General features: G+C 41.4%; 1 protein-coding gene across 3 annotated transcripts; it reads left to right on the top strand.

Moving 5' to 3' along the window:
* Positions 1–353: 353 nt before the first annotated feature.
* FAM222B (family with sequence similarity 222 member B) lies at positions 354–50,235 on the top strand. 3 transcript variants are annotated; one of them, XM_074974610.1, is made up of 4 exons: positions 13,081–13,142; positions 13,473–13,522; positions 36,534–36,661; positions 44,712–50,235. In XM_074974610.1, the coding sequence occupies exons 3-4, from the start codon at positions 36,580–36,582 to the stop codon at positions 46,298–46,300; spliced, it is 1,671 nt and encodes a 556-aa protein (XP_074830711.1). In that variant the 5' UTR covers positions 13,081–13,142; positions 13,473–13,522; positions 36,534–36,579; the 3' UTR covers positions 46,301–50,235. The 3 variants fall into 3 exon arrangements, with proteins under 3 accessions (XP_074830709.1, XP_074830710.1, XP_074830711.1); XM_074974608.1 differs by lacking the exons at positions 13,081–13,142; positions 13,473–13,522 and adding an exon at positions 354–464; XM_074974609.1 differs by lacking the exon at positions 13,473–13,522 and having other exon boundaries at positions 13,028–13,142.
* The last annotated feature ends 2,313 nt before the right edge of the window (positions 50,236–52,548 follow it).

The raw sequence follows: 52,548 nt of genomic DNA, 5'->3' as shown, positions 1-52,548 counted from the left end.
GGGACCACTGTGGGGCGGGGTGGGGGCTGCCAGGCCCCCGTTGGCACGGCGCGGACAGGCAGCGCTGTGGCCACCCCGCCGGGGGGGGGTCCTGGCCGCCCCGCACTGCGCCGACCCCAGCACCCGCCTCCTGCCGCCAGCGCCCCTGCGGAGGGCGGCGAGTCGGGCCTCGGGCGGCTGCTGCCCGGCGCCCGCGCGTTTCAGTCAGGCGCGGCGGAAACACCACCGTGACAAAAGCTGAAGGACCCCCTCCTCCTCCCGGCTATCAAGTGCGCCTGCGCGGGCCCTGACCGGGGCGGGGGAACGCGCCTGCGCCAGGGCGCAGCCGGCGTCGCGCTTGGCGGTGAGAGCGCATGCGCAGAGGTGCCTGGCGGCGGCGGCGGCCTGGCGCAGCCACCACAGCGGGAGCGGCGAGCGGCGGGGGCGAGCGGCGGCGCCATGAGGCCCGGGCAGGGACACCGAGAGTAAGTGCGGGCGGGGGCCGTGTGGGGCCGGGGGCCGGAGCCGCGCGCGCTGGTGCCCACCGGGCGGCGCGGGGCTCTCGGGGCCCGTGTGACGCGCAGCGCGGCCCCCGGCACGGGCGGGGGGGCCCGGGCCTGTAACGCCCCCTGGCTGTTCCGTGCTGGCGGGAGGCGGAAACTCGGCCCTGGGCGAGAGAAACGCGCCGGTCGGGCGGGCCTCCCGCATAGCCGCCGCTCGGCCCTGCCCTGCGCTGCCGGCGGGGCTCGGGGGACTGGGGCGGGCCTGCCGGGGCTCCGGCCTGAGCAGGGCCTTTGGGAGGCGCCCGGACCGAGCCCCGGGCTGCGGTCCCGTGGCCTGGCTTCCTGTGGCCGCTTTGCCCGTCCCCGCTCAGCCCCGGCCGCGCTTTTCTCTTCGCCGCTCCGCTCGGGCCGCTGGCCTGGCCGAGGGGGGGGCGGGAAGGAGGCGTCGCGTTTCCCTGGGTAGCCTGGGCAGCCGCTGGCGCCTCTTCACGCTGGCAAGCCCCAAAAACTCTCTTCGAAACCAGTTCGGCTGGAATAGTGTTTACACGGGGTTCCCTATCCCGGGTACAATGCCAGGGTGGCGGGAACGGTAATGAAAAACAGAGATCGTTGTTCCACGTCATTTAGAGAGAGTTGATAAAACGTGACTCGCCCAAAGTGGCCTATTGTCTCATCGGTCTCTGGATTAAGACACCGCATCAGTGACCAGAAATATAACGATTCTTTGCTTGACAAAAAGGCTGTCCTTTCCCCTCAGATATGAACCTAGCCATGGTGAGCTTGCCTTTGTCACCTTAGGTAGACCCCTGCCACATGCTCTTTCTGGAACTGACCATAAAGACCACCTAGAAGATTCGGCTTGTTCAGAATCCAGTGTCCCACTTCTAGGCAGGACAAACAGGCGAAGGCTCCATTGTCTATGACAGCTGCTAAGTCAATTCTAGGTTTAATTTAATGTCCTGTCCATTATCTAGAATCCTAATTGAAGTGTGATCTATGTCAGTGACCACCAGTGTTTTCATCTGAGTCACAGCTGTGATTACCAGGGATATTTTATTTATTAGGCACCAATGTGAAACTTGTCACAGCCAAGGCATTCTCAATCTAGAACCTTAGCTGTGGAATTTGCTACTTATAGAGATTTGGGTGAAAGTTTTGCTTCCTTCAAAGCACAATGCAAAACACCTCTTTATTCTGATTTTCCTCTAATTATGTGGGTGAGTTTCCCCAGTATAATTTCATGGATTATATTGTCAGAGGATCGAAGGGAGAATCTTGGTCCTACCCACCCCTTGGTAAGAAACTGTATTTCCCAATTATGTGATTGATGTTTTAGAAGTGTGTAATAATTTTGGAACAAGGGAACAGGCTCAGCTGATCCTTTTTTAAAGAGACAAAGTCAGAAAAATCCAAGACAAGATATTTTCAGAAAGAAAATGGCTTCTTGGACAGGTCCAAGACACACGTACCCTTTTCAGGTACTGAATACAATAGGCTAGCTCTGGTTCTTTCCTACCAGAGACTATCTGTCTTTGGGGAACTAGTCCCAGATTCTTTCAGGAAGAGAGAGGTCAATTCTTTTTTTGAAAGGCCAAGAAAGGGGAGGACCTTCATGAGCCTTTTTATGAGCTGCACGCACACATTTGAGTCCTTACAGAGAAAGAGAGAGGGTGGTTTTGAACCACTTTTACTAACTCTAAAATGTCCTTATGACAAGGAATGTGATGTTAGATTTGCTCTAACATATCAGCACTGTAATAATAAATTACTCTTGTTGGATTTGGAACAGGAAGGGGAATACATAGTTAATTATCATTCAACAGTGCTAATGTACATTTATTCCTGATATAGCATGTAAGTGGTTTGTGATATTTTTCTGATGTTGTAATGCAGAAATATGAGTCACAAAGGCTCATATTAATCAAGATTTTGTAAATTCTTTCCTTTTGGCAAATTTTGAAGCTTCCTGGCAGGAAAAGTATGTACAATAAATACCAAACCATAATGAAAATCATTCGCATTGCAGAGGTTTACTTGTCTGTTTCCAGCCCACTCAGCAAGTTAACTATTTCACTGCCTTTGGGTAGGCAATACATGATTTTCCAGAGCAGGACCTGAATGGCTTTATAGGTATATGTGGTATGCTTTCCTGTTGGCTCTGCTTTAAATTACTGCATATGCCTGTTAAAATAAATTGTGAATATGGGCCTGTGCATGGACCTGCTACACCAGGGGTTTAATAACAATAGTTTATTGTTCACGTGTATTAAGATGACATAAATTATTTTCTTTGATTCGCCACTGAAGCCTCATGGAAGACTGTTAAGTTTCTAAATAAATATTTTTCTGCTGAAGTACTCTTTCCTCTGATTATAAAAACACAGGTTCTCTTAATAGTTAATTGCTCCTGCAGCTGTTTCCCCAAATGAAGTTGGATTCCTCTGTGATGTCATTTCCACAAGAGCCAATGTGATGTCACTGTAATAGGGTAAATCTTATTAGGTGTATTGGGCTTGATAGTTTCCCGGTATGCAATAGGAAGAAAACATCTTCTAGTTCTAGAATTGCTGGGTAAAATTCCATGGCCTTTGTTATGCAGGAGGTCAGAGTAGATCATCATAGTGGGCCCTTCTTTCCTTAAAATCTATGAATCTGTATGTTTCTGATCAGACATTTTATTTTTCTGAAAGAAATTGTACTCTGTCAGTCCAAGGCTCATAACTTCAGGTGAGCAATAAGCAACAGGAACAGAGTTCTTAAAAAGTAAATATTCTGTTCTTATGAAAATTCAGTGTGGTAGTAAATCTGGGGAAGTATAAAAAATATAATATGAAGTGTATTTTTACTCGAATAGATTTCATTGTAGTATCAGAGGGTCCATTGAAAGAGAAGAACAAATGAATGTTGGAGGGCAGAGAGGAAGACAGACTTCCTTTAGTGGGGCAGTTGGAGAATTAACTGTCCTGAAGTAACATTCATATTTTTGAGGAGAGGAAGATTCAGCCAAAAGTGATTAAGGGTCGGGACAGATCGGGAGATTGAGATAAGGGAGATAAGACTTTCAGCAAGAAATGGACCTACATATTTTTTTTTTTGCTTTAACAATGACCTCTTTGGGACCCCTGTAAATGGATCTACACCACAGTCCTCATAATAGAAATTAAATACGTCTAGCCTGAGATGGAGAGGCTAAAGAGCTGGCTTCTCTCAGGGAAAGACTGACCTGACAAGAGGCGGAGAAAGCAAGAGCTGGGGGAGCATTAGATGAATGGACTTCCAATTTATGAGCCGACTCGAAAGAATGCTATGAAAAATTGAAAATACGTGAAGAAACTGCACTGAATTATACTGAAGTCCTTACACATTCTTTTCTCTTCTGACTCAGTGTGGATCATTGAAACAAGAAATGAGCAAAAATAGACAAATCTAAAGAACGACATAGGAGAGATTATTGCTGGAAGATGTTGGCGGCATCTCAGTTCTTTTACTCTTCATATAAATTGTTTGCTGTGTACATGGATTTTGAAGTGTAAAAAATTCTATTTTATGCTGAGATAAGACTATGCACACTGCCTGAAGATACTTACAGGAAACTGTACCGCTTTAATGCTGACATTAAATAATGGCCCTGCTTTTGATGCTCTATCCATCATGTTGTGAATTTTCTCAGTGGAGTAAACAACATACCTCTGGCAAAGTAAATAGTATTTTGCATAAGGGCATGGTGTGGGTTCCCCCTTCCCTCCATATTCCAAACAGATCCACAGTGCTTCATCTGTAGAACAGTTTGCCAAAAGTGTCTCTGCTAATCACATTTGAGGTTGATAAATGCCCACTTACAAATGTTTTTCTCTAGCTGCATATGTTTTCTATAATTGTAAGGCAAGCATCTAATTTAAATTTTATTTATGTTTAAAGTTCTCCTCTGGTAGATACCTATTTACCTACATTTGCATTGGGGACTGTTGCTGAGGGAGAGGTTCAAGAGGCAAAATTAGGTTCTTTCAGACCATGAAGTATCTGCATTTTTCAGAAATGTATCCTGCTGTGAAATCTGCACATGCCTTAGCATGTCTGCTCTTCCGTATTCACATTCATGACTGCATGGGGGATTTAAGGTCTGCAATATGTTCCTCTTTACTGAGTACTGTGTTTTTCTGTGTCTCTGCTTTTTCTGTTCTCATCAACTTCTTCTCCACTCTTGACTTCTGCTCATTTTTGGCCAGTGCATGAGGGTGCAAGAGCAAATGGCTCCAGCACCCCGACACCCACCAACTAATCCACACAACCAAGATGTTCTGCATTCTCCATAAATTGCTTTGTCTCTCTTAGTGGATGGACCATAGATGATTTAATTGGGGATTGGTCCTGCTTTGAGCAGGGGGGTGGACTAGATGACCTCCTGAGGTCCCTTCCAACCCTGATATTTTATGATTCTATGACCAACTCTAATAGTGAGAGAAATAACTAATTTAACAGGTTGGCAAATTCATAGATTCCAAGGCCAGACAGACTGTTGCGATCATTTAGTCTGACCTCCTGGATAATACAGGCCATAAACTTTCCCAAAGTAAAAATGTAAGGATGCAAAATGGACTCTTGGGGGCCTTCTTGTGTTTCCTGCCTGACTCAAGTTACTCCAAGGACCACCCAGTCCACATGCTGGGCTTTATGGAACTTCCAAAAATGCAACTGAGAACATATCCCAAAGTCTTGTCTGCCAAGTGAAGGATTAGTGATCAAGTGGCCGGGGTTATGAGATAAATGCTTAAAGTGCATATTTTTTCCACACATGATGGTAGTATCTGGTGTAATTGAACACTTATATAGGGCCACGTTGTGATATATTTATCCCATTAAATAGTACCTGAGTTTATAAATAGTCCAGTTGACTTTCCTGGGATTACTCATGATGTAATATGAATAAAGGTTTCACAATCTCCCCTACAGTGCCTTTCATCTTCAGAGCACTTCACAAGTATTTTAAACTTTTTTCACACTGTAAATTGATGGGGGTTAATACTCGCAAATTGTATTGGGGGCAGGGGAGGCATGGTGTAATATTCCTATTTCCCAGTGGTATTTTTAACTTTCCCCGTAATAGTTTCTAAGCCTAGCAATCTGTATGTGGGAGTATACAGTGTGTATATATATATTTTAATGGCATGTTGTTTGAGTGGAGTTTGGGTAACATTCTTCATAAGAAAGATAACCTCTTCCAAAAGAGTCTTATTGCTATTCTAAATACTGACCTATGCTAGTGAGACTATTTCTAACAGTTATGCTTGCCTGGCACCACATGAATTTGGATATGACAGATTAATGTGTTCTTCAGCTCAGTCTATGTGAAAGCTAAATCTTCATACCACTTTCCTTTTCAAAAGCTTTGTGGTATTTGGTGTTAGTAACGATGCTTTTTGAAACATACATCTTTTAAAAACTAGTGAGGTGCAGAGGATCCAATACTTACTGCTACAGCTCACTCACGAAAGCTCATGCTCAAATAAATTGGTTAGTCTCTAAGGTGCCACAAGTACTCCTTTTCTTTTTGCGAATACAGACTAACACGGCTGTTACTCTGAAAAAAATAGATATCCTGGTTTGTGGAATAACTCCTGAAGGGCACAGTTTAATTAGTTAAGGTCTGCTTTTGACATAGAATAAGTCTTGCTTGGATAGCTTTATCTATTTTTGAGGGGGAGTGGGCAGGAGAGATTTTCAGTACAATATTCTAAATTGGAATGGTCTACTGTGGTTGACCCAAATTAAGATAGAATAGCTTCTGTAAAATTTGAAGAACCGTGCTGTGCTTTTTGAATATAGAACAATGAAATTTTAAGTGCATCCACATACATTATATAAATAACTAAACTAATCAAAACACCTAAATAGATTAGTAGATGGATCTACTCTAGGGCAGTTTATTAGAAAATTGTATTTACTCTAAATGTAACACTAGAAATTCTAATCTTGGACATAGTTTTAGGTAGGATTTTATTAAGCATTTTCCTATTCTTATTAATAGAATTGTATGTGTTAGATTGTCTTCAGGGAGTGAAACAAATCTTCAGCGTCATTAAGTCTGCAGTGTAAGTAAAAATTGAAATTATATTGGCTTTCAAACTCTTATTTTGTCACAATGGCTAAAATAGTAGCATTACAAAGAAAAAGGTTAACCATTAAAGTTTTTTATTTTTTTAAAACCAGTAAGTCAAAAAATGATCTGCCAAGTGATACGTTGCTGACGTATCTAGTACAGGCAGCCCAATTACGATTCTGTATATTGTTTCCAGTAGGATTCTGATTGTTTCTAATTTTGGAACTATGTGAGAGCAAGTGGAAGTAGGTGAAGTGATGTGCTTTGCTATTCATAGTGAGTCCAGTATCAATTTTTTTTTTTTTTTTTTTCCCCTGGAATCTTACTTCTCATGTAACCTGTAATGTGGTGTTCTGAGAACAGGTAAACAAACTACTTTGGTGTTCTCCTTTTTCTTTGTTTCACTGCTAAAATAATAACCAAGTTCAACTTCCCACAAATAATCTCTTGTGTGGTGGGCCTGGGGTTCCTGGCAGAATAAAATGACTAATCTCTAGAGGTACAGTGAATGAAAAGCTCATTGTTTTCATGTATTTTCATCTGTTTTCATCAGAGAGCATATTTGTCTTTTCCGTGTTCAGTAATGGATTTTTTTCATTCTCTGCTACCATTGTATAACAACATGACTTGCTGTCTCATGCCATCCATATTTTTGCTTGCACACTCAAAACTTTGAGCATGCATTTGAGATTACTTATATACTGCAGTCTTATCCTTTATGGATATTGTGTTCTCTGTCCATCCCTGAATGCACAGCATACAGCACTTTCCCAAAGACTATTTATAATCCAGCGTTAACTTGAATCTTGGTCTTAAAATAAAGATAAGCCATAGTCTTATTAAATAGAAATTACTGTGGAATGAAAAGAGCATCATATGAGTTTAAAAGTGAGTTAGTGCTACTGTTCTCTGAGGTAAATTTCCACCACTTGCACTCTGTGGCAAATATGCAGTGGAACAACATACATTCTTAGCATCTGGAAAGGACAGTCCTTTGTAATTACCCAATCACTTTTCCATTCAGCCAGGTCAATGGTTTTAAAACGTCCATTTGCTCTGTCATTGTTTCTCTTGGTACCAGTCTCTTAAATTGCACCAATCTTAAGGTGCCTTCTTTTCTCTGTTTTATGTCTATAATAATCAGAAGATACACTGAATGTAATCTCCACTAACTGATGAAAAAATATGTTTAGAACCATCTGAGAGCCTAATGTTGGCTTTATGTTGGTTATAATTGTCTTCCTTCTTTATGGTTGTATTTGCTCACCCTCTGTGTGCCTCCTCTCCCCCCACAATTCTGTGAGATAATAGAATTGCATGGAAACTAAGTCCTCCAGTGCTTTTTGAGAAGAGTGCCATTTTAAATACAAGTAGAAGGTGTTGGCTTCAGTGCTGAGAGGATTTTGGTTGTTTGTTTAAGTCTGCCAAATAGTTCACAATTCAGAGGTTTACTCTTATTTATTTAGTTTTTATCTTCAACTACTGGAAATTCTTCCAGGATGCTGGCTTTCATTTTTTTCATCTGTACATTGTTGATGATGTGCTCTTACTAGAGCTCTTAATTCATATCTCCTTTAACATTAAATTCCCCACAGCTGTGAGCACTTGTAAACCAATACCTATGAATACCAACCACGTGAAAAGGCCAAAGCAGGCTAACAAAAGTATCTCTAACCAATTCTCCATGTTCTTTCTGTTCATACCACTTCTGTTTTCCCCCTCCCGTAAAGGCTTCAAGTGTTTGGATTTAGAAATGACTTAGGAACAGGTCACTTTGAAAGCATTTTTTAAAGGAATTGTAGATACTTACTCCCATTCAGTTCTGAAATCCTTCTGCTCTGGTCTATAGCTTCTCAGTTGCAAGATTTCATTTTGTTCTTATAAGATTTCTCCCAGTATTCTCTAGGAATCCAGTTTTCCACCCAAGGCTAGAGAAATATTTGGGAAATCTTTTATACCTGTTCTAATTATCCCTTGTTTCTGCGCATTTGCTCGGTGATGCTTTTGATGGTTAAGATTTGTTATGACTTCTAATTTATTACATTAAAGTATTTCCAATTACATAGGATTTAAATTTGGGATTAAACCTTAGTAGTGCTTGTTTTAATATTTTGGAACTGTAATAAACTTTAAAAATGAGTATGATTAGTAAATAGAATATTTTGGTGTATATTCCCACATATATGGATGGCATCAATCTTCAACATGTTACCTTAATAGCATAAACTGTCTTCCCACATACATGCTAACAATGAGTAAAGTTGCACACTAAAAGAATGAAAGCCTGAGGAATTTTAAGTGCCATGTATAATATAAATTAAAATCATTCAACCAAATTAAAAGCAGTGGAGGAAAGTACTGTAGCATTCTTAATACTACCATCTAGTGTGTGAGAGAGAAATTGCATCCAGTTATTAAACTCCATTCTTTTAACATGGTCCAATTTGGCAACGTATCTTTTCATCGGTAGGTTTTTTTTCCCTCCCTTGATGTTCCAGAATTGTCTGACATCCCAGGATTAATGAAGATTAAGGCTTCAAGTGCCTGCATCTTGGTGGTTTATTTGTGACATTTGTAAAATGGCTGTGCACCATGTTTAAGAAAAATTGCCTTTCATATGAAGGGTTTATATTCTGCTTGAATGTGTTCTGCTCTGTTTACTTGTCATTTTGCGCTAGCTTGTGAACCATCTGATTTATGAATAACTTATTGTTGTTGAAATAAAATTAAAGTAGCTGTTGCAGTTATTTAAAAGGCAATTAAATTTGATTTTATTCTGTTGTAGTATCTCCTATGAAAGTGCATAAAACTTGGTGTATGGGTTAAAGTCGTATTAAAAAATGTTTAGTGTCTTAGTTTTTTCCCATAAGCTATGTCTTACACCACTGGGACATGCCAAATAAATGTTCAATTAAAATCTCGTACCATTGAGTTAGATGCTGGAAGTGCAGTGACTATGTAAGAAAATATCGTAGCCATTATGTGATCTTATACACATCCTTAAAACTGACAATCCGTTCTGGGAGATGTAATAGGCTAGGACAAAGGAGTTTCTCCCTGAGTCTTTCAAAAAGTGCTATGAATCTAACTTCTCTGGGAAGGTCACCAGAGATGGGTAAATATACTTTGCTGTGGTGACTGGGTACACAAATGCTCCTAGAACCCTGGACAGTTTATGCAGGAAAACCTTGATCTGTTAGAACTATTGCACAATGATAGAGAACTCAGCTTGTCCTTTAATGGTCTAATAAGGGCATGAACAGAGTGTAATGTTTATCATATCAGAAAATTGTCTGTATGAAGCACTCTGATCTCTTAATTTTGTTAGTACTGAATAGAGTAGAGTGGGTAGAAATGTTCTGGTTACCAGTTAAAATACTACTCTTGACTTTGATTTTTCTTATTGGGAGGAAACTAGCATATCCTTCCCAATTTTGTAGACCATTTAATGAATATATAGCTTCCTGATTTGTTACTGGTATGTTACTGTCATATAGAGAACTTGAGAATTATTTTATTTTTAGAAACACACAAGTTAAAGAAATTAATTTAAAACTTTTGTGTAAAAGTTAAGTATTGGTGCAAGATACGTTTTTATTTAACCTAAATGAGTTTGCACATGTAAGCTTTCAGAGTTAAGTCTGTCAAGAACACTTGGATCTGGAAAAAATGATTTGTAGCTTTGAAGGCCCAGATAAAACTCTGTTTTCTGTACTATGTGCATAAAAATAAGGTAGTAAATATTCCTAAAGGTAATGCATCATATATTTGCTTCAAATTCCAACTGTTGGTTACAGTAGTGTTTTGAAAAACTTAACATATAAAATTAGTTCAACATTTCTCAACAAATATCACGTTTACTTCAAAGAAAATTTAGAATAAATTTTTCCTCCAGCAAACATATCAAGACCAAAATTAAGCAGGAGTAACTTCCCATTATAACAATCACTTACAGTTCAGTGATTAATGCACAGGTATGGAAGTTTGACTATCAGAGTTCAGTTCTCATTCTGTCACTGTCTCACTGTATAGCATTGATCGTGTGAGTTTGGACCTGGTGTAGGTCTCTGCACCTTCTCCACAAATTCAGTGGTAGAGAGGGGAACGCACCCTAATTTCCAGGTTCTGAACTCTGTATTTTGATGTTATGGGAGCTGAAGTACTCAGCCCCTCATGTGACTGTGCAGTTCATCTATTTGTGCTTCTAGTCCTCCAGCTGTACAATATGATCACATCTCATAGGAGTGTTGACAATTATTTCATTAATGTTGGAAGGTGCTATAGAATTGCAGAGCATTGTTGGAGTCCTCAGGTTTTGAGAGAAGATTAGAGCTGATAAAAGTATTTATGGAAGCCTCTTAATGCATCAGTTGTGTTACTATGAAATGCTTTAAGGAAAACTCCAATAATTACACTTTCTAAATATTTACTGAATGACAATGTCAAAGAATTTAAAGCATTTATTTAGGAATGCATTACTGTTCCAGTATCTGTTTAGTGAAACAGGTAGTTGTCTCAATAGGGGACTGCAATTTTAATACTTCCCAGTAGGAGGCCTAATTTGACTTATCAAATTAGGACTGAAAGAGTAGGCTGAACGATTGGAAAGCATTAGCAATAAAAAAAAAAAAATCAGAATTGTTGTAAGGTAACCATTACAAAAATATTTAGTCATCTTCAACAGTTACTTAAAATGTTAAAATTATATAGTATACTTTTTAATCTGGAAACTTTAATAACAAACCAATTTTGTTTTCCTTTGCATCTGTTGATCAAGATGGAAGCTTCTGCTTTGATCACTATATTTTACTATAAATAAGATACATCATTTGGAAATTTTTTCTGTGTGCTTCTTTAGAAGTACCAATCATATTACCCTGTAGTCCATCTTTCAGGCCAGGTCTCCTATTAATGTTAATGAAGTTGAACCTTCAGTCCCTTCCTATGTAGTTCACAAGATCTGAAACACTTGTTGGATGCTTATTTATACATTCTTACGGTTTTTGAAAATGTGAAACAACACAAACTAAAACAAAAACCCCTCTATAAAAAGAAATAGAGTGAAAAATTCACTCCACAGTGCGGGCTCTTGTCCTGTGGAGCTGAGCCCAGATCCTTACTCCAACAGTTGTGACCTATTGGGTTGCACCGCTGCTCAGGATTGGCCTGGATGCCCCTGTCTCATTAAGGGAGAGTCAGCCAGGCCAAACCTAAGCTGTGCCTCGACCTCGTGCTCCAGATCCCAATGCTCAGAGTGGGCACTGGACCCAGCTCTTTGGGGTTGGCTCACTCTGCAACCCCTCCCATCTGTATGGATAAAATGAAGTGTAACAATAAGAATTTCACAGGGCTCTACTTGTTAGCTGGAGGCCTAAACCCTATCACCCATAAGGAGGGATACAGAAGATGAAGGTATGGGGTTCTGAGAGCAAGGACCGGAGCCCAGACCTCTTGTCATCTCTAGTGGCTGGAAGCAGGAAAAGGCTGGGATAGCCACTGAGGGGGTATTCAGGGACCCTGCCTGCAGCTTTCTGCTCAGGTCAGGCTAGTAGTGTGTACCGCCTCACTAAGTTGTTGGAAGGGGAGTCTGCACCCTTCCTCCCAGACCTTCTGAATGCTGCCAAAAAGGAGGGTGTCTGCTACTTTACCATGCTTTTGTGTGTAGGGGGATGAGTGGGAAGGAAGGAAGGGTTTCCACTACTTTTGCCTGCTTCAGGGGAATGGAACAGATCTGTAATCTCCCTTAGTTTGTGTTTTTAAGCCCCTTTCCCCTTGAATAATTCCACAGTGAAGAGCTTTGTAACTGTATTCTTGAGAGCGTGGGCGCCGTCTGCCACGTTCTGCATAGCAGCAATGAAACTGACCCCAGGCGCTGGGCGCGCTGGGCGGTAAAGCTGTGAGTAGTGGCAGCCGCGAAGGTGCTGTCTGGCCACAGACTCAGGAAGACCATCCCAAATCAGTGCGGCTGTGGCTCATGTCCTGAGGGTTAGTTTTACAAGTACAAAGCTTTTATTTTTTTTTTTAAATGATGAAATCTTAAATGCTTCCCAGACTCCTGTTAAGCTCGTCCTAGGCATGAGGGCACTTAGAGCTCGCTTCAAAAAAGACGGGCCCACAACTGAAGGAGTCCGCTTCCGAAGGCCCTTGTCAGCATCCCTGCTGGGCGCCCGGAGGAGCTGGGGCCGGCGTGGGCCCTACGCCGCGGTAGGCGCGGGACTCGCCGCGGCCTGGCCGGGTCGGGGGCAGTTTACGGCGCTGCATCTCGCCGGGCCCGGCTCGCCCCGCCCGGCGCGGCCCGCTCCCTTTGTGCGGCGCAGGCGCGGGCGCGGGCCGGCCGAGCGGGGCGCCGCTGCGGGGCGCGCTGACAAAGGGCCCCGCCCGGGCGGCCCGGCGGGCGGCCGCCATTGGCAGGAGGCCGCCGTCCGTCAGGGCCGGGGCGGGGCCGGTTTCCGGCGCTGCGGGGAGCTGAGTTTGCAAAGAGGATGCAAAGCGCCGAGCCCGGTGCAGCAGCCGCGGCCCCGGCTATGGGGGCTGCCTGCACCGCCTCTCCGAGCAGGGCCCCGGTAAGGCTCCGGCGCCGGGCCCAGGCAAGGAGCGCCCCGGCTCTGCTGCGCACGGCTGGGGTGCAGCGAACAGCCGGGGCGCAGGGTGGGGCGGCGGCCTGCCAGGGCCCCTTTCCTGCGGCGGGTTCCTGTCCGGCTCCAGGTGCGGGGGTGAAACCCAGCCCGCCAGAGAGGGGTGCTGCTGTGCGTGTAGATGGGCTCCGCGCAGACCCCAGCGGGGGCACGTTTCCCAGCGGCGGGGTCGCCACGCAGCGCTTAGCCTAGCCTGCCTTGGGGGAGTCCCTCCCTGGCCACTGCGTTTATGGACTTCCTCTCCTTTTTCTCTTGCAGAAACCCGGTGATTCCTGATTTTCCTTGTCTCTTCCTCCTCCTCCTTTCAGGCAAATAGACTATTTTTTAACATCTGTGAAATGCCTCCTTCCTCCGAACTTAATTTGACCCTATTAATTTTTATCGGAATGATTACTATTAAACCCATTCATTTTTAAACTTTCTTTTCCCGTTCTGTAGAAAGGACTCTTGGCTTTGATTTTCTGGTTTGCATTCTGTACTGTCCAGGTAGTTTTTGCCTGAACCTGGCTCTAGCAAGTGAAGCCGATTGAGGTACTTCACTTCTTGTTTGGGCCTAAGCAACCTTACCTTATCATAACTTTGGAGCTATCCTGTAAGGCCTGGTCTACACTGGGGGGAGATCGACCTAAGAGAGGCAACTTCAGCCACAAGAATAGCCGTGGAGTACAGGAGTCGATGGCAGAGCGATAAATTGATCCCTGATAGATCGATAGCCTAGGACATAGCCTAAAACAAGGAAAAGCATTTGAATCCAGCAGAAATTAAGATAGTGCTGATTTTGACACTTAAAATAATTCCTAAGTGGATTTCAAATGTAAAGCTTTAAAATTAATGCTTTGTAACCAGCTGGTGCATATATGCTAATTAGGTGGTTATGCTGATTGTAAATTTTCTGTAATTAGGCATTTCTAGCTAAATATGTGGAACAAGTATATCTTTTATCAGAGGGGTAGCTGCGTTAGTCTGGATCTGTAAAAGCGGCAAAGAGTCCTGTGGCACCTTATAGACTAACAGACATATTGAGCTTTCATGGATGATTACCCACTTCGTCGGCTATATCCTTTTATGTTGATTAGCCAAGAGCTGGCATGACTAATGTCTAGTGGAAAATGCTAAGAGAGTTGAATACCAATTTTTTTCTGGCACTTTGGAGGTATTAATTAAAGTGATATAGAGTTCATTCTAGTAAGCGAAGCAAAGATTCCAGAGATCATTGTAACCAGAAGTCAGTCAGTAATATGGTGCTGTATTAGAGACTAGTAGGTTCTTATCTCAGCATTAGCATGGCTTAGGTTCAGTAGACACAAAAACTGTAAACTTTTAAGAAAGGTCTGTTCTTAATTAACTGATATCTTCCGCTTAAGAAAGTAAGCTACATTTACTAGCTCCTTCTAATACCTTTGATGATTTTTTTTTTCTTATCACCCATGATACCAGGTTAGTAACTGTTGCATCATGATGTTTGTTTCATTCTCTAATAGGAAGTCAGTTTCTTTGTGTATTAAAGTGCAATGTTTGGGAAGCCTGTTAACTCTAAAACACCAATGAGCATTGCAGCAACTAGTGCAACACTGTTGGGTTTTTAAAAGCTTTTTTTTTAAAAAAAAAAAATATATATATATATATATATATATAAGATTTAGTTGAGTAGGTGAAGTGACAGCTTTGGCTGGAGACACTTAGAAGGCATTGAATTGCGTAGGAACCATTGAATCATCAAGTACCTTTGACTTCCTAATAAAGGTAAAGTCACAAGTTTTGATGGGGCTCACATTTTTCATCTGAGAGAGTATTCAGCGACCCTGCCTTTATGAAATTGTATTACATAAATTTATTGTCAGTTTAATTTTTTATCTTAAATATGTAATAGTAATATTATGCTGAATGTCAGTGATTTCCCAAAAGAGCTGTACACAGAAGATGAAACATTCAGCTATATAATCGTAGGATGTCTACGCTAATCTCTGTCGTTTAACTTAGATGCAAAATAGGAAACCATCAAATGTTTACTTATGAGGAAACAATTATGTGAAATCATGACTTACCATAATCTGTGTAGCTAAGTGGTTGAAACACATTGCACTACTGAGACTGGAGTAGCTGGTTTAATTTTCTCCTATGGCATTTTCATTCTGTCCTGGTTATTTATGAGCAGCGGTGCTTAATGGGAGGAAAAGTGACTTTTGTTCTCTTCCCTAAGAGAGAACCTATATCAAAGCCCTCAGAAATAGAAATTGATTCCTTTCAGAAGTTGAAGGAAAGGAATAAGATTGTTATTGAGTTTCTTAACGATTGGAGTAGCAGTGCCAAAACCTGCATGATTAAATGGTGGATTTTTTTAAGGTTGGGGGTGGGCTCTTGGTGGTGCTCAAGGTGAGAGAATAGTGGACAAAACAGAACTGTGAATGGATTCACATTGAGATTTGCATTAGGATAGGTTTTTAGCTGTTTCTAGCTTGTCAGACACTTGCTGTAACTAAATCCTGTGTGTATTTGGAGGAGGGGTTATTCCATGAGATTTACTGTAGGAGGCTTAACATTTGAGAAAGCTGTTTACAATGTGTCTGAAATAGTCTCCACTGTGTCCTCTACCCTCTATTATCTGTTTACTGCTCAGATAAGGAGGTGGAATAGATTGCTGGCCTGTTTCTGAACTCTGCTTAATGAATGGTTGCTATGCGCATTGCATCTCAATCAGTTTAATCCTCAAGATGTCATTTACAGGTCTGCTCTTTGTGAGGGCCAGAACTATGCACTTTCAAACTGTACTGGCCAGAATTTGCTGGCAAAGCAGCCTGGAATTGCTTGTTCAAGAATTGGGTGGGGGTGTGTGTGTGTGTGTGTATATGTATATATATATGTGTGTATATATGTTGCTGAGTGATCCAGTTTTAAAGTGCCTGGTGTCACAGGGCCATCATTTCATGGACATGTGCTAGATTAGGTATCCAGTGATAAATAAGAGATGACAATGTCATCAGTGTCTTTCCTAGATCAGTTTAGTATATAGTTTACTTGTTTGACATTAGATTAAGATGAAGTAAAAGAATTCCTTATTTTAAAATTTTGACTGCTTTCTGTCTTGTTAAAGTTTTTATATTTTGGCTGAATTAGCTAGAGCAGTTTTTTGGGGTTAACTTTTAATACTGTTAAACTGAGGAAAAAGTATTCTCTAACATGTCTGAGAAAATAGGACACTGCAAAATACTGGCATAAATAATCAATTCCCCCAGTTTCACAGGCAGATTCTTAAATTGGGAGAAAGTCCATGGAACCAGGATTCAGGAAAGTTATGTTGTTGTGTATTACGTAAATGTCTTATGCTGGCGGTATAGAGCAAAGAAAAGTAGTTTCCCAACATGGTTAAACTTTAACAGGCCTGTTAAAAAATAAAATACAAAGGCACTCTTTTTAAATAGATTTTCCGTGATAAATATACATCTTATTGCAAATAAGAATGTCACTCTTTGCATGAGCTATCTTCCTTTTGCATGGAAGATTTCCTTTAAATTCTGCATGATAGGAGTGTGATCTACTGTTAGTGCAAAGTGAAGAGTAAACAGTAGTGGAAAATGCTTTGGATTTGTTGAATATTAAATGCACTTTGGTAACATTGATAGACACTGCACATTGAAATGAGATCTGAGTTTGTTGCATAATTATATTACAAATTGCACATGAAAAGTTAAGGTAGGAACTTAGTAGGCCTTACATGAGTTAGACATATTTTAGGCATAAATGAAAGCAATATAAAAGCTGCTGCAGAAGTTAATGTGAGCCTCTTGAAACTGAAATTTTGAAAATGATTTGAAATAGTTTTGACTAAAGTGAGATCAGTATATTTAAAAAAAATCACAAGGTGCGCTTCTCCAAATGGAGTATATGCAGTCTCCTGTATCACCAGCAAAACCAAGGCAGCACTTGGAGTTTCACTGTAGGAAGGAAAAAGTCTTCTAAACAGAATGGTGTGAGATCAGAGTGCTTTTTATGCAAGTGAAGATTTTATTACATGCTGTGGATTGAGGGCCTGTCTGTAAAATACAGCACAGGAGTGTTAAAATCAGATTGTAAAAAACAGAAAATTTGCCTAACCTGTCCTTCAGATGGCTGAAATGGGCAAGAAACACCTGGAATTTAGAAAAAAGAACAGGAGGACTTGTGGCACCTTAGCGACTAACCAATTTGAGCATAAGCTTTCGTGAGCTACAGCTCACTTCATCGGATGCATTTAGAGAATTGCAGTACTGGTGCAATACTTTGGGAACAGGGTTTCTTCTTCATGACATTGCTTCTGCACATCTCCACTGTGAGATTGTCTCCTGCTCCGTGGGGACAGACCCCATTTCAAAGCAGCTAGCTGTTGGAAGAATGTGTGCCTGTCACAGTGCTCCAGCATCCTAGAAACAAAAGTGCAAAAGTCCCCACATCCATCTATACCCCCATTCCTGCCTTGAGAGAATGGACACTGAGCCTCATCTTCTCCCTACGTTGGGATTTATGTCAGTATTGTGTAGACAAATACTTCACATCCCCAGTACAAAGTTTGATCAATGTGTATATTCAAAATCATAACCTGGGAATATGTGGGATTAAAATTTTGGTTCTCAGTTGTATGAGGGCACATGCTCCTTCTTGCACCTCTATTGAAAGACCCTTCCCTTCCAACTGTAGCAAATGCTGGGAGAGATTCAAATCTGTACGCTTTGGTGACGGGTCTTCCTTGTACAAATTTTCTAGGGATTAAGTTCTAAAATCCTATTCCAAAATCTTGACTCTGGTGGCCTCCAAATTTCCTTTAAAGCAAACACTTTGCTGAGCCTCTTGATCTTCCTTGTTAGACTTGGTGGAGCCCCTTGAATATGAAGAAGGCTATTGGGTTATTTCCTTGGCAGTAGAAAGTTTTTTAAATCCTCAATTTTATTATGGTGTATAATTAGAGAAAAGAGCCAGTACTTTTCAGTCCAGATACACTCTAAACAGATCCATTTTTGATACAGATGGTCTCTGCTTAGTGAAGATCCTATATGAGAAGAACTTAAAGCTCTTTCTACGGGAGGAGTGGATAACAGCTTCTTTATTATCTTTTTGTTGTGTGCCATTTGTTGAGATAGCTATATTTGATTCCCACCTTTCCAAAGCATCACTCTGTCAGTATTCATCACAAATCCCATTGAATGCTTCATTCTAGGAGAAAATGTTCGCGTCTCTTTTCAACTAACAGTACTCAGCCCTTTTCCTAAAGATTGTCACCGCTAACTGGTATCTCGCAGAGGGATCTGTGCAGAGCACTATCATAGAATATCAGGGTTGGAAGGGACCTCAGGAGGTCATCTAGTCCAACCCCCTGCTCAAAGCAGGACCCAATCCCCAATCAAATCATCCCAGCCAAGGCTTTGTCAAGCCTGACCTTAAAAACTTCCAAGGAAGGAGATTCCACCACCTCCCTAGGTAACGCATTCCAGTGTTTCACCACCCTCCTAGTGAAAAAGTTTTTCCTAATATCCAACCTAAACCTCCCCCACTGCAACTTGAGACCATTACTCCTTGTCCTGTCCTCTTCTACCACTGAGAATAGTCTAGAACCATCCTCTCTGGAACCACCTCTCAGGTAGTTGAAAGCAGCTATCAAATCCCCCCTCATTCTTCTCTTCTGCAGACTAAACAATCCCAGTTCCCTCAGCCTCTCCTCATAAGTCATGTGTTCCAGACCCCTAATCATTTTTGTTGCCCTTCGCTGGATTCTCTCCAATTTATCCACATCCTTCTTGTAGTGTGGGGCCCAAAACTGGACACAGTACTCCAGATGAGGCCTCACCAATGTCGAATAGAGGGGAACGATCACGTCCCTCGATCTGCTCGCTATGCCCCTACTTATACATCCCAAAATGCCATTGGCCTTCTTGGCAACAAGGGCACACTGCTGACTCATATCCAGCTTCTCGTCCACTGTAACCCCTAGGTCCTTTTCCGCAGAACTGCTGCCTAGCCATTCGGTCCCTAGTCTGTAGCTGTGCATTGGGTTCTTCCGTCCTAAGTGCAGGACCCTGCACTTATCCTTATTGAACCTCATCAGGTTTCTTTTGGCCCAATCCTCCAATTTGTCTAGGTCCCTCTGTATCCTATCTCTGCCCTCCAGCGTATCTACCACTCCTCCCAGTTTAGTATCATCCGCAAATTTGCTGAGAGTGCAATCCACACCATCCTCCAGATCATTTATGAAGATATTGAACAAAACTGGCCCCGGGACCGACCCCTGGGGCACTCCACTTGACACCGGCTGCCAACTAGACATGGAGCCATTGATCACTACCCATTGAGCCCGACAATCTAGCCAACTTTCTACCCACCTTATAGTACATTCATCCAGCCCATACTTCTTTAACTTGCTGACAAGAATACTGTGGGAGACCGTGTCAAAAGCTTTGCTAAAGTCAAGAAACAATACATCCACTGCTTTCCCTTCATCCACAGAATCAGTAATCTCATCATAGAAGGCGATTAGATTAGTCAGGCATGACCTTCCCTTGGTGAATCCATGCTGACTGTTCCTGATCACTGTCCTCTCGTGTAAGTGCTTCAGGATTGATTCCTTGAGGACCTGCTCCGTGATTTTTCCGGGGACTGAGGTGCGGCTGACTGGCCTGTAGTTCCCAGGATCCTCCTCCTTCCCTTTTTTAAAGATTGGCACTATGTTAGCCTTTTTCCAGTCATCTGGGACTTCCCCCGTTCGCCACGAGTTTTCAAAGATAATGGCCAATGGCTCTGCAATCACATCCGCCAATTCCTTTAGCACTCTCGGATGCAACTCGTCCGGCCCCATGGACTTGTGCACATCCAGCTTTTCTAAATAGTCCCTAACCACCTCTTTCTCCACAGAGGGCTGGCCATCTACTCCCCATGTTGCGATGCCCAGCACAGCAGTCTGGGAGCTGTCCTTGTTAGTGAAGACAGAGGCAAAAAAAGCATTGAGCACATTAGCTTTTTCCACATCCTCTGTCACTAGGTTGCCTCCCTCATTCAGTAAGGGGCCCACACTTTCCTTGGCTTTCTTCTTGTTGCCAACATACCTGAAGAAACCCTTCTTGTTACTCTTGACATCTCTTGCTAACTGCAGCTCCAGGTGCGATTTGGCCCTCCTGATTTCATTCCTACATGCCCGAGCAATATTTTTATACTCTTCCCTGGTCATATGTCCAACCTTCCTCTTCTTGTAAGCTTCTTTTTTATGTTTAAGATCCGCTAGGATTTCACCATTAAGCCAAGCTGGTCGCCTGCCATATTTACTATTCTTTCGACTCATCGGGACGGTTTGTCCCTGTAACCTCAACAGGGATTCCTTGAAATACAGCCAGCTCTCCTGGACTCCTTTCCCCTTCATGTTAGTCCCCCAGGGGATCCTACCCATCCGCTCCCTGAGGGAGTCGAAGTCTGCTTTCCTGAAGTCCAGGGTCCGTATCCTGCTGCTTACCTTTCTTCCCTGTGTCAGGATCCTGAACTCGACCATCTCATGGTCACTGCCTCCCAGATTCCCATCCACTTTTGCTTCCCCCACTAATTCTTCCCTGTTTGTGAGCAGCAGGTCAAGAAAAGCTCCCCCCCAGTTGGCTCGTCTAGCACTTGCACCAGGAAATTGTCCCCTACGCTTTCCAAAAACTTCCTGGATTGTCTATGCACCGCTGTATTGCTCTCCCAGCAAATATCAGGAAAATTAAAGTCACCCATGAGAACCAGGGCGTGCGATCTAGTAGCTTCTGCGAATTGCAGGAAGAAAGCCTCATCCACCTCATCCCCCTGGTCCGGTGGTCTATAGCAGACTCCCACCACTACATCACTCTTGTTACTCACACTTCTAAACTTAATCCAGAGACACTCAGGTTTTTCTGCAGTTTCGTACCGGAGCTCTGAGCAGTCATACTGCTCCCTTACATACAGTGCTACTCCCCCACCTTTTCTGCCCTGCGTGTCCTTCCTGAACAGTTTATAACCATCCATGACAGTACTCCAGTCATGTGAGTTATCCCACCAAGTCTCTGTTATTCCAATCACGTCATAATTCCCTGACATCACCAGGACCTCCAGTTCTCCCTGCTTATTTCCAAGGCTTTGTGCATTCGTATATAAGCACTTGAGAGAACCTGCTGATCGCCCCTCATTCTCAGTATGAGGCAGGAGCCCTCCCCTCACAGACGTTCCTGCCTGTGCTTCCTCCCGGTATCCCGTTTTCCCACTTAGCTGAGGGCTTTGGTCTCCTTCCCCCGTTGAACCTAGTTTAAAGCCCTCCTCACTAGGCTAGCCAGCCTGCTCGCAAAGATGCTCTTCCCTCTCTTCATAAGATGGAGCCCGTCTCTGCCCAGCACTCCTCCTTCATGGAACACCATCCCATGGTCAAAGAATCCAAAGCCTTCTCTCCGACACCACCTGCGTAGCCATTCGTTGACTTCCACGATTCGACGGTCCCTGCCCTGGCCTTTTCCTTCCACGGGGAGGATGGACGAGAACACCACTTGCGCCTCAAACTCCTTTATCCTTCTTCCCAGAGCCACGTAGTCCGCAGTGATCCGCTCAAGGTCATTCTTGGCAGTATCATTGGTGCCCACGTGGAGAAGCAGGAAGGGGTAGCGATCCGAGGGCTTGATGAGTCTCGGCAGTCTCTCCGTCACATCACGAATCTTAGCCCCTGGCAAGCAGCAGACTTCTCGGTTTTCCCGGTCAGGGCGGCAGATAGATGACTCAGTCCCCCGGAGGAGAGAGTCCCCAACAACCACCACCCGCCTCCTTCTCTTGGGAGTGGAGGTCGTGGAACCCCCCATCTCAGGACAGTGCATCTCATGCCTTCCAACCAGCGGGGTCTCCTTCTGCTCCCTTCCCTCAGACGTATCATCTGGTCCACTCTCCGCATTAGTACCTGTGGAGAGAACATGAAAGCGGTTAGTTACCTGTGTCCGTGTTGCTGAAGCCCGGACATTCCCCCTTCTTCTTCTGGAGGTCACATGTTGCCAAGCTTCTTCACTGGCCTCTTGGCTCCGCTGTGCAACCTGCTCTAAATCTTTAGAGCTTTGTGCCCATAGAAGCATATCACAAAGGAATAATAGGTTACTTATTGAAGTACTCCTTGGTTTCGAACTTGTTCCCTCTGCATATCCCCACTGACTCTTCCCCCTCTATTGGAGATTTAAAAGGTGTGCCCTTGCCTCCAGAATGCTGGAGCAACATGTTTCCTTGTCTGTGTGTATCCGTCTTTTGTTTCTTGTCTTTTACTTAGGTTGGAGCGTTCCGGAGTAGGCACTGTCCTATTGTGCTGTATCCAAACAGAACCTAGCACAGTGGGGTCCTGATCCATGACTGGGGCTCCCAGGTGCTATGGTAATAGAGATAATGTGTTCGTTCGGTGTTTGCTTTGAAATGGGTTCTATTGGCAGATCATGCACTGTCAGAGGGGATCAATGGAGACAACACATTTAAAAAATAAGTTACTTTACTTCTTTAGTTTCCCTTCACGCCTCTGAAAATAGCTTATCCCACATTGTATCTGAGCTACCTTGATTTGTTTAGTGAGTCTGTATCTCTAGGATTCAGTTCCATCAAATTTTTTCTCACTATGTTTATATGAAGTATGAGGAAGTTCTTTCAGAACTGCTCTGATTTCTAGTTTTACAATTTTACGATCTCTTGATCTGCTCTGGGAGTCAGCACCTGAACACCTTTTGTCTTACTCCCGGGAAGTATTGCATCTTGTTCCTTCCTCTTTAACAACAAATGCAATTTATGCTGTCTTTTATCTATGCCTTACGACATGGAAAAGGAGCAAGACTCTTAAGTAGTGGGAAACAGACTTACATGCTTAATGGAAATATTTTAGCCTTTAAATTCAAGTCAACATAAGGAATATAAACTGCTGTCTTCTGTGTTGATCGTGTAATGAGTCAGTTCTGGTGATACAACTTTCGATTTCAGACTTTAACTTACCTACTTAAGGTTGGCTAAGCACATCAGTAGTTAATACTGTCATAAAATTTGCTTTAATGTCAAGCGTTTTCTCTTAAATGAAAGCTTTTAGCATATATCAACTGTAGAAAGCAACATTATATTTGAGAAAATAGCATTCAGTAGTCTCTAAGCACTTTATTTTTGCCTGCTTTGTAAGCAGCTAACAGGTGTCCAAACTGAAATATACAAATATGGTAATTCACTATGCATTTGAATGTGGCACAGTAGTGCAGGCAGAGGTGAGAGATTGTTGCCATCCAAATGGTTTATGTAACATTCTGGGTTCCATTTCTAATGCTCCAAAAAAAACAATTCTAAATTTAGTTGTGTAAGGGCACATCTGTTAATTTCCAGCCGAGTTGTATCATAGGTTAAGGAGCTCCAGGTAAACCATAAAGCACATATTTCTGCCAGGCTGGATAAGAATTCTGATTAGTGTCATCCTTTTCAAAATCAGGACTGCGTTTGACAGCATTCTTGAATTTTGTTGTGTGCATTACTTTTCCAGAATATTGCTTTAATCAGTCTCTCTCTCTTTGCATTAAAGAAGCAGATTCAGCTATTCAAAGCAAATTGATAATTGCTTTTCATTAAAGGTACGAGTGCCAGAGAGTTGAGCATGTCTTCCAAGAAAAAACATTGATAAAAGCTCTACAGAAGTTATAATTAATCACATAGTTATAAGCCATATGAATGCAGTTCAATGAAAGTGGAAGATTTTACCTTTCCACCACATTGAGAGAGAGTTTTGCAGGCAGGTCAGTTTCTTTGTGGTCAGATTTGCCTGGAGGTTAATATTAGGAGCTAGTGTTGGTGGGGTCCATAAGTGGTGCTCTTTCTCAGTCAGTACTGGACCAGTGCCCTTGCATAGTGCTGAGACTCAGAGGTTGTGCGTTTCTGGAGGCATCTCCCTTTATAAGAGATGTAAAATAGTGGTCTTAATTTCTTTGGTTTGTTACATCCCAGATTATTGGGAGCTTTGCAAATTAATGCACTGAGGTCCTGTAATATCTAGGCTACAGCTGTAATTATTATGTTGGGGCATTTGTCAAATGTGACACTATTTGGCTTTGGTCCCACACACCCTGCCCACCTTTCTTTTCCAGGTTATAGCATAGTTACATAGTTATAGTTTGATTCTGTCTACACATAATTTGTTGTCAGAACTTGAAAAAAACTACTGACCAAAGGTGAGTAGGAAATTTTATCTGGTAAGTGGGAAAGCTTCAGAGGAATTTAAGCTTTCTCTCTGCAACCACAAATTTCTTTCTAATGAGAATCTGCATCAGGTCATACTCTGAAGTTCTGCCTTCCTGAGTCTACAGACAGAAATTTCTGGCTCTGCTAATACTTTGGGCTTCCAAAAGTCTCTTACATGTTCTGGGCAGTTTCACTGTTGCTGTTCTGAACTGTGGGTAACAGTGAAACTGGCAAGAAGAAGCAGGTCTGTTCTGCTCCTGGGGAAATCTTCAAATACAGAGACCCTTGCTCAGGGTAGCTAGGAGGTGGTAGGGGTGTGTGTGTGTATGTGTGCCCTTTTTTCCTATTCAGAAGTTTTAGAGGGTGGCCTTCCTGTTTCTCAGAAACTTATTAAATGGAGGCTGTTATGAAAAATAGGTCTGGGCTTAACACCGTGGTAGGACCCTCAGCACCTTCACCCTTCCCAATAGCTGAAGGCAGGAGGCTGCTCCTAAAACTTCCTGGTGGTGGTCCACCCCTCTTGTATCACACTTTGACTAGCAGGTGTCTAGCAAAGTTTACTACTACTGAGAATACTTGTGTAGCAACTTCCATTTGAGGGTCTCGGAGCACTTTCCATATACTAAGCCTCACCACTTGCCCTATGAAGTAAGAAAGTATAGATTCCAAGGCCAGGAGAGACCACTCTGATTATCTAGTCTGACTTCCTGTATAATGCAGGCCAAAGAACTTCCCAAATAATTCCTAGAACATCCCCATTTTATAGGTGGAGAAATAGCTGTAGAGAAGGTGTCTCACCCAAAGTCACACAGGATGTCTGCAGCAGAGCAAGGAATAAAACCTAGATCTGCAGTCTTGTACCTTAATCACAAGTCTACTGTTCCTCCCACCCAAGAAACTACTGCATTGTAATTGGGTTACAGTTGTATGGCAGCTGGGACCTTAAATTCAATACTAACATAATTTAATACTGAAGCAACTATCAACTTTATTGAACGTGTCCACATGCCACAGGCATTATAAAGGTGCAGGAGTGCCTTTCTAACTAAGGCTGCACTTGGCTTTTCATTTTGTTTTATATGGAGACTAGTGTCTCCTCCCCAAATGTACAGTACATAATCTGTACTGGATAAAAATTGGATTTTCTGTTTATTTTCAACTAGATCTATTGTTTGGTTTAAGTTAAGATTAATTTAAAAACTAGGAGAGTTTGTTCCTTCTGCAGTGTCTGGCTACCAAATGGCTGGCTCATTTTTCACATTTTACATATAGTTAAAACTTCTTGCCTGTTGGTTTGAATGTACATTCTGAAGAAATTTGGTTAAAATTAAGCACAGGAAAATAATCATTAATGATCTGTCATCTTATAGTCACAATTTTCCTTACTCAGGGTGGCTACCGTTTCCCAACACTTATGGTGAGTAAACTGAAGCTACCCAATGCAGGCCAAGCTAGTCACACCGTGAGTAAATTTTATCATTTTGTTAATGAGTTTTTAAAAGAAAAAACTGGAACAAACAGGGATTGTCGTATGCAGCCACCAGGACCGCCCCACTTCCAATATGATTCAAGATCAGGGTTTGAATCCTGGACCTTCAGTTCACCATATTAATCATCTGTTCCTTCAACTACAAGAGTAACATGTCTTGTGTGGAGCAGCCATTAGAGAGAAATATCACACACCATTTGCTAATGGCTTACACAACTATTTGCTTGATAGCAGTAGATTGCTGGGAATTGGAACTCCTGGTTCTATTCCCAGCTTTAGAGGGGAGAGTGGTTAGTAGTTAGAGCAGGGGAGACTGAGACATAGGAGTTTTGACTCTGGGAGTGGAGTGAAGAAATATTACACACAACACAGCTATGTTCCTTACAATAAAATACAAATCCTTAATTACAGCCTCATGCTTTTCCCATAAACACAGCACAGTTAACCTCTGCACATATGTTTGCTAATGTTGCTGGGGTTGTAATTGAGTTTTGCATTAGACTGTAAGGGAGATTAATGTGTAGTATGTTTCTTTATCGCTTGCCGGCAGAAATAAGTTCCTTGTGATGATGCAGAATCTTTCTCTGTCTGTGAAAATATGCTATGTAGGAATTACGATGCGGTTAAGAGGTTTCCCATAACTTGATATTTTCTTCCTTTTTAAGGTTTGCATTGAGCAGATGTTACACTTTAACCAATCTTAATCCATTTCTTATGGAATTATTTAGCTTCCAATAACTTCCACAACTTGGTAGGTGCTGTGCAAACATCTGTGAAACAGTGACATGATCCCTGCCCTGAAGAAGATGGATGCCTTTTGTTGTTTCAAAGATCTGGTCAGGAATATGGAGGGCATTTTCCTGGGATATTGTGTTAGTCATTGAAGAGCCTTTGTGACATCTTTTAAGAGTAGGGAATTTAGCCTACTGTTCTGGCCAACTTCTGATTTTGATAACTGCACTCTGCCTACCTACATTACCCCACTACCTTGGATACAGTTTCCTTCCGTGTTCTGTCCCCAGCTCTGCCACTTACTCCAAAGCCTCAGCTGATCCGTTTGTGTAATAGGGCGCCCATCACTGTAGTATAGAGGACCTTGCAAACTTTAACTTATCCTCTCATACCTGACAAGATAGAGATTATCCCTTGTATAAATGACAGTCGAAGCACAGAGTGACTAAATGACTTGCCTAAGATCACGTGGCAGAACCAGGATTTATACCCAGGTCTCATGAGTCCAGTCCAGAGTCTTAATTACAAGACCAGCCTTCCTTCTATTTAATTTTTGTCTTGATTTTATGTATCTGTAAAATGGAATATGCGCAATTCATGGCTGTCTCAGGGTGGTTGGGAGGCCGAAGTAGTGTTTGTAAGGTTCGTTGAGGTGCCTGGGTGAAGGACAAAGAGTTAATAATTAAAATTGGAAGTAAGCTGTAAAGGGGTGGAACCATATTCTGGTCTGTTGGCTACAAAAATGCAAAATATAAATGGGCCAACCAGCAGAAATTAAGTTAAAACATATTTAGTGAGAAGCATTGTTAATGGCTTTATTTTGGCCCAACTAACCAGGTATTAGTGGAAATGCATGGTGATTTGCAATGGGGAAGCCACACAAGCAATTTCATGTTTGTCCACATTGTTGCTAACAGCTTCCTTTGCAGAGTACAAGCAGGAGTAGGCTTCTTGCCAGCAACAGCGTCATTCAGATTAGGGCTTTAGTTCAATTATGTCTAATTAACATTTATTGCAGATAGCAGTGATAATTACTTCCAAGTCAGTTTGTTGGCGGTGGTTATCCCAAGGCTAAAGTACAAGTTGGACGGATTTTAATAACTGAAGTGATGCATTGCTCTTCCTTTTTTTTTTTTTAAGACCTCATTTATACCAAAGGCCAGAAGCTATGTAAAACTCCATTTTACAATTAAAACCTACTGTTCTACTCTTCAGCAGATGTGCAGTGCTGTATTTTAAGATCTAATAAGACCAACCTAAAATGGTTTTTTATATTCAAAAATCATATACTGGAACGTGCTGCTTTATCACAATAAAATGGATTTGATGGTACTGATGTCATTCACAGTAATGCATACCTGTTATGAGATTATAGGTGCAATATTTTAGTCTTTTGGCTGAATTTGAACTTCTGTTCAAAATTACAGATATTGATTTGAAGCCAGGTAGCCCTTCCTGACAGCTTTCAAGTCCAAAAGGATTGTAATGTTGCCAGTGTTTTGTTTCGTGAACTCTTACTTTAAAGCCCCTTAGTTTTCTGTTTCGAGTGTTGTTTTCAGTGGGTTGGGAAAAAGGGCAAGAAGTGGATCCATATACATTTCAATTTCTTCTTTCTTGCTTTTCAAACTAACTAATTTTGTTGCCCGACTAACATTATAAATGGTGGTCAGCCTAAAAGGTGAAATGGTTTATAAGCAAAACCTTAATTAAACTGCAAGGAGCAAAATTGATTTTATTGACGCTCTTAGAGAGATCTAGAAGAGGACCTTCTTGATTCAGACAATCAAAAAACTTTATATTGGTAGAAGCTGATAGGACATTTCAGCTCATACAAAAGGCAGCTCTCCGCTGTTCACTCCTTCTCTACTCCCCATACACTTGCTAGAGTGATTTATTGCCATATCAAGAAAAGCCTCCTCCTCTGTAACATTACTTTGCAATTTTTGATTTATAAAATATTAAAAGGTTGTTGCATGTGTTGTCTGTGAATACAGTGCTGGTTTGATAGTTTAGTTATGAAAAATAGTTAGATATGTCAAATATATTGTTCCTCTAGCAGGTTACAGCAGAGATACTACACAAGAATGTTTCCTTGTGGATTCCCAGAAATGGAGGGATGGTGGAAAATGGGAGAAGGGGAGAGCAGGAAGTCTGGGAGATATGCTGATGATATCAGTCTAGACTTTCAGAGTAGCAGCCGTGTTAGTCTGTATTCGCAAAAAGAACAGGAGGACTTAGAGACTAACCAGTTTATTTGAGCATAAGCTTTCGTGAGCTACAAGTGATGGAACTGACTGAAATGCAATAAGTACCAACGTTGACTAGCGGGGGTGGTGTGTGGTATGAGTGTATGCTCTTAAAATGTAATACACACCAAGTGGCGCTGCATTATGAAAGGAGACAAAAACGTAACACCTAACTAATACCACTTAGATATGCTGATTCTTAAATCACTGGCCTTCTCAAACTGACGCTTGTAATGCCCTGACCTTTTTGAAAATACAGAATTTTTCCTTTCAGTATTGTGTGAATTATGTAAACAATTCCTGCCCGTGTAATTGGTATGAATGTGTTCAGGAGAACATAATATATACTTCAAAAACTAGACTATGGGTTACTTTGGGAGAGCAAAAAAGGAATCAGAGTAGCAGCCGTGTTAGTCTGTATCCGCAAAAAGAAAAGGAGGACTTGTGGCTCCTTAGAGACTAACAAATTTATTTGAGCATAAAGTTTCGTGAGCTACAGCTCACTTCATCGGATGCATCTGATGAAGTGAGCTGTGAAGCTTATGCTCAAATAAATTGGTTAGTCTCTAAGGTGCCACAAGTCCTCCTTTTCTTTTTGCAAAAAAGGAATGAGCTTCAGTGGTCTGTAGTTTTGTCTTTAGTGTCTTAACTGGGAGTAAACAAGACAGTTCTGCTAGAAGCATGAAAATCAGCTTGCATTCAGTTATGTTTGTAACAGGCACTTACATATGGTTGTACCAAAGCAACTTTACAACCCTAGTTTGTCCTGGAGCATTTTTTCAGGCTGAACTTACAGTTATGCAGAGTGTATTTGGGATTTTGTCATAATCATAATGCATTGTTACTATTTATTAAATTTAATGCAGTTTCTATATGAATAAGGGGAAGAAGTGAAGCACGTCCCTGAGCCATAAGTACTTAAAGCCCTCAGAAGGCTTAAGGGACCCCAGGGTGCTGGAAACTTTAAATAGTTTTGAGCTTTTCTTTTGTGTGGGTAGTTTCTGTTGCCTTCTCAAATCTCTGAGCTTTGTGACCTCAGTAGTGAAGGTCTATAGTTAATCCTGGAATTTCAAACATGCATGTTTATTTTCATGAGTCTAAAGTTAGACTTCACCAGCTTACTTTTTTCAAAATCAGACCTGTTTCTCATTTCATTGGCCTATGTCAGTTTTGTGGGGACCATTTCCTTTGCCTGCTTGAGAGTTTCAGGCAGTATGGTATGTTTGAAAGGTCAGCAAAAACTTTTAATTTGAGCATGTGATCTATTTATTTAGTGGCAGAACACGTAAATTAGAGTAATGGGACTTTATTTCTAGCACTGGGCTGTTACGAACAAGTAATTTACTTTATGCTGTACAAGATACCAGAGGCATCTGTGTTCCCTGATAGAACTGCTGCCTCTGAAGTTTGCTATTTTCTGGTTGATAAGCATAGAATTTTCTTGAAATTTTAAGCTCTACTATGGCAACCTCTGAGAAGTCTCTTGTTAAAACTGATGGAGCCCTTCCATCGATAGCTCAGTTTAGGATGAAGTTAAGTGTAGGTCACCTTGCCCTGTGACAGCTGAAATAGCTGAGCCCACTCTGGAAATGGGGTACAGAATGCTTTCTACTACCAAGACAAAACAATACATACTCTCAGCCTTCATCATCTCAATTTATTGGTAACTTAATGGTAAAAAAAACATAGTAGGGGTGTTTGATTAGTCCAAAACAAAGCATTACAACTTGAGAATTCAGAATTAAGCTGAAAAAAACATTCAGTTAAGGCACCCAACCAGCCCTAACTCGGCCCTATAGTGATGTCCTAAAATAACGATGATGGCAGTCTAGTGTTGCGGTCCCAGATTAGATGTGATTGATTTTTAAAGAGTCAGTGTTTTTATCTTCTGACTTTAAAAATCACTAATGGAGTTTTTGTCTGGGAATTTTAGTTTTAAAAGAATATTTTAAAATTTCATGAACAAGAAGCCCAAAGAGACTATGTGCAGTATTTCTAGTGATTAGATTATCTGTAGTGTCAGCTCTAAATCTCTTTTTATATTTAACTTTTAAGGGCAGATTTAGTGATACATCAAGCAGCCAGAGCACCCAATTAAGCTGGGTTTACAGCTGCTTTGCATTGCTGGAGCAGTGTAAAGCAGCCAGAATATACTGGAGAATCTAGTCTTTCAGTCAATTGCAAATTAGCGGGCTGTGTTAGCGAGTGAAGAGCGTTGGGAGGGAGCAAAGAAAGCTCAGACTGAGTCCTAATGTGTCCTCTGCACAGTTCCCTCAGTTCCCACAACAGTGCTGCCTCAAAGGACAGTGATAAGGGGAGCCCTGCAAGCACTGATGCCCAAGAGAGTATGCAGCCTTGGAGTCTTCATAGACAGTGACAGTTGGGCCTCATCTGCCAGTGAGAACTGTTTATACATATGGTCCAGTCTCTCTCCTACCACTGAGTCATTCCAACCAATAGAATTGATGCTTTTATTTCAGCTGGTGAGGAAGGGTTGAGTTGCTTCTGTCCCAATGGCCCACTTAAGAGTTAGTTGACCTTGTCTCTAGTCTATATAATTATAACACTTAGATAAAGTGACTGCATTACTCCATTATGGAGATCATTAAGGACAAAAAAACCCTGACATACTAAATCTTTTAGAAGACATGTTAATTTTTAACTGATCAGCTAATGAATTTACTTGTAAAATCTTAGAATATTCATTGTGTTCTCAAAGAGTAAGTTTGGGGAGGGTATACTGTATTTTTCATTTAAAAAAAAAAAAAGAGATTGAAGCATGTCTTAAAGTACAAAATGAAGCTCAGCTTTAACTATGTAGTCGTAACCAGCTCCTCCATGATATGTTTTCTTAGCACTGCCAGAACACCTACATTGCTTCTCTTAATATCCACTATTTCCCTGGCCATTATGAATTATTGGCAGTCCGCCTACAGTGGAGACCAGGAAAAGGTGGTAATTCTTTTTAAAATGCTTCCATTTTAAAAAAAAATTCTCATAAATAAAGCTCTTCCTTTAAGACATGTTTTGCCTTTGTCATCACAAATCTCCTGTGTACAGATCTTCTATATTTAAAGTGAGTAACTTAGCTTGTGGGCTCCTACACAGAATGAACTAGGCAAAGCTTATTTTTGCAGCCTTTTAGTAAACATAAGGTCTGTGTGAATTGGAGATGAAATCGAATTCTTAACTATGTAAATTGGTATGCTTTGGACACCAAGGAAATGCTGCTTTCCCATGAGAGCAGTCTGACCACTCTGAACTTAATGCTGTCTTGGGCTGCTCTTAGCCACTTGTTCACATTTTGAATGTGTCGTCATCCTGTTTATTGCTGTGGGTACGTGTAAGGCATTGACGCTCTCTGTCGCACTTCAGCAAGAGGAAGAGTCACAATACTTTAAGACTATAATGATATTTAAAGACTGAACAGTTAAATAAGCCCTCTGCATATCTCACTCTAGTGTCACTTGTGCAGCCCTAAAGTATTGTTAGTGCAGTTTGTACTTTATATGGTGGTGCTCTTTTTTTTAGGGGTTGTACATACAAAAGTTGTTACATAAAACATTAGAGGCTAAGAGATATTTTAGCCATGAAATAAGAGAGAGCACCAGATCCTGGATTAGCCGCTGTTTTTATCGGAGTACAAATGAGATGCTTACAGGACCTGATGATGATTGATTAAAATCCTCTGCATTGCTGAAGTTTGCATTGGAACTCTGTCATCTTTGTTCATTGTCTACTCTTCACAGAGAAACAGGCCTCAGTTATGCCAGACTTGTGAAACTAATAGAGGAGTGAGGAAAGAGAGGGTAGATACTTTCTGCTGAATCTGAGCTTTTGCTTACTCAGGTGAATCAGTAAAAGTGTATAAGGGAAGAATGCCAAAGTCTGTGGAAATTTAAAATGTTTTTTGTCATCTTTGGTTTAAAAGGGATCTGAATGCTTGTTTTGTCTTTCATTCTTGTTGGGTATAATTTGGAGGAGGGAACTGTCCACAGGATGCCAGGAAAGTTCTCATGGAATTCTGCAGCTTTGTTTATATTCATGAATAAGTTTCTTAAATGTAGAGGCTAAGCAATGTCTCTGTTCCTAAAATAATTTAATTTAAGCTCTGGATGTGGCAAGCCATCGCTGAGGGTTTTTTTAAACCCCTTTAAATCCCATTGAGAACTCAGTCTGTTACAGGCTGAGGAAAAATTACAGTTCAGGTTTTGAGGTCTGAAAGAAAATGCAAGATTTGTGAGGTGAACACAGTTATTACCATCTATTAGTGATAGAGTCACAGTGAAGTTGTTCGCTTGGTGTTTTGCATAATTATCTGAATTCTGCACTGCCTGGAGAGTTCCATGTATTTACATTTCTCACAGGATTGCCAGTGAATTCCTTAGGTTTTCAAAGGGCTGTCTGTTTTGGGCTTGTCTGCCTTGATCAGTAGCATGGAATAGTCATGCTGGCTTTCAGTGCCCTAAATTACGGTGAGCTCCACTTCTCCACTACTCACAACTGGCACTTGTTTGCACATGTAACTTAGTTGACAATATACCTGGGAGACTTACTTCTAATATTTTGAAAGTATTCATGCTATAAAGATGCAGCTTTTTCATAAACAAATATTTGCAGAGAAAAACCTATCGGATTTCTGGTGCTTGGTTTTGATCAACCTTTGATCAGATGGCTCAATAAACAAGTTAATGTATTGTACAAATTGACCAACTGTTATGACATGGAAAACTTTGGTTATGTCTACACTGCAGTTAACCTGCAGCTGGCTTGTGACAGCTGACTTAGGCTCAGGATAAGGGGCTGTTTAATGGTGGTATAGACGTTCAGGCTTGGGCTGAAGCCCAAGTTCTGGGGCCCTTCCACCTCATAGAATTTTAAAACTGAGAACTAAATTTAGAGTCAAGATCCATGCTTCTGGTTTCCATCACGTAGCCTTTAATGTATGGTAGTGGTGAAATGATCATTCATGGTTTCATTAATTAAAACTGTCGCTTCAATGCAAAGCTGTTTGGGCATGTGTGCTTTAAGATGGGTATACCATGGAGTGTATGCCACAACTTGTATATCATTGGTGTCAGTCCCATTGATCTAATGGGAACTGATTTAGTCAAATCCAGTTTCAAATTCAGAAACTTGTAGTACTCTCCAAAAAGGCATCTACATGGAGTTCTGGTACCCGAAGAGCTCCAAAAAACCTCTACCTTCTTGTTGATAGCCCAAGGTTCTTAAAGATGAGAACGACACAGAATGCTGCAAATGTTCTTCATTGCCCACTACTGTTAGGCTATGTCTACTCTACAGCTTACGTCAGCATAACTTCTGTCGTTCAGGGGTGTGAATAAACCACCCCCCGAGCAACGTAAATTACACTGACATAAGTGCCGGTGTGGACAGTGCTATGTCTGTGGAAGAACTTCTCCCTCTGACATAGCTTCTGCTGCTCGCAGGGGCTAGAGTAGTTAAGACAAAGGGGGAGCTCCCGTCAGCTTAGAGCAGCTGCGTTAGAGAACTTATAGTGGCACAGCTGCATTGATGCAGCCACGCTGCTGAAAACTCTCGCGTGTAGCCATGTCCTTAAAGTTTCTTCTAACTGTGATGGCCATAGCTGATCCCATTAGACCATAGAAGTTGCTAAACTTCCTTGCCAAGATACAGGATGTTTGTTCTCAACTAGTTTCCTTGTAGGGGTAGAGGTTTGTTTCAAGTGTTCCCAATTGCTTGAAAGGAATTTGTTAGAAAACTTAGTTTTGAGTGGATAAAGTTTTCTATCAGTTGTGAAGTCCATCACTTTTCTATAAAATCTATCTTGAGCAGTCTGAGCTTTAGATATTATCACTAAGGTCCTGTTAACATGAGAATATAGCATCAATTTAACTAAAGATGTGACTTCAAACCAGTATAGTTAGGGATTTGCACTGGTTTGCATGGACACTCATATTTTGGTTTAGTTGAAGTTAACTGGGAATAAAAGTAAGCAAAACTGACATAAGACACTCTAAAATTTAACTGTACAGCTTTAATGTGTAGACGAGGCCTAAGTCTTACCATCCTATATTTTTCAACAATACGCATCCCTGTGGAAACCCAGATTTTTGCCTGCCTTCTGTTAGCAGGTTTCAAGTTCATCATTCCCTTAAATAATTTACTCTTGTGGTGCTGAAATTCCAGTGAAACATCTGCTCTTTGAGAGAACAGCATCTGGAGCAAACGGGATTAACCTGTTAGTGTGGTGGCTGGTAAATGCATGCAGTCCACTGCCTTTTTGTCCCCAAAGGCATCTTGTTGGAGCGGCAAGCACCTTGCATAGAAGGCTGCTTTTTCTGAAGGTGCTTGTTTTTGTTTAATAAGGGTTCCTCGCTCTACTGACTGAAGCACTTCTCACAAGGTGGCTTTTTGTGCTTCTCTAAATGGTGCAAGAATATCAGTTTAACTTTTTTTCCAGTATTTGTTTTAAAATTATTTACCTAGAGCAAACAAAACCCCTTCGTCACTTATCTGCTGACCTGTCATGCTGATAAATGGACTACTGCATTCCATTAAAGTCAGGGTGTATGGTACTTGGTATGGCTTCTTGGTGACAGCTGATCATTTTTCATTTGTTGACCTATCTCTGTGTTACCTTCACAGTATGTTTTAAAACACAGGTTAGTCTTAGCCAACCTGACATAGTGCTGGACAATCAGATTGCATTTTCTACCATTGTGTCCTCTCAGAATGACACCTAAGCAGACGTGTCTGGTGCTAGTTCATTTACAACTGGGGCAGTGTCAGTCTCTCTAGCTGAGTCTTGTTAGTGTTATGAAGGGATTTAAAGACTGAGTTATCTGTGCTGCAAAAGTCATTTCTTAACTCTGCGCCTAGGTATAAATGCTTATAAGAGAATTATCCTCTTTAGGTAGGTAGCTGATGTGCACCTAGAGTTTCTATCTTCCTTCATTTTAGAAGTAGGTTTGATCTATTTAAATCCAAGGCTGAAAAGGCAATATAGGTTCCCTATTAGGGGAGTTTTGTAACCCTGAAAGGAAGCATTGTGTACGTCAGTTTTGCTCCTCTGTGCAATGTGCTGCATGCCATATAACTCTGGCTGTGGGTTATTCACCCATCTTGTAACCTTCAGGGACGCTGTTTTTGCTTATAGATAAAATAACTTTATTGCCTGGGTTTATGAGGTTGCAGTTGTGCAGCTTTCTCCGTTACTCAAGGACTACAGCTGTTCTATATCTTATCTTTGAACGGCAGCTTGGTAACTTTTTCTATGCAATTCGGTAGAACCACAGTAGGATGGCCTGTCATAGGAAATCCAGAACTTTTTTTTTTCCCCTTCAGAATAACCCTGCAAATGCAAGTGCCAAAATTTGTCGTTTGTAGGTTAAATGGTAGAAACCTTCCAATGCTGGTGAATGCTGTTAAGTGTTGGCATTTTTCATTTCCCAGTTAGCGTACAGATGTGCCATACTAAAATGTCAGTTTAACCATCACCACAGTTGGAAAGCACATTGTTGCTATAGATAAGAATAAGATATATTTTTAATCAACAATACTGCTAATTAAATTGCATCGGTGAAGCATGGGTCCCTCTTTCACATAGGGATGGCTGTTTGCTTCTGTTTCATCACCGTATTATCTGTGTATTATAACCTTGAATTGTCTTTGTTGTTGCAGTGTGCGGAGGAGTGAATGCCCCATGTTGTGTTAGTGCCTGTCTGCCATGCTGGCCTGTCTACCAGGACCAGGTGACCTCTCCTTTCAGCTTCTTTCTTACCCGCAGATGAACACTGGACTTCAGAAATGTGAGTGATGTTTTGCCTTCAGGACGAGGTTAATTGTTAAATCTGGCACTGGTATAGCTATGAAATAAACATTTAGGTACAGCGGAAAATCTGTTTAATATTTTGTCTTTTATGTTTTGTCATGCCTTCAAGGCATCCATCAATAATGGTTGTGAGAAACCACTATCAAAGTTCAAGCATTAGCAGCTAGCCCTCCCTTTCCGGTGTTTGAGAGGTTAATTTTAATCATAGCAGTACAACACACTTGAATTCTTGCCTCTTTACTAAAAGCATTAGGCAGTGAAACCATACATATTGATTTGGCTCTTAATAGAATTTTTTTTCTGGTTCCTTTTAACCGAATTGAATTGAAAAGCAGACCCCAATAGACGTTAAATCATTCTTAATGCAGAGTTTTTGCAGTTTGTTTTGTTGATATAGGGATATATCGCATTCTGATAAAACACAAATAGTTGTAATCTGGCCAGTATTTCCAGTATTCAGAGTGCTGTCTCTCCATCCTGCTGTCTTTCCTGTGGCTTTGAAAGTTCTTGCATAGAATACGGCGGTAACCAACACATTTACTTTCACTAACCTCTTTCATCCATGTGAAATTTTCACTGATATTTCAGGAGAACCTTCTATTCAGATGCAAGCATTAGTTTATTAGGGAATAGTTTAAATCATCCTCTCTTTGTTCCCCCCCGCTTCCCCTCATCCTCCTGAGATCCCTTGAGTCACAAATTGATTCCACAGTTGGGGTGGCAAATAAGAAACTATTCCAAGAATGTTTATTAAAGAACTGGGTATAATGATCTCCTTACAGAAATGTACTTTAGCCTGTCCCTAGTATCTGCAACTTGTACAAGGGGGAAATTCATATCTCTTCATTTAGCTTTTGGTTTTGGACTTGCTATCACCTTTTTAAATGAAATAATTTACACTCCAATTATAGTCAAACTAAACAACATGTTATGGTCCATGACTTGCTAATGAAATTTGGCATGGGAATATTGAGGAGTAAAGGTAATAGTCTACTAGTTATGTAACTGGGGCATACCAGGAGAGAACAAATTCTTGAGATGTGTGTGTCTTACATCACAGTATTTGTGATTTCCCCAAATGTGCTTTGTAATTGTAGTAACAGTTGTGACATTAACACAATTAATATTAACAAGCAGTGGGAAGGACTTGAAGCCAGCCTAGGGAAAGAACAAGTTAAAGAATATTGAGATGTATTCAAGTCATTAGGGCCTGATAAAATTTAGGGTACTAAAGGAACTAGCTGAAGCAATCTCAGCACCATTAGCAGTTATTTCTGAGAACTCGTGGAGAATGGACTAGGTCCCAGAGGACTGGAGAAGGGCATACATAGTACCTTCCTTTCAGAGGGGGAACAAAGAGGTGCTGTGAAACTATAGACCAGTCAGCCTAACATCGGTACCTGGAAAGATACTGGAACAAATTATCAAACAATCAGTTTTTAAGCATCTAGAAGATAATAGGGTTATAAGTATAGTCAGTGTGGATTTGTCAAGAACAAATCATGCCAAATCAATCTAATTTCCTCCCTTGACAGGGTTGCTGTCCTAGTGGATAGGGAAGTTGTAGATGTGATATATCTTGATTTAAGTAATGGTTTTGACAGTCCCACGTGACATTCTCATAGGCACACTAGGGAAATGTGATCTAGTTTAAATTACTGTAAAGGTGGGTGCAAAACTGAAAGATAGTATCAATGATTTGCTGTCAAGCTGGGGGCATTTTTCTAGTGAGATTCCATGGGGTCTGTTCTGGTCTATTCAATATTTTCACTAATACTCTCCACTCCTTTGTGCAACTATCTTTGTATAAATTTTGCAGATGACGCCAACCTGGCACTTTTTGAAGACAGGATTTGAATTCAAAACAACCTGGAAAGTTGGAGAATTGGTTTGAAATCAACAAGATGAAATTCAATATAGACAAGTGCAAAGTACTACACTTAGGAAGGAAAAAATCTAATGCACAACTACAAAATCTGGAGTAAATGGTTAGGTGGTAGTACTGCTGGAAAGGATATGAGGGTATAGTGGGTCACAAGTTGACTGTGGCTATGTCTACACAATGGCTTATGTTGGCATAACTTATGTTGCTTGGGAGGTGAATAAATTACCCCCCTGAGCGACATACGTTACACAGACATAAGCACCCGTGTGGACAGCGCTATGTCGGCGGGAGAACTTCTCCCGCCAACAGAGCTCCCGCCACTCGTGGAGGTGGTTTTATTATGCTGACAGGAGAGCTGTGTGTGTGCAGGCAAGCCCTGTGAGTCAACATTGTGGTGCAGTTGCAAAAAAGGCTAATAGTATTCTGGGGTGTATTAACAGAAGTGTCCTATGTCAGACCCGGGAGGAGATTGTCTTGCTCTACTCAACACTGGTAAGTCCTCAGTAGAATACTATGTCCCCTTCTGGGCACCACGCTTCGGGAAGGATATGGACAAACTGGAGAGAGTCCAGAGGAGAGCAACAAAAACAAAAAGGTTTAGAAAAGCTGACCTATATGGGGAGACTTTAAAAAAAAAAAAAACTGGGCATGTTTAATCTTGTGAAAGGAAGACTGAGGGGGCCCGTCCTCAAATACGTTAAGGGCTGCTCTAAAGAGGACTGTGATTGGTTTTCCATGTCCACTGAAGATAAGACAAGAAGTAATGCACTTAATCTGCAGCAAGGGAGATTTAGGTTGATATTAGAAAAAACATTTTCGGATAGTTAAGCAGTGGGATAGGCTGCCAAGGGAGGTCGTGGAATCCCCAACATTGTCGGTTTTAAGAATGGTTAGATAAACTTCTGTGAGAGAGAGTCTAAGTATAATTTGTCCTGTCTCAGTGGAAGGGGCTGGGCTGAGCAACTTCTCAAAGCCCCCCGTGCTAGCCGTACATTTCTGTGGTTGCAGCAAGAGGATGTGCCCAGAAAGGGGCTTTCACAATGTGATATGCAGGTAGACTGCCATCTAATGGCATTCTCCCCCCACATTTTTTTCCCCTCCTTTCCATCTTATTAATATATGTAGCATTATGTCTTTTCAGCTGAATATTGCTGACTAAAACTACATGGGAGGGGATAGAACTTAGTGCACTTTCTTACAAAGAAAACCTACAATTTGTTAAAAGGCTTCCTTGGTTGGTGATCACTTCGGAGTATTGGAAAGCTTCATACTGAAAGGGCAAATTAGTGAAATCTTTTAACATTTGTTTGGTGAGATGAGGGTGTGAATTGTGGGCCAATTTCATACTGCATTAGTTCTATATTTTCTAAAGGTAACAGGAATATCTGTTAGCTAGCAATATCTCTTAGCCTGATATTGCCGGCTCTTTCGAGGCACTGCTTGACACTGGACTGAAAGCAGTACCATAACCTCATTTAGGACTTGTCTACACAGGGAAAAAGCCTGCAGTAGCTACTCCCACACTTACTCTTGCTGTTCACTTCATGTCTTAGTGCACAATAATTTACTGCACTTTGGAAGCGCATTAAGCTAAACTGTTCAAGAAGTGCTCAGTAAGTGTGTCCACAGAGGGAGTTAGCGCTGAGTAGCTCGTGCACTATAAATTTGCACCCTAGCTTGCTGCTCACTAATTTTCCTAGTGTAGACAAGCCCTTAGTGAAGAGTTTAAGTGCTGTGTTTAAAAGAATTTAGCACATAAAGTGGCTGGCAGATGTTTAAACGCCACTAATGCTTAGCAGTTCCAGTTAGCTCTGATTTATATTGAAAATCAAAATGCCCCCTCTGCGGCAGATGTGTATGAGATTATTTGGTGCATTTCTCCACATCCGGTATATGCATAAATAGTCTTGCTCCCGGCCAAAGGGAAGCTGAGTTAATAAGCATTTTTAATGAACAATGTGTGGGGGGTTTTTTTGTTTAGGGATAGCTGGAGAAGGGGATTTGAAATAGTCCCATGCTTTTTATAGAAGCCTTAAGAAACTGTATAACTGTACCAGATAACTTTTATTAATAGAAGTTCAGAAAGCCTGAGGAATTGTTCTAGATATAGCTCTCTGGATCACATTGGTCTTGCATTCTATTTAAAACTCTACATAGTTACCTTCTTTTCTGTCCACCTCCAGATGAAGGGCTTTTTTTCTAAGGATACTGCATGAAGGCAGAGCTGCTAGATGACTTGTAAATATTTTGTCTTTTTGAAACTGATAACGTATCTGTTTGTTTGTTTGTTTATTTATTTATATTTTTTAATATATATTTATTTATTTATTTATTTATTTTAAAGACTTTGCAAAAAAACAAACTCAATTTTGTAAGATTTCAAGGGAAAGCAGAGTAACCCTGAAATTTGTCCTTCACACACATGTGTGGGATTTCTCATTGGTCTCTTATCTGAATTCTTTCCTTCCTTCCTTCCTTCCTTCCTTCCTTCTGTTTCTTAAATATAACACTGAAGACAATATCAAATACTTGAGGCAAAGAATGCATTGTCAAAAGAGCAAAAATGCCTTTTTATTGGGCAATGACCGTAGTTTTCAGTGATGTAAAGACAGGTGCTTCAGGGCCTTCAAAGAAAAAGATTGATTGAGATGATGGTGGAGTAGCCACAGTTGAGACGAAGTGTGGGTTTTATATTCCTGGACTAAAAGACTAATCCACAGGCTAAAATTAACTCCTTCCCAAAGACTGAGGACTCTCGTTAAACCTACAGGAAAATTGCAGCAGTTGAGAGCTTTACCCAGGAATTGGGTATAGCTCTTCTTTTTTTGTTTTGAATTTGATTATTGTAAGGATCCTTAAGGCTTGTTATACTTTAATGAATGTTAATGAAAATATAACCATAAGTAGGTTACAAAGCTGTGGTTTAAAGCCCGAATGTTAAATGCACATAAAGAAAAATGTTATATTCGTATTGAAATTAATCAGAGAAACACGCCATTGCTAACAAGAAAATATTTCTGATATTTAGAGGTGCACATCTAATTGTTGTATGGACTGGCACAGAAATCTGGAACTGATCACAAGTGATGGGGATGTTGGACAGCAAAGACACATTTTGTTTAAATTATGCTTGATATTTTCCCATTCATTTTGTCAGCTGAGCTAATCTATTTTTTTCTATCCTACCTAATCCCCATGACTACTTCACTGTAGCCTTGGAATCCCTGTACTGGTCCTTCAGGTCCCCTGAGTACGCCTTAATTCCTGTTTCTGACTTATTCACAGTTTTCTCTGTTTTGTTGCCCAAATTGATCCTGCAAAGATTAGAGTCTACTGTGAAGAAAAACTACTGGTGTAACATAGTTACATTTTATGTAGTATATGGGGAGCCTCAGGAATACGTTCTCTCGATCAGTCCTAAGTAAATTATGGATGTTTTAGCTAGTTCAGGGCAAGAGAGGCATTGACTCTGTAAACTAGAATTACATAGGAAAGGAGGGGGAAGGTGAGGGAATGGGTTGTTAACTTAAGAGAGGCCAATTCAAAGGGGATTTGAAAAATGGTTTGTCAATTACTTAAGATAGGACATCAGGTTTCATCTTGGTGCATGTTTAACTTGAACTGAAGGCTTGTTTTCACTCTTAAAGTAAACTATTGTGCTTTTAAAATAAGGAACTCTGGTTCAGAGCTATAGATGTGCTATAGTTGATAGACGCAAAGTGTTCAGTTTTGCATATTAAAATGTGATTAAATATTTGAACTGCTACCTGACAATAATTGTAATGCATTGTCAAAGTACACCCAAGACCTTACCTTCTGGAAAGGTGGCAAACTATCCAACATACTAGGTCACTAATAACATTTATTACCCAGTTTGATATTGGACTTCTGAAATTCTTGTCTAGTTTTTCCATAGAATGTAAAAGAAAGATGCCTTGAAGTGTTAAGCAGAAACTCTATCTGAAATTGGCCAAGTTCACACAACCCATGTTGCAGAAAGGCCTGGATTCCCTTCAGCCTGATCAGTTAACTCTTTCATCAGAATTACCTAGCATGTTTCCAGGGTAGGCATCTTTTGGAAAAGGCAGAGAAGATGAGAAGGAATAGAAGAACCTGCTAAAAATACAGCCAACAAAGTTTTGAGAGCTGCTGACAGAAACCTGGCAACAGAGGACTAGCATTGCCTAACTTGGAGACGTTCCTGACTTCATTAGAAATGCAAGAGCTCAGTCAAAAAGGAAGTTAGAACCTGCATGACAGGGTGAGGTGAGACATGAGAACAAAGAGGATGTTCAGGTTAATAAATATCAAATTAGTATTTCCTCTAATTAGTAGGGAGGGTGGTAGATGCCAGTGCTTAAACACCATGGTGAGAGGCATCTCAGAAACAATGAAGATGGATAGGTAAACTGCCAGCTGGCGCAGCTGAGTGCGTGCTGTGCTAAAGAAACAACTAGCTTATAAATATTCCCATTTTACAAAGTATATGTTTAATTTCGTTATAACTGCTTCTCCTTTTGGTATCCATCCCATCATCTCTTGCATTGCCCTTGGTTTCTAAGGACAGCTTTTCTTATAGAAGCAGTGCCCTGCCTTCAGTTTTAGAGACTAAAATCATCTGCTCTGTAGACAGTGATTGAAAGGGAGCTGGTAATGCTGCTTAGACCTTAACCATACTTGGTAGATAACTTCTTCTAAGCAAATTGTTTTCCAAAAGGCTATAATCAAGTGCATATGTTCAAGCAAAGGTCTGCCTCCCTAGTAGCAGCATGATCTCTGGTGGGCTGTAGTTCCTAGGTCTCTTCTGCTTGGGACAGTGAGATACCAAGCGCACTGGCAATGGCCCTGCTGGGCTCTGGAGAAGTCAGCTGCAGAACCCCCTACCAGCAAATCACTGCAGTAGCGTGTGTAGGAGCTATGGAGGAAGCTGAACATCTTGTTCTATGAGAGGGGAGCTGCTTTTCTGGTGGACAAAATCTGCAAGGTGAAAAATCAAGCAAAAGGGGAATGGGATTATGGAAGAACAAGCCTGTATTGGAAGATTATAAAATTTCTTTTAAAGCAAAGGCTTATGAGAGGCAGCCAGTACAGCTTTGAAGGGAAATGTGCTGTCTGCATGGAATGAGATTACAGCAATCCACAGGTGCATTCCACCCTCCTAGATTTTCATATGGCCTTTGCTGAAATGTACAAATGGCAGCCTGCTGCTCAACCTTCAGCCAGGTGGATATCTGCTAAGTGAGGATAAATGGAACAGGATGACTGTCTGGAATAATTTTGCCCACATGTGGTAGATAAATGTGCCTTTAGGATCTGTTGTGGTACCCTGATTGTAACTGTTTATTGTTAGGATACTCTCCCAAACTGACTGTCATAGTGAATATGGAGTTTAGCTGAGTAGGGGTAGACAGAGGTGAAAGGCACAAAATAATGCATCTTTAGCAGAATGGGAATTATACAATATAACCTGGCTAAACTAGAATTACTAAAGACTTCTCAAAGAACCTTTGAGTATTTGCCAAAGAAGACAGTTTAAAAAATGTTAAGTGCCTCAATTTCAGAATAATGCTGACATTGAAATCCAAGTAGTTTTTATTTGAAGTGGCTTTATATGGGGCTCACACCAACATTCTGTGCATTTTTCCATTCTGTTCGCTAACTTCCTTCTCTTTCCTAAACTAGAAGCTCAGGATTCCAAGAACGGCTTAAGAATGGGGGCTAGGGAGGGAGGGCAGAGGCAGATTTTAAGTCTGAGAATATTCATTAGGCTGCAGCATTTGCCCCACCTCTTATCCAGCATAGAAAATAATCTGAGGTGCAGGCCATCCGATGCGTTGATTGCGGCACACCTGGTTTGTCCACAGCTCCTCAAGGGTTAATGTAACTACCATCATTTTCTGAATAAACTTAGCTTAAGAAATGGTTTGGTTCAGTTTTTACTCCCTTCAGGCTGGTCTTGCCTGAAGTTGAGTGGTGCGTCATGTTGGTTTCCACTGATGAAGGGAATCAGATAACTGGTGCTTGCCCGCTGGTTTTGGGAAGATTTGGCTCTTTTGTCTTTTGAATGCTTTAACTTGCTTGTTCTGAGAGAACGCTGCTTCTTTCCAGGGTCAGTACTGATGGATTCCCTCTTTCTCCACAGGGGACACTACACAGAAAATGAGATCTGCACAGTATCCTACCCCAGCAGAATTGGATGCTTATGCTAAGAAGGTTGCCAACAATCCACTGACTATAAAAATTTTTCCAAACAGCGTCAAGGTTCCCCAGAGGAAACACATACGCCGTACTGTGAATGGACTTGATACTTCAGGCCAGAGGTATAGTCCTTACCCATCCCAGCCCACCACAAAAACAGGCCTGCTCGCGATAGTCAAATCTCCAGCTAAAGGAATTATCAAAGACTTTGACGGAACACGCGCACGTCTGCTGCCGGAAGCAATGATGAATCCCCCTTCCACACCATACATTGCACCTAGCACTTTAAACCACCCCCAGGCGCTTGCTCGCCAGCAGGCCCTTCAGCATGCACAGACTCTGCCACACCCCCAGAGTATACCGCAGCCACAGACTTTGCAGCTCCCTCAGGGTATACTGCAGCCACAAAGCTTAACACACCCTCAGGGTATACCGCAGCCGCAGACTTTGCCGCACCCTCAGAATATGCAGCAGCCGCAGAGCTTGCAGCATCCTCAGACCATGGCACATCAAACTCTGCAGCACCATGCAAACACTTTGCTGCAGCCGGGTTTACATGGAAGCAGAAAGATGCCGGATGCAGATGCGCCGCCGAATGTGACCGTGTCTACCTCAACCATTCCCCTCTCTATGGCTGCCACTCTGCAGCAGAACCAGCCACCAGACCTGAGCAGCATTGTGCACCAGATTAACCAGTTCTGCCAGGCCAGAGCTGGCATTAGCACTACCTCAGTATGTGAGGGACAGATTGCAAACCCTAGCCCCATAAGTCGCAATCTGCTGATCAATGCAAGTACCAGGGTGTCTACTCACAATGTTCCCACTCCCATGCCTTCCTGTGTAGTAAACCCTGTAGATCATGCTGCTGCTGCTATTCCATCTTCTGCCTCTGTTAATGTACCCATGGTAAACATCAACAGGGTGCCGTCTGCATACCAGACTGAAATGAAATCAGTTGCATGGAACCAGCATCAGCTTGCACATCTCCAGCAAATGTGTGGCGATGCTGCTGGACCTACTGGACTTGCCGGGAAGCACCCTCACAGAGAGATTGCAGGGCAAGGTTTTCCTGGTAAAACTTCAAACTACCCTCAAGAACTGTGCATGAGCCAGTCTTTCAACTTAAAGCCCCCTATTGAGAAGCCTACACCTTCCCCACCTGTGAATGGATTGCAGGGACCCTTGCCATATACTAATGGGCACTATTTCCAGCCCATATGGAATAACATTCTGCCCACACCGAACAGTGACAGCTCTGGGTCACAGGACCTTGCCATGCCTTTTCATGGAGGACAGCCAGCAGGGGCACCACTAGATTGTGCAGCAGGAGCTCATTATAGAGCCGGAGCTGGTTCATCCAGCCAGAATAGTGTGATGCAGACCATGGATTACCTAAGTGGGGACTTCCAACAGGCTTGCTTCAGAGATCAGAGTATGGCTGTCCTGGGAAAAGTCCATCGGCCTCCCATGAACCGAGCGCCTGAACCAACTGATAGTCGAAATCTTCATATTCAGCACCCGGGGTATAGATAGGCTGCAGTCACTTTCAAAGACAAAATTAGAGGTTTAGTCTTAATTTTAATTAATAAGCAAAGTATTTTTAATTTGCAAACTTGTGTGATCATTATAATCATTGAAACAAGACTTAAGGTATATTTAAAAGCTTTACATCCACATTTTTCCTGTTAGCATCAAATATATAACATGCCTTTTGTTTCAAATAACTTGATTACACTACTGCACCCCACAGCTGTTTCTTCATCACAGAATCCTCTCTGCTCAGCTTTTGCCTTCTACTCGGTGGCTGCTTGCTGGACTGTTAAGTTGCTGCAGGGTTCACAGTTGCATCTAGTAGCCAGCTCTTTAAAGAGCGAGGTCGCGTAGGAGCTTACACTTCCATCTAAATCTCCTCTGCAGACTAAGAGCAGCAACCTTTGTTAGGAAGTAGGGCTTGCTTTCAACTCTAAAGCCTGTTTCATTAAATGCATTAAACGTTGACCATTTGCACTGTCTAGCGACTTATTTAATTGAAAAGAGAGCCTACTTTTGAAAGGATTTAGCTAGGGTTATATATTTAGGCATTAACATAGGAAGAAGCTTTTTGCTAGCTCTTGCAGAGGGTTCTGCATTTATCATTTTGACTTTGGTCTATCTCCAGAGTCAAAAGCCCCTCACAGACCTTCTGGATGCTTTGTTGAGGACAGGGTATGGGAGTGGCAGTTTTTGGATGTAGGGTACATAGCTACAATAGTAGCTGCCTCCTTCCCTCTTCACTTCCACTTGACCATTTTAAAGCTAACTATGTCTGAACCCCTCGCTGCTAGGAGTCTGGATTTCCTGATACAAAGTGCTGTATTGAGGTTTTATTCCAGGAATCTAGACCCATGGACGACCCCCCAAGGGTTCAGTTGCTCCCCCAGTAGATTAGCATATTTAGAAGTCTGTCTCCCCTGTAAAGGTAAGGGCACATAGTGGCTGGCATGGCGTTCTCGCATTCCGACAGCATCAATGAAATGAAAGGTATTTGCTATGAAACGAAGCTCTAGCCATGAGACATGGTGGGGCCTACAGCCCTGTATTCTTATACGTTAAAGCACCAACATAGATGCGATAGAACAGTTCTCCTATCTGGGAATTACCATTTAAGCTATTTTTAAAGTACTCTTTTCCCAGATTCTCTGTGCCTAACTACTTCTCTTCCCTCCCCATGTCACTTAAAGCAGCTAAATGAGTTGGTGACCGATAGAACACTAACTATTGGATAACCTCAGTGTCTCATTCTCTTCAGCATATTGAAACATCCCTTCTTTTACAGCTAAATTTATTGTAAGTAGGAAGTTTCTCATCTCTGTAAATGAGACTAATACTTGAACATAATGATCACAGTCAAGTTTGGAATTAAAAAAAAAAAAGTAAATGCATTGATTCTTTATATGTACACTGGCTAAAAATATTGCTCTACACTGTAACTTTTAAGTGTAATATTTCTGTATGAATGTCGCCTGGTAGCGTGGGTTTGAGTAGCATTGTGTATGAGTGAACCCCCTGGCCTCTGCCATTCACTGGCCTCCCTCACAGCCCTTTGAAAAACAAAGCCTTAAGTATTTGCTCCTTGAACTTTCCTTAATGAGCATGATTTAAAATCTTAAGACATCATACAAAATTTAAAAAAAAAAAAAACACAACAAACTTACAAGTTTTGAAGTGATGTCATAGTTGGCTAGAGATTCTTAAAGATTTTCGTAAATGGAAAAAATTAGAAAACATTTATTTGTATTTTTTAATTTAGACGTGTAGTTCTGGGCTGTAACAAATATTTAGGTTTCAAAGCTTAGCAGAGTACGTTTTCTGATTCCTTGCGTAAGGTAGTACACTTACACCATGTCATTATTTAAATTCTTTTAAGTGTACTATAAACCGTTCTTTAGTGATTACTCTTTAGCAAAGTTAAGCAGTCTGACTAAAGACGGATTAAATTATGTGTTGGCTTGTGTTGCCTTATATTTAAAAGGAAAAATTGCCTGATTGTGTTATGCCAAATGATAGCAACATGAAGTCCTAATTTATTGTTTATAATCGTATTCCTGCAGTCTTTGTGAAAACTGGTAAATATACATCTATGAAAGAACTAAAACCCTAAGGCTTTTCATGCAATATTTTTCTGAATACATTATCTTGGAAGCCAAGGATTGAGTCTGAAGCTGCTTCCCTTCCATTTTCCCTGTCGCCTCTTCCCCTCCTCCAAATTGATCTAGGGCTGTGCTGTGACTTTAACATTTCCCACTAAGGTAGTTACTGTAAGGTGTTCTGCTACCTGAAATATGCCTACGTTTTATTGGGTTCGTTAGCCTACTGCAAGTACAAACCCCAGACGGTGATTCATCTTCTGCCCTCCCCCCAAAACGGAGAGCTAGTGAAACCCCATGTTTCAGCTCTTGACAAAAAGTGGTGTAAATGTCTGAAGTTATGCTAATGTTACAGTAAGCCATTGGAGATAGTCTGAGAGTCTTGTCATGAGTTGTTCTGAACTAATAACTGCCAATAGAATCGTCACCTCTGAGACTTTGGCCTGATGCAGCAGGACTGTGAAGCAAAAATATTCAAGACACATCCAGGTAGGACATTCCATTAGCTGTTCAAGAAATTAGAACAATTTTGCTATTAAAACCTACTCAGATATTTCGCCTTGTTCTGAGTCCAATTTTTATTGAAAATAACTACATTCTGCATCAGTGTATGACTAACAGCTTTTTCTTATACTTAAGAGATTTTTACCCTTTTTTAATCCAGTGTTTTTGTTCACTTACATGCTTAGTTTATAGACTCAACCTGTAAAAGAAACATTTACTCCAACATGAACCCAGCAATAAGGGTCCAATAAAGGGCCCCACTGGACATGCACTATTGCTCAAATGATGACAAAGGATAGGGTGTTTGGTACTTAGTATCATTTGGTAGAATCTTTTTATTTTGGGACTCTTTTATGCAGAGTGATGCTCTGGTGTGTTTAGTAGGAGCCATGCTTTTGACTTCTAGAAACATTTCGCAGTATTCATTCAGTTTGATATTTTTCCTTCCTCCAGTTCCTGCTATAATTTTACTAATACAAAGATGAGGAACTGGTTCTAAGGAAAATATAGCATTCTGGTCCTATTCCATGCAATATCGAATGCTGTGAAAGTTTCCCTACCTAGTAGAACTCTGTTTTGCATGTGTTTAATTTGTACAGCACTTTTGTAAACTCTCTAGGCTTTCACTTGGGTCTTTGACATAGATGGGTGTCTTCCATTGGAATTTACACCACTGTTCCGATTAGAGCACTTCCAGCTTTCCACTTCTTCTCCACTGAAAGGTCAAGCACTTACGACCTCTGATGCAAATCTCTTGCATCCCCATTTCCATGTCTGGATATTGATGAAATCAATCTTTGACATTTATGGAATAATTCTTTCCTTTGGGGGGGGAAAGGAGCTAAATATTTCATATGTTTTTCTCAGTGAACTCTGGATTATTTCATGCTGTGCTGTCAGCACCATAATCTATCCCCTCCTAATGCACTACACTGGTTCAGCAGAATATTGCTATGCAGACACTTCTGCTGGTTTCTAATGATTTACTTCTGCCCAGTGGAGGTTGTTAGTAAACAGAGCAGAGAAGGGATAAGTGTGAAAGTGGTGAAAAGGCTTCCAATGGGAAACTTCCATCTCTGCTGTATCTTTTCTGTTGAGCAGTGGCTTTGAAGCTGTTATCAGCCCAATTTGTTACAGCCCAAAGTTAAAATTTTATGATGACACTTGTGAATTTTCTTTCTTAGAGAACCTTTTCTGAAGCTTATGATGTGAAAGATGTCTCCACAGAACTCGGCCATTCCCGTAGAAACCAAACAGAAATGTTTGCTGGGGTTTGCTGTGGAGAGAATCGGGAATTGCTGCTGTATTTCATTAAAACACATACTGATTATATACGCTGCTTCTCATGTGCTACGGGTATAACGAGAATCTTTTTTTCTTTTTTTTTTTTTTTTTCTTTTGGTCTTCAGGAAAAATAAAAACTAAAGCCAAAAAGTCCTTTTCCCTCTGCCCCTTCTGCTGTTTTTATGCAGTGTGAATGAATGAGGCTTGCTTGGCCTGTGGTATTCAACTGTAGCCAATGGCTGCAGGATGGACGTTTGCTGTGATAGTCTGCACTAAGAAATTCTGTGAGACTGTTACGTCTTGCAGAAAACTGCAGGCCAAAAAATGGTAAAATTCCTGAGGAAGTCTGTTTGGGCTGGGTTTTCTCCATTCCTGATCTTTCTGTCTTGAGAGCTGTGGGGATGTTATTTCCCTTTTAGTCTGATGTCATGAAAAATTGTTCTTAACTTGAGAGTTACTGTCATGGTCCTCCTGTCTCCTCTCCACTGCATTTTTCAGGTAGAGTGGAGATGAACTCTCCCCAGATGCCAATATGAATGCTTTGCTAGCTGGAACGCTTTGAATGAAGCAGAAACAAGGTGCATAGGCAAGCTGAGCACCTCTTCAAAGTAACCATCTCTTGTGAGTGTTCAATGAGAAACTTCCCATTAACCCATTGGTTTGTGGTCTGCTCCAGTTCTCCCAAGCATACCTTGCTCTGGCTGATCTTAGAAGTTGAATCCCCTTATCAATCTAGCATAAAAGAATATTGAAAAGAAACCACCGTACCCCATTAGAGACGCCCACAGGGGTTCGGTAGATCAGGTCTCAGCAAACCCCAAAGTAAACAGATCGTTCTGCAACACTCAAATTGGAAAATGAGCGAAGTGGCTATGGCAAGGCAGATTAATCTACCAAGTCGTCCATCCCAAATAAACTGTGACTTGCCAGTTAGTGAAATGTACTGGCATTTACCTCTTACTTCTCAAGTAGAGAATAGGAGGAAGATTCAGGGTGGGATTTGTAAAGTACTCTAAAAGGGTACTTTAACACATCTTATTTTAACAAGGCAGAGAATAAAAATCTTTGAGGAGAAGGACAAAACTTGTGCTAGTTGGAAGGTCTGTTCCATTGCTCACCTGTTGTATGACTTTCAGAAGTTATTAGAATGTATGCGCTTTCCATGTAAGGGCAAACTAAATCTAAGGTGGCATGTTTCTGTTTGGAAGGGTGTAACTATGGAGACTCCCTTTATTCCTGTTAAGGATTTGGAGCAAGTAACTTGAGCGTGTCATAGCCACACAAGGTTCTTCATTTACTAGTATAATTCTTAAACCTGGATTTTAAAAGGGAGTTTAGATAAGTGTGCAGGATTCTCTCATTTAACTGAAGGTTATAGCCAGGCGCGCTTTTTCCAGTTTATAATGAATAGACATCTAATTTACATGATGAAACTAGAACATAGGAAAAGTCCATCTCTCCTTGAGCAGGGAAAGGGACTGTATTGGCTTCAAAATCATCCCTCCTGGATTTACTGGAAATGCATTCAATGAACGTTTAAATCCCACTGATACTAACTCAGAGTAACAGCCGTGTTAGTCTGTATTTGCAAAAAGAAAAGGAGGACTTGTGGCACCTTAGAGACTAACCAATTTATTTGAGCATAAGCTTTCGTGAGCTACAGCTCACTTTATCGGATGCATACTGTGGAAAGTCTCTACGTAAAAGAATAAATGGACACAAATCAGATGTCAAGAATTATAACATTCATAAACCAGTCGGAGAACACTTCAATCTCTCTGGTCATGCGATTACAGACATGAAATTTGCGATATTACAACAGAAAAACTTCAGATCCAGACTCCAGCGAGAGACTGTTGAATTGGAATTCATTTGCAAATTGGATACAATTAGCTTAGGCTTGAATAGAGACTGGGAGTGGCTAAGTCATTATGCAAGGTAACCTATTTCCCCTTGTTTCCTTCCCCCTCCCCGGACGTTCTTGTTAAACCCTGGATTTGTGCTGGAAATGGCCCAATTTGATTATCATACACATTGTAAGGAGAGTGATCACTTTAGATAAGCTATTACCAGCAGGGGTGTGGGGAGAGAAAACCTTTTGTAGTGGTAAACACCCATTTTTTTCATGGTTTGTGTTTATAAAAAGATCTTCTGTACTTTCCACAGTGTGCATCCGATGAAGTGAGCTGTAGCTCAGGAAAGCTTATGCTCAGATAAATTGGTTAGTCTCTAAGGTGCCACAAGTACTCCTTTTCTTGATACTAACTCGTATCTTCCAGGCTGTATATCATTATTCCCCCGATCTCAGAACTCTTGGTGTTTGGGCTGGCGTGGGTGTCTGGTTCCTCTAGTGGAAATAATATTCCA

Source organism: Natator depressus, chromosome 17 (assembly GCF_965152275.1).
Source record: "Natator depressus isolate rNatDep1 chromosome 17, rNatDep2.hap1, whole genome shotgun sequence".
Lineage (NCBI taxonomy): Eukaryota > Metazoa > Chordata > Testudines > Cheloniidae > Natator > Natator depressus.
Note: the sequence above shows the minus strand (reverse complement) of the source record. Positions and strands in the feature narration are given on the sequence as shown.

Excerpts from the sequence above, each read along its gene's own strand:
- FAM222B (XM_074974608.1), top strand. The coding sequence starts at position 36,580 with ATGCTGGCCTGTCTACCAGGACCAGGTGACCTCTCCTTTCAGCTTCTT. Across the intron at positions 36,662-44,711 it reads GAACACTGGACTTCAGAAAT|GGGACACTACACAGAAAATG; the intron begins GTGAGTGATGTT and ends CTTTCTCCACAG.